The sequence below is a fragment of the Cynocephalus volans genome, chromosome X (assembly GCF_027409185.1).
Source record: "Cynocephalus volans isolate mCynVol1 chromosome X, mCynVol1.pri, whole genome shotgun sequence".
NCBI lineage: Eukaryota > Metazoa > Chordata > Mammalia > Dermoptera > Cynocephalidae > Cynocephalus > Cynocephalus volans.
The window spans coordinates 113873261-113929415 of NC_084478.1; the positions used below are offsets into that span (position 1 = coordinate 113873261).

General features: G+C 38.1%; 1 protein-coding gene across 1 annotated transcript; it reads right to left on the reverse strand.

Annotated features, from left to right (window-relative positions):
- Positions 1 to 5214: 5214 nt before the first annotated feature.
- Positions 5215 to 14846, reverse strand: RAB9B (RAB9B, member RAS oncogene family). Its single transcript, XM_063083664.1, has 3 exons — positions 14704 to 14846; positions 9761 to 9824; positions 5215 to 8596 (listed from the first exon to the last, which is right to left on the reverse strand). Exon 3 carries the CDS (start codon positions 8552 to 8554, stop codon positions 7949 to 7951), a length of 606 nt encoding a protein of 201 aa, XP_062939734.1. The 5' UTR covers positions 8555 to 8596; positions 9761 to 9824; positions 14704 to 14846; the 3' UTR covers positions 5215 to 7948.
- Between the last annotated feature and the right edge of the window lie 41309 nt (positions 14847 to 56155).

The following is a 56155-nucleotide window of genomic DNA, read 5'->3' on the forward strand; positions in this document are numbered from 1 at the left end:
TACTAAATACTGTAATCTTTTGCCACCTGTCACAGGAACCAATTTTATAAAGTTCTTTTTAATAATTCTTAACCTCTCAGCAAACTTGAAATCCAATATAAATCAATATAAATAATGTAGTAATAGTCATGAGAAGGGAAAAATTTACTCTGGCATCTATTTTTATTCTTAATGTGAAATAAATATACTAATACTAGATGAGAAGCAGCTGATTAATATCTTGAAGAGCAGAAATGATCTATTTCTCATTTACTTTTTGTCAAGCATGTTTCTAGGCTCTTGTGCGAATTATTTCTGGTAATCCTCACAACAACCCAGTAAGGAAGACATCATTTTCTCCCTACACTGGATAAAGAAATGGAGACTCAGCAAGGTTATATAACTAGCCTAAGATAACACATCCCTTTAGTGGTAGGACTGGGATTTGAATCCAGGAGATTAAAATGTAGGAGGGGTGTTCAAAAAGTTCATGGAAGGATTTTCTTATCTTTCAATTCTAGTTCTCCACAATTTTGGGGGGGAAGGGGACAGCTGGCCAGTATGGGGATCTGAACCAGCAATCTTGGTGTTATAAGGCTATGTTCTAACCAACTGAGATAACCAGCCAACCACTTCCATGGGTTTTTCGAAGTACCCTCCTATGTGTTAAAGCATTGTGAATATACCAAATGAAATTGAATTGTTCTCTTTAAAATGGTTAATGTATGCAAATCTCACCTGAATAAAAAAAGGTAAAACAATTCAAAAATCAGGAAAAAACATGTAAGTATTTTCAGTTTGTGTCACTTTAACTAAATCATGGTATGGTAAACTTGAAAGCCTAGGACACAACTCTGTGGCCTGAAACAAGTCATTTAACCTCTCCAGACTTCGGTTTTCCCGCATATAAAATAAAGGAAGGATGGACTGGATGGGTGATTTCCAAGTCTCCCTTCAGCTCTGTAGTTTAACGTGCATAGGACACAGCAGAATACTAACCGGTCTTTATTGACTCCTTGTGGATGAAAGCTGAACTGTTAGTATCACTGTAGGAGTATTTGTAAAAGACTTCAGAATAAGCTGTTCATTACAACGATAATCAACTCACTTCAAACCAGCCATTTGACATCATGCTGATAAAGCATCTGGATGGATAAATACTTTGTTTTCTATCCATTCCTTTATCATGTTGACACAAGCTTAAAATCTTTTTAAACAAAAGTAATACATATAGTCTCAAATGTGATCAGGAACAGAGGACAAATTAAATAGGCATTTCTCTCTCCTCCAACCACCATAGTTTTCTATTATATCAGAACCTAACCCTTTCAATAATTTACCAGTATATTTTTAAAATACTGTAAACAAAATTACAAGGCAAGAGACAGGGGAGGGAATTGCAGAAAACCAGTGATATGGATACCGTCACTGGTTTATACCCGTAATATAAAAGACTTCCTAGAAATCAATAAGAAACAAAAATGTCTGTTTCCCCATTCCAAATGAACTAAGAGCCAGAATGGTCCATTCATTAAAAAACTTAAGAATGGCCAATAAATATATGAACTTCTGTTATTCTCAGAGAATTAAATAAATGTTAATAAAAACATGAGATAATTTTTTATTCTTTAAATTGGGCAAATGTGTTTAGAAACAAAGATAATATTCTATATGTGAGGGTGTTTAAAAAAATAGACCCCCTCTTATTCTACTGGTGTTGATTCATTTGGGACAATTTTCTAGAGAGCAATTTGCAAATAATGTAGTAAAAACCATAAACATATTCATACTCTTTGACCCAGAAATTTCAACTATAGGAAATAATAGAGATGTAAATTAAGATTAATATTAGGGAACTTCACTGCTGCTTCATTTTATGAAAGGAGACAGCTGGAAAACAGCCTACATGTCTAGCCTAACAGCCTAAATGTTTGATTATGTATATTGTGTTAAATCCTTCAACAGAATATTATACAAGCATTAAATATAATCCCTAGAAGAATATATAATGACTTAGAGAAAAGTTGGGTATATAGTGAGTGAAAATGATTGCAATCAGTATGTGCAGTATAACATCAGTTTTCTTTATCAATATATTAAAATCCACACTAAAAATTTAAAATCTGGTTATCTCAGGGTAATAGGGTTATAGATGACTTTTTTGTTTTATCTTGCTTTTCTATTCCTTTTGTTACCTAGTATTTCTACCATGGATGCGTATAACTTTTGTAATCAGAAAGAAATACATAGACAAAGTTTTAAAGTGTTTATTGGTGACACCAAGTTTTCCAGCTGGGAACAGATGGAAACAGAAGATTCAAAGGCTTCCAACACTTGCTCATCTATCAGCAGACTCTATGTTGAGCAATATATTACAGGACACACCCTGGGATATTCTGTTTCTAAGGTAGCCAGGAACAATGTAAAGGAAAAGAGGAGATATGAGCCTGTCTCTTGCTTCTTCATGAATCCACCACAGGAAGGTATGATTTGTATTTCTACTCAAATTAATATAGCTAATGTTAAATTAAGATATATTTCTTTCATTAAGGCAGTATTTCTCAATTTTTTTTCATCAGTCATTTAACTAGAAGCAGCACAGCTTGGCAGGTCTGGTTAAAAGTGCAATGGCAAGACTCATTACACATTTACCCATGGTGCATAGAGCATGAAAGGAAAGGACAGATGACTTAAAAATATACATGCTTGCACACACAAAACCCACCATCTAAAAAAGCATTTATGTATGGCTGAATTATAATTCTCTGTGTTTCCTTGGAGAAGATATAGAGATTTATGAAGATGCACAGATCACTTCAGCAGTTCCTGTATGACTAAAGGTGACAACTCTTTCACATCTTGAGCTGTGAAGTTGTTTATTCTCACTGGGAAAACAGTAAGTAAACCCTCACGCCCTAAAAAAACCTTACACAAACATCACCACCACCATCACCAGCAAAATAAAAGGCAGATCCTTGCCCACCTCATTAAGAGGACATTTAATAATCTTTCTTTTATTCTATAAACATGCCTAATTTCTGTCACTGTCCCTTCTTTTTCTTAAAGAGAAAGGAGTAAAAGATGATGGCTCTATTGGTGATAGAAATTTGAGGAAATTAAAGAGACCAGTTTGGAAAAAGGGAACATTAGTGAATATCACAAATCACGCACATATATAAACATTTTATCAAAATGTGTGTGAATGTTGTGTTCCCCCAAAATTCATAGGTTGAAATCCCAAACCCCAAGGTGACGGTATTGGGAGGTGGGGCCTTTGGGACGTGATTATGTCATGGGGGCAGAGCCTTCATGAATAAGATTGGTGCCCTTGTAAAAGAGGCCCAAGAGAGACCCCTCAGCCCTTCCACACAGGTAGAAGGTGCCACCTATGAATCGGAAATCAGACTCTTACCAGACACCGAATCTTCTAGGGCCTTGATCTTGGACTATGCAGCCTCCAGAAACTGTGAGAAATGAATTTCTGTTGTTTATATGCTACCCAGTTTATGGTATTTTTTTAAAGCAGTCCAAACAGACTAAGACAGTGTATCACAGTTTACTTGCCCTAAAATCAAGTGTAAGAAAAGCACTCCACTGTAATGAATCCTACATCTCCACAGCAAGGAGAGGAAAAAGTGAAATAATTGTCTGGATTACTGAGGTAAAAAAAAAAAAAAAACTACTACAAGAACTACTTTGGGTGATTTAAATGAAAGTTAAGATGCCCACTCCAACTCCCATCCTGAAATTACTCAAACTGATGCCTCAATTTTCTAGTGTGTTTTAAAAATTCAGTTATAGTATCAATAAAAAAAAATGTTATTTCACACCCTCCACTTTCTGGAAGGACCATAGCCAAACCATTTCCAAAAAATGAGACTCTATGCTATTGCTTAAGGCTCCAGGAGAAGGAGATATCCCACTGGGTGATGAGTCAGGCAGAAAAACAGCAAAGACAGAAAGCTAGTTTTCTTAAAAATTTTTTTATTATTATGAATATTCATGAGATACAAATTACCAGAAATTTCTTTTATACCCCGTGCCAATTTTCCCTCCACCACCCTCCCTTCCCCTCCCCCCTCAGCTTTGCAGCTCTAGGAATGTTCCCTCCCTCTGTAAGACCGCCACAGTACTGTGGTCAGAAAGCTAGTTTTCTGCTATTAAAATATCAGTTCTATATGAACAAATTCTCTTAAGGGGGCTTGCAAATCTATGATTCCTATAGCCTAAAAGTAGCATCATTACAGCTTATTTCAAAGGATTCTGGGTGCTCTATTTGAAGCATGGTCTGATAAATTGTTAAATAATAATCCTCAGAGACAAAAAATCTGTTTTCTCCCCCTGATTTCAATTGCTCAAAGTTTCAATAGGTGAAAATAGATAGAGGGGGAACAGGGCTAAATCTATGGCAGATGGAATGGGTGTAATAAAATTAAGTGCTGTGGAGAGACGTGTGTCTACAATTTAATAGTTGCCATTACTTAAAAGTTGCCATTACAGCATATTCAAGTCATTCAATACTAATGTATCTTTAAAGTCTAACATGTGAGATGCAAGAGAACAGAATGTTTAACCAAATTATCTTTTGTTTTCTGATTTGTTTTGCCTATATTTTCTTGTTTTCCTAAGGTCTGGACAATTCACCAGTAAAAAAATAAAGGGAATATGTATATTTTGCTTGTATTTTGTGATGTTTTAGCATTTGTTTTAAATTATACTAAAGACATAAAATGGAGAGTTAAGATCCAATTTCCATTCCCAACACTATTTATTAGAAAGTGGTGTAAAATAAAATGAATCTCCTTACACCAGTCTTTTGAGTTTGCTTCCCAATCAGTACAGCAGTATCTGTCTGATCACTACGCAGTGGCTTCTCGGAGTATCACATGAATGGACCGAACCCGTGGCTCACTCGGGAGAGTGCGGCACTGGGAGCGCCGAGACCGCGGGTTCGGATCCTATATAGGGATGGTCAGTGCGCTCACTGGCTGAGCGTGGTGCGGGCGACACCAAGCCAATGGTTCCGATCCCCTTACCAGTCACAAAAACAAACAAACAAAAATGGTCCAGAGGCCACGTCTAGTGTAGCCTGAAAGAGTGACTGGATTGATAAGTATTGCCTGTCACACCCACCAATTACAAAGAGAAAGAAAGGAAAGAAACACAAACATTTTATATTGGTTATTCAAAATGCACTTTTTATTCACTTTAACACAGATTATTTTTTACGGTTGAAAGAAAATGTGATACACAATTTTAAGATTTTTAGCAGCACCTGCAACAAGAGTATTGTGGAAAACCTCAGGATAAAGTAGAGATGGCTGAGGCAGGCACAAATTAACCTAAAATTCATCAATCCACTGAAGATATATAGAATCTTAGGCCCCCTGAAAGTTAGCTGATAAATGACAATAAACTAAATAAATATTTTGTATGGTGTTTTAATGGACTATTGAAAAACAGTATAGTTCTAATTATAAATATATTATTCCAAAAATCTAGTGTTCATTAAAAAACACCTATTGAAAATATTGCACTGCACATTCGAGGGTACACAATTCCTAAACCTATGTGCACAGTCCTTGGTACTCACAGATTTCAGCCTTTAGTGTTTTTAATCTTACCCAAACTATATGTCAGCACCCCACTGGGTGTTACTCACTGAAATGCCACCATTTTGTCACTTAATGCTTTCATTAATATGTTGTGTACTAATTTGGCAGAAAAAAATAGCTAAGAGAAAAGGGGCTTCAGTTGACCTGCCAATAAAATTAACATGTGTCTTGGATGGATAGTAGGGCTATAAATTGGATATCTACGTGTTTTTTTTACTCAAATGACCACATGCCACTCTAATAGAGACAAATACTTTTGTGAGTTGATGGAGGTCTTTGTGAAGGCCTGAGATCTACAAATAGAAACTATCATAAGCAGAGTACAAGTAGAAAGAGAAGGCCCCAGGTCTCATGCACTTAGAAATAATTAACATTTAACAGTTCTGACATAGACTTTCACCCTAATATGATTGTAGCAAAATGATCATACAACTTGGAAACCAGTGTGGCTGGCTATAGGCATAGGCAGGATAGGGACCAATACTTAAGAGCTGTGGGGTCCCAGCTCTGGCTTTGACTTCTGGCATCAAAATTAATTGGACAATGGGATCATGACTATTTTAATAAGAAATATTGAGTACAACTGGGTTGAAATACTGTCTTCTTCTTGTCTATGTGGCGAAAAAGTCACAGAGCTCTTAAAGCACGTAAGGTTCCGTGTATAAGGCTGATTCCATGTGCAGCTACAATGGAGAGTTCTAGGCTGTATTCCTGTGAAAACTCCCATGCCCTCTCCAGGCTGGGTCTCCTCTTGGGGTCATTTCTAACCGTCCCTCACTACCTTAGGTCACTATTTTTATAACAGATGTTTTAAAGTACAGGTTAGAAATTATTCAGGACAGATAACCAACAAGAACCAGACTGCATATTCATAATACAGTATATGGCAGTCATGGTGATCGAAAATTGTCAAACCATTTTTGTATTTTAATATGGTATCTTTAGGATGTTTATATCAGGGCACGTAATGATTACTCAGAGCTTAAGAATTTTTCCCGCCACAGTGCAAAAGCAAAAGTAAGAGCTACGTAGTTACTGTTAAAGGCTGATCACAGACGGTTTGAGAATTTTTAAAGTCCCACTCCATAGTATTAGCTGTTATCTTCAGATAAATCTAACCATAACATGGCACTGACGTAGTTTATAGATTCATAGAACGTAGAGCAGGAGGGGACCTTAGACCAAACACGTAGCCAGTACAGAAATACTTTTTATGGTATTATAACAGACAGTCATCCAGTGAATATTTTCCCTGGAAGGGAGCTCACTATTAAGGCAGCTCATTCCACTGTTGGGCAACTCTAATTATGAGAAATTCACTCTAACACAGGGTTAAAATCTGCTCTTTCGTTACTTTTAATGTCCTCATTTAGCCGGCTGATTATACAGTGCAACGTACAAGAAATGGGTTCTTTCTTCTACAATAAATATTTGAGTTAAGGAAACTTGTGAGAAAAGCCCATTATCCCCCAGTCTTTTCTGAAGCCTTCTCCATGAGCCCAGCATGGTGGACCAAAAGACCATCCAGATTATGAGCAGAGAGCACTGCACTCAAAGCCATATACTAAGTAGCATTGTTAATTGAAAAGAGGTTGTCAGAGAAGCAACATCTCTGTGCAGCGAAAGTAGACTTATAAGTAAAAGCAGACCAACCATTTATTTTCAGGGGCAGTTGCCATATTTAAGCACATAATTCATTCATCAGTATCCTGTGACTTCAAACAGAAAGAGTATAATAAATTTCCAGTGTCATTAGAGTATCTCTTACTGAGATGGTATTTTTTTTAAAAGCTCAGATGGGAGCAAACCATACAAAAGGATTTAAACAAGTCGGTGTACATCATTATACTTTTGCATTCCTAATTATTACAATGTTTTTATAATTCAAGCTTAGGAACCCTTGTTTGCATTATTTTTATTGTAATACAGCTTAGAGTCTTATTTTTCCCCCTTTGGCAGAAATGTCAGAAACTGCTTGGCAAGTGTTGATGGTGACATTTGTTAGTTGGTTAATGGAACCCTTTAACGGATAGCTGTAGCTCTTTAACTCCTTCATGCGGCTGTGTTCTAGGTTTAAACTGTGATGTAAAAAATATTTTAATCTCTCAGGATTAAAATTTCTGAAATGTCCTGAGACACATAAGAAGGGGAAATAGCAGAAATCACGCAAAATATTCTTGGCTTGATAAAGCACTTTTTAAAAATCGCTCTATAACATCAATTTGAAAGGTTCTGTTTCACAATCAGAACCTTAACTCTTAACCTCTTGTGTGTGTGTACTCTTATAGGGGCACAGTTATTTTTACACTACTGACTAGCCAATTTGGGGCACACCTTAAAAAGGCCCCCTACTTTTAACAGCACGAAGATCCTGCTTTGGAGCCACTGTTCAAGTCAATGGTGTGACCTAACATGCAATGCTCCAGCTGTTCCTCTACAGCCAACACCTGCCTGACAGCTTCTTCAAAGGCCACGGTCACATTAGTATCATCTTTGGCACTCGTTTCTAGATAAGGGTAATCCCCATTCTCCATGCACCAGGCTTGTGCCTCCTCAGTAGTCACTTGCCTATCCTCTTTGTCTACCTTGTTACCCAGAACTACAAAGGGGAAGTGCTCAGGGTCCTTCACATCTGCATAGTAGATGAATTCTTTCTGCCAGTTACCAAGGTTCTCGAAGCTCTGCCGATCATCCACGCTGAAGGTCAAGAGGCAGCAGTCTGCTCCCCTGTAGAAGGGTGTCCTAAGGCTCTTGAAACGTTCCTGCCCTGCAGTGTCCCAGATCTGGAGGGTTACAAAGCGTCCGTCTACCTCCAGATCTCGATTTAAGAACTCTACTCCTATGGTGTGAAAAGCCTGGGAGTCAAATTTATTGGTTACATAACGGTTCATAAGCGAGCTTTTCCCAACTCCACCATCACCCAAGAGAATGACCTTTAAGAGCAGGGATTTCCCACTCATTGTTGCAGCACCAGACGGGGAGGAGTTTGTAACCAAAAGAACCTGAAAATAAAAGAAGTACGAGGGAAAACAGTTAAACCTGAAACTGAAATCAACTTCGCAGCAAATTTCTCTGAACTATGAGGCCTTCTAATTTAACTTCTTTTGATTCATGCTCATTAATTGATGTAGTACAGCAGAAGGAATACAACTCTTTTTGCATAAAGGGGAAAATAGATTTCTGAGTTCTCTTGCCTGTGCCAGGAAAATGGCTCAATGCCATGGCTAAACGGACTAGCAGACGGTCCTGTAATTTGGTTCAGTTCTGACCCTATTCTAGGGGAGAGAGCCTAGAACAGCAATGCCACTCAAACGTGTGACCATATTAGCTTCCAGTTGGGCAGTTCCAAACAAGAGGCAAACAGTATGAAATTGATTTGGGGTTTGAAGTCTGCTCCCAATGGATCCAAGAATTATTGAGGAAAGAAAGCTGCCTAAATTGGATTCTTGATCTATCAGCAGAGCTTGGGCCAGAATTAGACTGGACTCCAAAATATGGAAGAGAGAAAGGGTCAAGTTTCTTCAGGCATTTGCCCCATTATACTTGCATTCATATGGATATCATCATAAACAAAGGATCTTCCTGTAATCTTTTCTTCACGGAACAATGGCATTTACGTTGATGACAGTTGACTGATACCAATGTAACAGCTATCATAAAGGAAGAAAATCTTGAATAGCTTATTAGTTTTTGAATTTAAGTTCAGATTCCATAACAGCAACATGTGAAAACATACTGTAAAATCTAAAGTGCTGATAATTATAGTGTACCCTTCTTCTTGCCTCCACAACATGTCTACACATGGAATACCTAGAATGCATCTTAAAATAAAAAATCAAATGTTTACTGAACACTTGATCTTTTGCTATATTCTGTTACATGTTTTCAAACTAGGTCCATTGTGGGAATTCAGTAATGATGACATTAATCAGGTGATATTTATATAAGAGACCCAGAGGGATAAAAACTAATCACTAACCAAAAGTGAGCATGCAAAAGAGCTTCTGAAACACATACCTTTGAAATGTAATTTGAAAAACTCAGCAGCCCTTAAAATTATTTTTGAATGCATTTGTACAAACTATATATTTTTCTAAATATTCATTTTTAAGAGATCAAATTTTAAAATGTCTAAAATTCATAGTGTGCCCCCATGAAATACCGACCCAGTTGGGTTTTTGTCACAATTTCTTTTATCCGGTTGCTGTTTTATTCTTTCTTCTTAGGGTTCTAAAAAACAGAATGGGAAACATTATTTTTAAAAGTCTATAATAAAATGAAGTTAAGGCTATAAATAAAAATGCATTCAAGTCAGGTAAAAAAAAAAAAAAAAAACCAGAGCAACTTCAAGTAATGTACAAAAAATGCTTTCCACAAATATACTTAAGAGTTCAAAATGCTACGAATGCTTAACATGAGAAAAATAATTTTATCTCAAGAATTTAAGCTTGTCTGAATTTGGGTGCTCTTTATAAGGGTACTTTAAAAAGTTCATGGAAAGATTCATGTTATCTTTTAATTCTATTTTTCCATGAACTTTTTGAAGTACCCTTATGTGTATACACATATGCACACACACACACACACACACACACACACACACACACATACATATACATATATTAGTTGTATATTGTCTCTCCATTGAATTCTCCATTCAAAGTAAAAAATCAGAGAAAGTAGATGATATTCACAGTAGATAATATTCAGGAAAGGGAAAGCACAGAGGAATCTATGTTGAAATCCTAAGTCAGAGATGAAACTCCTTCCCTATTTATACCTACCAACATTCCCATCTCCAAGAATGTTACTAGCACACTCACTGATCTGCCTTGAGGATGTCTCTGCAATTGATTTCACATGATCAGAGAAGAAGAAACTATGTTTTGGAGCTTCCTGTTTACAATATATTCTCTTGGCTAATTATTTTATTCATTCATTTAGTTTATCTGTCTTGAACGCAGGTTTTAATATTTAGCTGGCCTTATTCAGTTCGAATGCACCTTCATTTAATAGTATAGTTAATTATGACAAGAGTCTTATTTAAGTAGCATCAAGAGCACTGGTCTAAAAAGAAAAACAGCTTCTAGATCTGTTGAGTATTCCTTTTTACTGAGGAATAAAGGAGCCTTAAAAAATCTCTGTTGCTTAATAATCCTATGTTATTTTTTGAAATACAGATAAAGCATATAATAAGGGATTCATTAGATATCTAAATCAGTAATTATGAATTTAAACAATATCTCCTAAATTGGTAGGATTTATTCTCTTTTTTGGTCTATATCTACTCTACAGAATTTTCAAGTTTCTTACAATTCCTGATTTTTGTACTTTTTTTTTTTCTGTCCTCAAATTGCTCTTTGGGACTAGCTCAAGTAACAAACATTTCTTTAAATGGAGATGAAACAAATGTCAGCACAATTCTTTATTTTTTAAATTCTCTTCTGTAGTATAATTTTACAGAGCAGAACTCTTGAACTCTCATTTTAAAAAGTAATAGAAGGAAGTACAAACTTGGGCACACTGATGGCTAGTACTAAGGGTCCATGTCAAATGAGCCTCCTTAAGTTCTGAGCAAACAGGTGTTCACATTAAATGGCTCACCCTACTTTCCTGGCTGCAGATAAACTCAATAGATGGGTCAAGGATTGAGGGAACATAGAAACCAAATACTCAGCTCCAGGAATAATGATGCAGTATTAACTATCTGAGATAACACTGCAGTTGCTTGTGCATTCCCTGTTTGGTCATGTGCACACATAACTTCTGGGTACATAGGCTCTATGTCAGGGAAAAAAGAGAAAAAGCAATGTGGTTTAGTGTTAAGAGCTGGGCTGGCTGCAATCAGAACACCAAGTCTTCCTCACTGCTATATCATTCATTTATTTTATGAACTTGAGCAGGTCACTTAATCTTTCTATGTTTCAGTATTTTCCTACATAAAAATAGAGCTGATAATATGTACCTGCCCTACTTAACTCACAGGATTTGGGAGAGAATGAATAGCTTAAAAAGTTTGCCAAGATTTGCAAGCATTTCTTGAAAAATTTGGTTTGAGATTTTTATTCTTCTTGCTCCTCTACCTCCTTTCATTCACTGGTGGGTGCCTTGTGACAGTATTAACCTTTATCAGAAAGCTCCTGTTAGTAGGAGGATAACAATTCCTTTTCTCTTTCTTCCATGTCTGAGAAAGCCTTGTTCCCCTTGTTCTCTCGTTCCATGAGCATCTGCATATGGCACAGAATCTCAACACTTGAGGGACCTTAAGAGTCTTCTGGTCCAATCCTGCCACTGATTTTTGAGAAAACTTTTGAGTGCCTATTGTGTGCTGTGTCCTTACTAAGGTGACCCTCCCCCTCCTTTGCTGTCTCCAACTCCCATTTGTTTGCTAGAAGTAGAAATGAATACAGTTTAGGCTTGTCTCCTTGCCTTCGGTCACTAAATCCTGCTGATTTTTCCTAGAAATATCTTTTTCTAGTCCTCTGTTACCATCTTCATTTTGGCCCGCATCTCCTCAACATCTAATCTATTGCAAAAGCTTCCTGGCTCTTCTCTCCCTGTGTCTGGTTTCTCCCTACCCAATCTACTTTGCAAAGCTTCATCACTTGAATACGCACTGGGTGTAGATACGGTTGGAAATGCATATATGTTCAAGGCACGGTCTTGCCCTCAAGAAGTTTACAAATTAACAATAAGCTTAAGATATCATGGTTTACAGATGAAATTGTATCATTATACTGCCTTATTTTGTTAACAAACTTTTTCTAAGAATGCCTTTCCTGCACAAAACAATTTTAAATTCTTGGATAGTAAGGCCCTTATTTGTATACATCTTTGAAACCCCTTCAGCATGCAGCAGGATCCTCCACAGAGATAATCAATAAATTGTTTATGAAATAACTGATTAGGTAGGTGCCCAGAATTAATGCCGCTAAATTGATGCCAAGGTACAATAGATCCATAGTTCTGTAAGATATCCAAAAACTATTATTTATAAGGTGACTAAAGTGCAGAAGTTATGAACTTATCTGGATCATTTTCCACATGGGACTTAACAGGAATTCCACCTGTTGAAAGTCAATGGAGATGCTCCAGTTTCCCTCCCCCTACCGTCACATTTTTAAAATAAATATATACTTTCTCCATTCTCACTAAAAACAAGAGCAGAATAATTAGCACCACTTTGTGTTTCCAGTGGGTGCTGGCATCACCACTGTTGTTTATCGTTGTTTGAAAATGAGTGTGGTGTCCTTCAGTACATACTTACATTAAAAAGAACAAGCACAGTACAAAAGCAAATGAAACAATTTTTTTCTTACCCCAGAATATGCCAAATTTAATCCAAACCTTGAAAGAACGTAGCATTAAGCAGGCAAAGGAATTCTTTGATAACCCTAAATACATTTAATAGGAAAGCCAAATTCCTTATGCATCCCTTTTGGGTCCCATGTCAGGCTAGGATTTGGACCAAAATATTTATTCTGATTTTGGTTTCTTTCAGAGAAAGATCTAGCTTTAACTGACTCAAATATCCAAGAGATACAATTCACCTTTCCTACCTGCTCCCCCAAACAGATTAACACGCACTCTCTAAGGACAGTTTATTCATTTTTTTTCCCAATTGGGGTCTCAATTTTGGACAGTAAATTGAATTAGGAATTCATGCTACCAGTACTCCCCTGTTCTTTGTTCTTCAACGCACTTGAAACCTTCCAAATCTGCTGTGTCTGCACCCACATAGGCTTATTAAAATTATTGTATTCATTTGGGGATTCTTGCGGTGGGGATAGAGGTGGGGGAGTAGGAACTACAATAAAGACAAAGAGGTTGAACCTTTGAAAGCAGTACATTTTAGTGTGCTGATGGAGATAACAGGCAGAAAAGCAAATTGGCAACGTCAGTTTGGTTGCCATGGTGTGAAATGATGCTCAAAATCAGTAGTGCAGATTGTTTGGGAGCAAGTCTTGAGAGGATGTGTATTGCTGGGCTTGAGTGGGGAAAGAGCAACCGGGAAGGGCTAGGCAATGGATAAGAGTGGCCCGGTTGGAAGTCAGCCATGGTTGGAGCGTGGGGAAAGTCCATCTTGTGGCGACACATTGGTAAGGACTACTCAACTCACTGTTGAATGTTGGCACAATATTTGGAAACACTGGAGAATTGGATGTGGCTTTCTTTAATCTATGTAAAAATCAATACATTTAAGAAATGATTGGATCTTCGAGACCCTCTAACTTAAATGGTGTACGTTGTTTTCAATACAACCTGATGCTTAGTGGTGGTGGTGTGGTGTGTGGGGGGGGGTGGGGGGGTTCTGTAGCAGGGAAGCCCTCTGACACACTGGATGCATTTTGCAGAGCTAACAAGTTATCTGCTACATCCGTGCTATGAGCCCAGATGCCACAGCTGTCATGCCGCTAAAACGCTATTCTCAGATTCATGCCCACATTTATATCCCATATGCAACTGGAAGGGTCCAATATGGAATCTCACGTCTAATCTTTCACTCGTCACAAAGACAGCTCTAGGACTATGAGTCCAAAGGCGCTGTCCCCAGGCCACTTCTTCCTAAGTAGACTGCCTGGAGACAAATAGGTAGGTAAGGTTTGGAAGACATTAAGCAAGCCGAGCACAGTGGAAAAACAACCCCCCCCCCCAACCCTTCCTTAAGGGACCAGGAATGCTGGTATCTCTATGACAAGGGCACTTTTAGCATTGGGGACCTAGAAAGTTAGATGTCACGCATAGTCCCAACTGTCTCGGACCCAGGTCCTCTCACCTCACCCCCCAGGTCCTCTCACCTCACCCCCATCTCGTAGACCGAGTCGGCTGCGGCGCATGCGCACTGAGCCACACCCGCTCCCCACGGAGCCCTGAGCCTCTCTGCCCTGCTTTGGCAGCCGCTCTAGATTACTCAGCAACGCCCCCCTCCACCGTCACCTACCCCCAATTCCGTTCCCAGCAGCGCCTAGGCCCCTTTTCCAAGGTGCCAGTGGCTCTGGTGATCACCTAGACTCCCCCTTTCTTCCTCTTCCCAAAGCCCCCCCACTTCCCGGCCTCCCGGGTCCGCCAGCCCCTAGCCCCTCTTCCTGCCCACGCACAGGAACCTCACCCGGTACAATGAGAAGGAGACACGAGAGAGCCGCGGGTGCCAGGCAGGTCTGCTCTGTGCTCCGGGAATCCGGCGCCTCAGCAACACCGTCACCGCTCCTGCTGCCGCTTCGTCCTCAATGGGGCAGCAAGTGCAGCTTGGACCTAGGTGGCCTGACAGCTGCCGCTCGCGCCCGCCGCTGCTGCCGCCGCGCAGCGTCTCGCGCCCGCGCCCGCCAGAGGAGGGGGCGGGGCCCGCGCCGCCTCCTCGTGCTCCTTTCTTGGCGTTGGGGACCCGGTGTAGCCTCCTCCCGTCGTCCTCTGTGGAGAGTGCTCCCTGGCTAGCTCACTCTTCTTTCACAATCAGTGTTCAACCCTGCTCTCTTTTGTCCTTCTTCTCCTCCCCTAGCAGATTAGTAGGCACAGCGACAATGAACTATCAAATATTGCTCTCCCACTTAGCTCCTCTGCAGCCTAGGGCCTAAGCCCTCAGGCAGGACTAGCCACAGCCCCATTTCCTGCAATTACCCTCCTATCTACCACATTTATCCTAGCTCCAGATCTTTTAATTTTGCCAGGGGGATAGCACATGCACCCTCCTGTTTCAAATAACTCAGGAAAGCACGTGATCACAACACATTACTAGGCCCTCTAGCTGGCTACTGCCCATGAAATTCTCATGGCAATCCGAAAATAAAGCTACACATCTGTAGCTCAGGCATAGAAGACACACTCTCCTTACCTTTACCAGCTACCATTCTAGAGAGCCACACAGAGAGCATTACTTGAGGTTCCCGGAATTGCTGCTGGGGTAGAATTCAATGCTCCAATTGTGCCTAGCCACTCAGCCAGTCCCTTCTTGTTGTGTCCAGTGGCCCTCTGGTACCTCCAACCAATTCGTGATTTTTTTCCCCTGGAATCACAGGAAGACAAAGCTCCTGAGGTCATTTAGCCTGCCCTTCACCGCACTGTCAGGCAGACCGATTTCTGAAACTTTCCTATTGTCTGAAAACCTGCTCCTGTGTAGCACTGCCCCTCACTCAACACAGTGCCCCCTCAAGGCCCTCACATATCCTTTCCCTCCATCTAGGCTACTCTCCCTCTACCTCTTCACAAGACAATGGCTCAATCTCCAACTTAAATGTCATTTTTCAGGATAACCTCTCTCAATAACCCCAGAATAGAGACAGTGCCTGTGAAGGTTAATTCTAGATGTCAACTTGGTTAGATGAAGGAATGCTGAGAAACTTTGGTAAAGCTATCTTTTCAGGTATGTCCATGAGGGTGTTTCCAGCAGGGATTAGTATGAGAGTCTGAGTGGCCTGGGTGTGAAAGACCCACCCTCAGTGTGGGTGGGAACCATCCAATCCGCTGGGGGTCCAGAGAGAACAAAAGACAGAGGAAAGAGGTGAAGTTCACTCTCTATCCACTGGAGCTGGGATACACTCTTCTCTCCTGTCCGTGAACATCAGAGCTTGAGACTCTTCAGCTTTTGGGTTCGGTTCCAGAACTTACACCAAGGACACCATCATCTTCCCTGGTTTCGAGGCCTTTGGACTTGGACTGAGCCACGCTACCAGCATCCAGTTTATAGACGGCCTATTGTGGGACTTTTCTTCATAGCCACGTGAGCTAATTCCCCTAATAAATCCCTCTCATATAATTATAACATATCCTACTGATTCTGTCTCTCTGGAGAAACTTGACTAATACAGTGCCCAGATTTCTTCTCTCATAGCCTTCTGTAGCTTGATGTACTTTTCCTTCATAACACTTGCCCTTTTATGATGATACATTTAAATGATTCTTTGGTTGACAACTGCCTTCCCCACTAGGCTATATTGCACTATGAGGTCAAAGACTGTGACTCTTTAGGCTCACCATCATATCCCCAAAGCCTAGGGCAATGTTTGGTACATAGAACAATGCTTAGGACATGCTCAGAAAATATTTGTTGAATATGGATGAATGTTGTATCATCATAATTATTTTTATTTTTCAGTAAAATAAGTGAATTGAACTGAATCCCTGTGCTCCTATTTAAATCAGCCCCACACTCCACACGAACCCACTACAACCCTCTTCTGATGGAGAAGAGATGCACACAAGTCTCTAAATCAATTTTTTACTTGCACACTCAAATTTATAAAAAAGGAAATGGGCCCCAATATATGTATATGTATTTATGCATTATATACAAGTACTTTATACTTTATACATACATTATAATACATATACATTAAAATTACTCCAATGTAGAAATTTATAAAGTATGAGAGAAAATAAATATATTGATATTCCTGTGTTTTTTTTTTTTTTGCAACCCAATGAATTGTTTTGTGAACTGCTCTAAATAACAGTCTTTCATATTAGAGTCTTTAGTTGTAATAATCTAGACTCCTTGTCCTTTTCTCATAGATGCTATTCTCCAACACTTTAATCATCTCTGAGAGTCCCCCAAACTTACTTGCAAGTTTTAAGGGCCTTTTAATTTCTAGGCTTGGATATCTAATTCTGTAGCCAGGCTCTCATAACTGCTGACGTCATCACATATTTGGAGTATGTTTAAATCCTTAGAGGTAAGCAAAATTTTATGTTAGCCCAAAGATTTCTACCTGTAAATCTTATATTAAAAGAGTCCCTAAAGGCCATTTGAAAAGCAACCATAGCCTGCCTAGAATAGAAGCAACATGATTATCACTAGTTGTAAGAGAACAGCACAAAGTGGACAACACAAAGATTTGAAGTACCAGCTCTGAATGGTTTTCAGACTCTCAGATGGGACTATTTCAAATAATCCATTATGGAGGTCTGTCAAACCATGCCCGCCATGCATAATGAAATTATATAATCTTACCATTGTAACACAATCACACACACACACACACACACTCATTCGCCAAAAATAGAGTCCATAGACAGGCAATAGATAGGCAATAGACAGTGTGGTCAATAGATAGTCAGCCAAAACAAGATTGCCTTTAGGTTCCAGAGATAAGGTTACCTTCAGAGAGTGACACACACAGGCAAAATTCAACATTTAATGAACGAGATTATCTCCGAAAGTCACCAGTCCTGATCAGTTTGAAAAACATTGACCTGGGATTCAAGAAAAAATTAATGAGAATGTGATTAATTTAAGTCTGGTCCAGCACTCACAAGATTCTGTGTACAAAATAAAGTTCCATGAAGGGTTCAAATAAATTCATAAGCATTGCGTACTATTTCCCTTCCTGGAGAGTCGCATTGCATATTAGAACACTAAAGTCTCTTGGAATCTTGAAGTAAAGAAAACTGCTGGTTTTTTTTCTTTTCTTTTTAATCCAACATTTCCCAAACTTTTGTGAGCACAATTTTTTTGTTGTTTGTTTGTGGAACATATATTAACAGGAGTAGTACACCTGGGGACTGAATTTGGCAACTGCTGTCCTAATCAATTGTACAAAGTAGTAATGTGGTGACAGAAGGATATTGGTTTGCCTTGAATGTGGATGGCAATAGGTGTCATATTGATTGATTTGTGGTAGCTTCCTAGAGAATTATTCTATGGAGGAGTCCAAGGTGCATCTAGCTGAGTGATTAGTTAGTGATGACTTCCATGGATGAGGTGATATGTTTGCCATTCTTGGCCTAGAGTATTTATATAGTAACTATACATTTCACATTTTTAGATAGTCCTGATTTCAAATATTTTCTTCTGTTGTTTTCATATTTACAATGATACTCATGAGACTAAGGTTTTATTCAGAAAATATGGCAGCTATAGGTATGCAAAAAAAATTAGACAATAAGAGCTTGCCAATTATTTACTTATCATTGTTAAAAGGAAGTCACTGTTTCTGGTGATAGTTATTATTATCACTTTTTAATCACCTGATATGTAGATAATATTATGGAATAGGGATACTTTGCCAATTTTTTCATAGCCTGAAGGAAATACTTAAGATTATCTAATTATTGAAAGCATCAGTATGAAATCATTTTTGTTACTTTAAAAACATATGTATTTATAAACTCTGTCCACTAAAAATACTTAGAAACAATAAAAATCTCAGTGCCAAAGAGCACTTCTAGTGCACAGATGGAGGTTCTAAATACGATTTCCCAATAAAAAGAACCAGGATTTCCTAGAGAAATGGCAGATTCCAGGGTTTTGGCAAGAAATGTCCAAGATGAACCTGGTATATCTTGTCACATCAAATAGCAAGGAAGCTAACAATACTACTAGGGTTGGTCAAAAGGACTTGGGAGCCAACTTGAAAAGTCTCTCACTAGCCAAATATGGGGTGATTTGAACATCGGTAAAGATAATAACTACAGTGGATTGGAACATATCAAATATGTTTAAATGTGAGTATACAATTTCATAAAATACTTAAAAATATAATTAGTCAACTTGAAGAAAGCTAGAAAACCAGCTCATTATTTTGATACTGGTAAATAAATGGAATGACTCAAATGTTTAACTTGCTTTTCTCATACAATCTCTTCCTTGGTGTAACCAAAGAGTTGGCAAGGAAAAGGTTTTTAGAAGATTTCCAGCTAATAAACCAAGAAAGTGCTTTGGTTTGAATGTGTTCCTCAAAAATTTATGTGTTGGAAATGGAATCCCCAATGCAACAATGTTGAGAGATGGAGCCTAAGAGGTGGTTGGGTCATGAGGGCAGAGCCATCATGAATGAATTAATGTCATTATTAGGGAAGCAAGTTAGTTACAGTGAGAGCTGGTTGTTATAAAGCCAGTCCGGCCCCACTTGCTTTTTTCTTTTGTACGTGGTCACTTGCCCTTCCACCCTTCCACCATGGGATGATGCAGCCCGTAGGCCCTCACCAAATGCCACTTCCTTGATATTGCACTTTCCAGCCTTTTAGCCTAGAACCATTGGCTAAATAAATTTCTGTTCATTATAAATTACCTAGCCTGTGTTATTCTGTTATGGCAACAGAAAACAGACTAAGACAGAAAGAATGAAAACATTTAAAATTTTACATTTCCTAATGAATTAATGGATCTAGGCAATGATTATGAATGTCTGCTAACATGGCAAAAAAAAAAAAAAAAAAGAAGAAGTAAGAACAAGATACCTTATACCTCCTGATGGAAAAACAAAGAAGCTCCTATGGAGTATTTTTGTCCAAAAATTGGAATTTGAATCTGATTAAGCCTCTAAATACAACCACAAATTTTTAGGAAAATACAAGGTCAAAGATGTTAAATAACATAACAGGTATGTGAGCAACAACATTCAGACTTGGGTTTAGGGTACACGTGTGTGTGTGTGTGTGTGTGTGTGTGTGTGTGTGTGTGTGTGTGTGTAGGAGGGAACAGTACAGAACAACAGCATTATTCCTTCAACAAATAATTGCAAGAGAGAGTCCAAAAACAAATAAATTGCTAGAGGGAATCTAAAAAGTAAGAAAAAGATTACATTTACAATAACATCAAAAAGAATAAAATACTTAGGGGTACATTTTAAAAAGAAGTGCAAAAGTAATGCTCTTAAAAACTACAAAGCATTGTTGAAAGAAATTAAAGAAGATCTAAGTAAATGGAAAGATATCCCATGTTCGTGGATTGGAAGTTTTAACATTGTTAAGATGGAAATACTCTCCAAATACATTTACGGATTCAATGCAGTCTGTATAAGAATCCCAGCTGGCTTCTTTGTAGAAATTTACAAGCTGATCCTAAAATTTATATGGAAACCGAAAGGACCCAGAATAGCCAAAATAATCTTTTTTTTTTTTTTTTTTTTTCGTGACCGGCACTCAGCCAGTGAGTGCACCGGTCAGTCCTATATAGGATCCGAACCCGCGGCGGGAGCGTCGCCGCGCTCCCAGCGCAGCACTCTACCAAGTGCGCCACGGGCTCGGCCCAGCCAAAATAATCTTGAAAAAGAACAAAGTTGTAGGACTCACACTTCTCAATTTCAAAACTTACTACAAAGCTATAGTCATCAAAGCATGGTACTGGCAAATAAATTGACATGTAGATGAGTGGACTAGAATTGAGAACCCAGAAAAAACCAATGTGCTTATGGCCAATTGATTTTCAACTAGTGGACCAAGGCCATTTAAAGGAGAAAGAATATTTTATTTCAACAAATAGTGCTGGGACAACAGGATAGCTACATGCAGAAGAATGAAGTTGGACCCCTACTTCACAGTGCATACAAAAATTAATTCTAAATGGATTACAGTATAAAACTCTTAGAAGAAAGCGTGCTAGTAAATCTTCATGGCTTTGAGTGAAGCAATGGATTCTTAGGTATGATACTAAAAGCAAGAGCAACAATAGAAAAAACAATTGGACTTTATAAAGATGAAAAAACGTTTGTGCTTCAAAGGACACTATCAAGAATGTGAAAAGACAACTTAGAATGAGAGAAAATATTTGCAGTAATATATCTGACAAGGGACTTATATCTAGAATACAAAAATTCTTACAACATCATAAAAAGACAACCCAATTAAAAAATGGGCAAAGGATTTGAATAGACTTTTCTCCAAAGAGATACAAATGACCAGTAAGTACAAGAAAAGGTGCTCAGCATCATTAATTATCATGGAAATGCAAATCAAACCCACAGTGAGATAACACTTCATACCTACTAGGGGGGCTGTAATAAAAAAGTTGTATAATGCCAACTGTTTGTGAGAATGTGGAGAAAAAGTGGAGTTGTAACCTTCATACGCTGCTGGTGGGAATGTAAAATGCTGCTGCCACCTTGGAAAACAGTTTGCAGTTCTTAAAAAGTTTAGCATAGAGTTACCATATGATCCAGAAATATCACTCTTAGATATATACCTAAGAGAAGTGAAAACATATGTTCACTCAAAAACTTCTACTTGATTGTTTATTGTAGCATTATTCAAAATAGCCAAAAGATGAAAACACCCAAATTTCCATCAACTATGAATAGCTAAACAAAACTTGATGTATCTATACAATGGAGTATTATTCAGCTATAAAAAGTACAAAGTACTGATACGTGCTACATGTATGAACCTTCGAAACATTATGCTAAGTGAAAGAAGCCAGTCAAAAAAGACTACATCTTACGTGATTCCATTTATATGAAATGTTCACAATAGGCAAATATATAGCAACAGACATAGATTAGTGATTGCTTAGGACTGGGCGTTAGATGGAGATATTGGGGGGTGACAGCCAAAGAGTATGGAGTTTCTTTCTGAGGTGATGAAAATGTTCTAAAATTGATTATCACAATGATTGCATAACTCTGTAGGCATTCTAAAACCTAATTGTACATTTAGAAGGGTCAAGGGTATGGTATGTGAATTACATCTAAATGAGTTTGCACCAAAAAATTGTGACGAGGAAAATAAAAGATCTGGAAGGTGAACCTATAGAGAAATCTATAGATTAACAAAAACCTAAATCATCTCCTAGAGTCTTCATTTAAAGCTAGACTAAACACTGCCTCTCTATTAAGCTCTGTAAGCCATTGAAATGATAACAACTGCCACCTAAGAGACACATCCACAATTGCAGTGTCATTCCGTTTCCTGAAGAGTCTTAATCCTTATTTGGATATGAATCGGACAACTATAAAAAAATTACAGTCAAGGAAATTTAAACACTGGGCTACATTGTATGATGTTAAGTAATTGCTAACTTTCTTTCAATTGTGATAAAGGTATTGTAGTTAAGGTTTGGAAAGAATCCTGATCTTTTAAAAAATTTATTTATTTAAGTTTTAATTGGAACATAATTAATTATACATATTTTTGGGTGACTATCATCAACTTGGTACGATGTGATGATCAAATTAATATTATTAGCATATTCATTATTACAAATCGTAATTATTCTTTGTGCCTCTTACCCAGTATGTTCCCAATCCCCCCTCCCTCCCCTCCTCCCACATCTAGTAAACATAGATTTGTTCTCTCCTTCTGAAAGTTCAGCATATTATTGTGGTCTTTCCTTCTTTCTTTCTTTCTTTCTTTCTTTCTTTCTTTCTTTCTTTCTTTCTTTCTTTCTTTCTTTCTTTCTTTCTCTTTCTTTCTTTCTTTCTTTCTTTCTTTCTTTCTTTCTTTCTTTTTCTTTCTTTCTTTCCTTCCTCCCTTCCTTCTTTCTTTCTTTCATTCATTCTTTCTTACCACCCATTTATGAGTGAGGACTTATGGTATTTCTCTTTCTGTGTATGGCTTATTTTACTTAACATAATTATCTCCAAGCTCATCCATGTTGCTGCAAATAGCAGAATTTCATTCCTTTTTTTGGCTGAGTAGAATTGCATTGTGTATATATACCACATTTTCCTTGTCCAGTTGTCCATCGATACACATTTAGGTTGGTTCTATATTTTGGCTATTGTAAATAGAGCTGTGATAGACATGGGAGTGCAGGTATCCCTTTGACATGATGATTTCCATTCCTTTGTGTAAATACCCAGTAGTGGGATTGCTGGATCATATGGAAGCACAGTTTGCAGTTGTTTTGGAAACTTCCATACTGTTTTCCATTATAGCTGTACTATTTTACAGTCCCACCAACAGTGTAGAAGAGTTTCCCTTCTTCCACATCCAGGTACAAGAATCCAGATCTTTTAAAGATGCATACCCAAATGTTTATGGTTTAAGTGTTACAATATCTTGGATTTGCTTAAAATAATCTGGTGGCTGGAGGTGGGTTGGTGGAGATTTAGATAAAATAAGACTGGATATGAGTCGAAGCTGTGTAAAGGCCACATACAATACTATATATACTGTACTCTCTCCTTTGATATATATTTGAAATTTCCATACTAAAGCTAAAAACAAAAAAAGAATGATTTGATTCTGTTTGCTTCATTATATGTTTGCAAGAGCTCCTCTGATTATTATTTCTTTAGTACTCTGGTCCTGGGATGGATTGTCAAGAAAGTGGACATGAGAATCCAAGTCTCTATAGAAGACAATTCCCCATTGTAAGTGGATAAATTGGGCACATGACCGTCATGAGTTTGATTAGCATTGTTTGGTCTCCTTTAACGTTTTGGGAACCTGTAAAACCAAGAACAATATCCAATACCTTATCCATTTGCCACAGTTCTCTTATCTTTTGAAGTCCCTCTTTAATAGAAAACATACTTCCTCCTGAAATCTTCAGAATTCACCATACAGACTCTTGGTTTTGGCAGGGATATTAGAGATCATCTAATTCATTCATTCCCAAACCAAGTTGCACATCAAAATCACATACAGGATTTATCAAAAGTACAGATTCCAGGTCTCTGTCCTTTAAACATCTGCAGTGGGACCCAGGAATCTATATTTTTAACAATTTCCCTAGGGAATTCTAATAAACTGACCCATGTACAAGCATTTAGGAACTATGAACTCTTTCTGGCCTCTCACTATTGCAGAAATCCCTCTACAACTCCTTGACTTGTGGTCACTCAGCTCTGTTTGAATAATGCCTTCATGGGTATCTTATTCCATTATTTGGAAATTTTATTTTGCTAGAAAGTTCTTCCCTATAGAATGATGAAATCTTCAAACTCTGACTCCCATCCATTGTGGTACTAGTTCTGGTCTCAGAGATGGCAGATAGGTTTTGTAGAAGTCTCTCTTAACTTAAGGAAAAATTAAATTAGAAATACAACTTTCTCCTTAGAGGATGGTGAATAGCTTCTAAAAAGAGGTTACTTGTCAGCAAGAAAGAGGGTTAAAAGAAAAGAATTCAAAGCAAATACAATGCTCAGCATGTCTGTGCAAGAAGTCATTGCTCACTAAGATACTAACAATTTCTCTTGTAAAAGATAAGAATTTTTCTAAGGCTAAAAGATTCAATATTTTACTTTCTTTTTCTTCTGAGACCATTACAGATGTTGTCTTATAGTTCTTCCAAATGCTGCAAAACATTGTTCAGATGAATGTATATGTCGTAATAGAATAGTTTCTATAAAAATCAATATTTTAAAAATTGTGCTGGCTAATGAAAAACCCAAAATAAACTCAAAGCATTATGTTCAAAGCCTATAAAAGGTCAGTTTATCCTGACAGTAAAATTAAAGATCTTCCTATTGCCTTAGAAATAAAAATAGTTTCTATAAATCTTATATATAGCATAAAAGTTTGTTTTTTTATTAATATCTTTGACAATTTCATCTCATTTGCCAATTTAGATCAGTTGATATATACTGCCTAGATCAAAATAGCAAAAAAATATTGTGGTGCCTGCTGTCTGGACAGGAGTGGAACAATGGCATTCTGCACACCATGTACTAGCCAATGCAATCCCTCTTCAACATAACAGACCTCCAAATATCTGGGTTGCTCTCATATACCCTTTAAGTTTTCTTTTCTCCAGATTACTCCACATGTCCTTTAACCAGTCTTCATGTGGACCTGGCGTTTAAGTGGTTCATTCTTCTCTTCCTCACCAAAACCCCACAACTTTGTCACTGTTCCTCTAGAAATATGGTGTCTAGACATGAAATCAATGTAAACATGCTTCAACCACATTTATAGTATTAACAATCATTTTTAAAAAATAGTTACCCATTTTGCCCTATCAATGCTCTTTTTTTTTTTCTGGCTATTTCTCCCATTTTTCGTGGTCATGTAAAATTCTAACTATGTATTTAAGATGCTAGCCTACTCTCCTAATTTGGTTTCATTTACAAATTTAGTAAGCATGTTCTTGATTCCATAATTCAGGTAATTAATTCACTCATCTAATCAACAAATATGAGTGCCAACTCTGTGCCAGGCTTGGCTCTAGAACCTAGGAGTATGTTGGTGAGCAAAACCAGACATGACACCTGATCTCATGAGCTTGCAATTTAGTCGATAAAAATCTAAACGCCATGATGTGTATAGGATATCAACAACATCAATGACATCAATTATTAGAGAGGGGAAGCTGGTACAGTCATTTCTTGGAAAACCACAGAAGTACTTCAGAGGAGAAGCAGCTCTGTTTAGATGGGGAGTGTTTGAAATGCCCTGTAATTCCCTGTAAAATTTAACATTTGCTGAAAGAAAACAAGGCTTATTCCCTCATCAAGAAAAATGTATTTGATCTTCTGTCAGTATAATAATCTAAGCACTCACTATGTATAGATTCTATACTGTAGATGAGCAGCAAATCTATTAAGCCAAAGACTAGAAGGGATGCTGAGGAATTCATAATTATTGTTAGTTAAATATATAGAGAGGGCTAGAGTAGTATGTATGGGTGAGATGTGTTTCTATTACTATCTGCAGGAGACAGTTGACATCCTGGGAAGTTCATGGAACCAGTTGTTAGCATGCCTGGGTCTTGGTGCTGGCTGACTCTGCCATGCCAGGATATATGAGTACTCTGCTAAGTCACTTAATCTCTTGGCCAAAATTTCTTCATCTATAAAATGAGGGTAGTATTACCTACTGTGCCATCATCATAGTGTTTCTGGGAAAAACTAAATGAGATAAAGTTTACTAAGCACTTTGAAAAATGAAAAGCAACATACAAATATATAAATTTCTTACATTAATTAGTCATTTTTCTTTAATTCTAGATAGAGTAGGAAAGATTATCCCCTCATATAGTTCTGTAATTCTTCCATAAGGGAATTACCACAATTTTCATATTGCTTTAAACATTCAAAAGCCATTTTTAACAAAAAATATGCCCCCCTAAAAAACACATGCCACTACATGACCAAATGAAGAGTCAAGTAGAAAGTTGTTTTTTTGATGAATTTTAGTCAAAGGGAAAGTAAAATAATGAAAGACCCCACCTCTTCAAATAGCTCTTACTACATAATCAGTCCAATATTTAGAGAAAGTTCATGTCATGTTTTTGCTAGTATTTCATGTTGTCTATAAACTTCCACTGCATTTTTATGAAGTTCTTCTAGGGCCTACATAAACAGAAACATCACGTGAGTATTTTTTGAAATAAAAGTAAATTTAACATTTAAGTGATTACGGGAGGACCCCTGGGTAGTACTGAAATTACTGATCATCCTTATCACTACAAGGATAATTCAGTTCATGGAAAAATTCAAAGTCTTTTAAAAAACCCAGAAAACATTCAAGGTTTAGACGGTATAACCAGTGGCCTTCAAATGCGTTCATCTTTTATGATTATCTATCTTTATCACTCTGAGTTATGGGCTCCATGTACTTCTTGTTCACTTACAAGGTATCAGGCAATCAACAGCATCAAACACCAGAAAATATCCCACACCTACTTTCAACTTGTGCATTATGTGGCATTAGTGCTAGAACAAGCAATGCAGAGTTTTTGAAATGATAACTATAACCTGAGCGAGTTGTTCTCAAAGTTTGGTCAGCATCAGCCTCACCTGGAAATTAATCAAAGACTTGCAACAATTTAGGGAGTATTTATTAAAGAAAATCAGCTTAGTCTCCGTAAGAATAAGTTTTGTGACATTTTAAATTGTCTTATTCCTATCTGCTTTAATCACTTGTGTGATAGACTTGAAAACCAATAGCCCACAATCACAGTGAAAATCAGCAGTCTTGTAGTCACTGGAGGGGACAGAATGGGTTTGGAGCTTTTTCAAAGCCTCATCCTAACTGTCATTATTTGACCTGTCTGGTAGTTTACTAAAAATTCCCACTCTGGAACTTCTCTTTAATTTATCTTATTTAGAGCGTGTTCACAGCGGAGAACTCTTTTCCTCAGGGCATTTGCCTAAAACAATCAATGACAATTGTGTAACATTGAAGCTGCCTGTGGCAATGATAATAATTAGCAAAACAAGAAATTGACCATAAAAACTTAATGGAAAAACTAAGTGAGATGTCCATAGGTGGCATCATTGATTATTTCAATACACACAGAAAAAGTAATTGGCAAAATCCAACACCATTTCATTGATTAAAAAACACTCAGTATATTAGGAGTATAAGGGAAATTCCTCAACTTGATAAAGGGCATCTACGAAAAACTAACATCTAGCATGATACTTAATGGTAAAAGACTGGAAGAAAAATCAGGAAGAAGTCAAGGATGCCCACTCTTGTCAGTTATATTTAACATTGTATTGGAGGTTCTTCCCAGGGCAATTAGGCAAGAAAATGAAATAAAAGGCATCCGGATTGGAAAGAAAGAAGTAAAACTGTCTATATTTACAGTTGACATGTTCTTGAATGTAAGAAATCCCAAAGAATTCATTAAAAAACCATTAAAGCTTGCAAAGGGCCTGAATGGACATTTCTCCAAAGAAGACATTTTAAAATGGCCAACAGGTACGTGAAAAGGCGCTCAACATTACTAATCATCAGGGAAATGCAAATCAAAACCGTTATAAGATATCACTTCATATCCATTAGGATGGCTATTACGAAAAAAACAAGAGGTAACAAATGTTGGTGAGGGTGTGGAGTAAAGGGAACCCTTGTACACAATTTGTGGGAATGTAGATTGGTGCAACCATTATGGAAATCAGTACAGAGGTTCCTAAAGAAATTAAAAGTAGAACCAGCAATCCCACCTTTGGGTATATATTCAAAGGAGATGAAATCACCACCTCATAAGATGTCTGCACTCCCATGTTCATTGCAGCATTGTTCGCAATAGCCAAGACATGAAAACAACCTCAGTTTCCATTGATGGATGAATGGATAAAGAAAAGTGTGGTGTATATATACAATGAAATATTATTCAGCCATAAAAAGGAGATCCTGCTATCTGCCACACAGCATGGATGGACCTACAGGACATTATGCTAAGTAAAATAAACCAGACACAGGAAGAAAATTGTTGCATGATTTCACTTATACGTGGAATCTAAAAAAAAGATCAAATATACAGAAACAGGAAATAAATCAGTGGTTGGCAGGGGCAGGGGGTAGGGGAAGAGGAAATGGGGAGATGTAGGTCAAAGGATACAAAGTAGCAGACATCTAGGATGAACAAGTCTAGATATCTAATGTACAACATGAAGACTATTGTTAATAAAATTGTATTGTATTAGAGATTTTTAATTAACTAGAATTTTAGCTGCTCTTGTCGTGCACACACAAAAAAGTAGCTATGTGAGGTGGCGGATATGTTAATTTGTTTCACTACAGTAATCATTTTACTATCTATATGTAGTCTACAACATCATGTTGTAAACCTCAAATATACAAAATAAAATTTAACAACTATCAAAGCTAATAAATGAGTTCATAAAGGTTTCAGGATAAAACAATCAATATACAAAATTGGTTGTATTTTTATACATTAGCAATGAACAATCCAAAAAGGAAATTAAGAAAACGATTTCATTTACAACTGCATCAGGATGAATAAAGTACTTAGAAATAAATTTAACAAAAGTTCAAGATGTGTACACAGAAAGCAACAACGCATCATTGAAAGAAATTAATGAAGACCTAAATAACTGAAAAGACATCCATGTTTATGAATTGGGAGATTTAATATTAAGATGGCAATACCCCCCAAACTTTATTTTATTTATTTATTTTTTTACAGAAATTGAAAAGGTGATGAGAAATTGAAAATCTGATGCTAAAACTTAAAAGGAAATGCAAGGGACCCAAAATAGTTAAAACACTCCTGAAAAAGTAAAACAAAGTTGGAGGACTCATGCTTCTCGATTTCAAAACCTACTACAAATCTACAGTAATCAAGACAGTGTGGTACTGACATAACAATAGACATAGAAATCAATGGAATAGAATTGAGAATTCAGAAATAAATGCTAAGACTCATGGTCAATTGAGTTTTGTCAAAGATGCCAATACAACTCAATGTAGAAGGAATAATCTTTTCAATAAACAGTGTTGGGACATCTGTATATGTACATAAAATGAATGAAGTTGGACCCCTTACGTGCACCGTACACAAAAGGTAACGCATGAGGATCAAATACCTAATTACAACAGCTAAAACTAAAAAACTCTTAGAAGAAAACATAGTGGTAAATCTTTGTGACCTCAGGTTAGACAAAGCTTTCATAGATATAGCACAAAAAGCACAAGTGACAAAAAAAAAAAAATTAGATACATTGCACTTAGTCTAAGTTTAAAACTTTTCTGCCTCAAAGGGCATAATCAAGGAAGTGAAAAGGCAACTCTCAGTGGAAAATATTTTTCAAATCATATATATATATAACAAACAGCTATTATACAGAATACATAAAGAATACTCACTCAACAATGAAATATAAATAATTCGATTAAAAATGGGCAAATGGGCAAATGATCTGAACAGACATTTTGCCAGAGATGATATATGAATGGGCAATAAGCCCATGAAAAGATATCCAAACTCATTAGCCATTAGGGAAATGCAAATAACAACCATAATGAGAGACCACTTTATACCCACTAAGATGGCTATAATCAAAACATGGACAATAACAAGTGTTAACAATGATGTGGAGAAATTGGAATGTTCACGTATTGCTAGTGGAAATGCAAAATGGTGCACTCACTTTGTTTTTTTTTATTTTTATTTTTATTTTTATTTATTTATTTATTTTTAATTTTATTTTGTCGATATACATTTTGGCTGATTATTGCTCCCCATCACCAAAACCTCCCTACCTTCTCCCTCCCCCCCTCCCCCCCGACAATGTCCTTTCTGTTTGCTTGTCGTATCAAATTCAAGTAATTGTGGTTGTTATATCTTCTCCCCCCCCCCCCCCGGTTTTGTGTGTGTGTGTGTGTGTGTGTGTGTGTGTGTGTGTGTGTGTGTGTGTGTGTGTGTGAATTTATATATTAATTTTTAGCTCCCAACAATAAGTGAGAACATGTGGTATTTCTCTTTCTGTGCCTGACTTGTTTCACTTAATATAATTCTCTCGAGGTCCATCCATGTTGTTGCAAATGGCAGTATTTCATTCGTTTTTATAGCTGAGTAGTATTCCATTGTGTAGATGTACCACATTTTCCGTATCCACTCATCTGATGATGGACATTTGGGCTGGTTCCAACTCTTGGCTATTGCAAAGAGTGCTGCGATGAACATTGGGGAACAGGTATACCTTCGACTTGATGATTTCCATTCCTCTGGGTATATTCCCAACAGTGGGATAGCTGGGTCATATGGTAGATCTATCTGCAATTGTTTGAGGAACCTCCATACCATTTTCCATAGAGGCTGCACCATTTTGCAGTCCCACCAACAATGTATGAGAGTTCCTTTTTCTCCGCCACCTCGCCAGCATTTATCGTTCAGAGTCTTTTGGATTTTAGCCATCCTAACTGGGGTTAGATGGTATCTCAGTGTGGTTTTGATTTGCATTTCCCGGATGCTGAGTGATGTTGAGCATTTTTTCATATGTCTGTTGGCCATTTGTATATCTTCCTTAGAGAAATGCCTACTTAGCTCTTTTGCCCATTTTTTAATTGAGTTGCTTGTTTTCTTCTTGTAAAGTTGTTTGAGTTCCTTATATATTCTGGATATTAATCCTTTGTCAGATGTATATTTTGCAAATATTTTCTCCCACTCTGTTGGTTGTCTTTTAACTCTGTTAATTGTTTCTTTTGCTGTGCAGAAGCTTTTTAGTTTGATATAATCCCATTTGTTTATTTTTCCTTTGGTTGCCCGTGCTTTTGGGGTCGTATTCATGAAGTCTGTGCCCAGTCCTATTTCCTGAAGTGTCTCTCCTATGTTTTCTTTAAGAAGTTTTATTGTTTCAGGGTTTATATTTAATTCTTTAATCCATTTCGAGTTGACTTTAGTGTAAGGTGAAAGGTATAGGTCTAGTTTCATTCTCCTGCATATTGATATCCAGTTCTCCCAGCACCATTTGCTAAAGAGGCAGTCTCTTCCCCAATGTATAGGCTTGGTGCCTTTGTCAAAGATCAGATAGCTGTAGGTGTGTGGGTTGATTTCTGGATTCTCTATTCTACTCCATTGATCAGTGAGTTGGCTTTTATGCCAGTACCATGCTGTTTTGGTTATTATAGCTTGGGAGTATAGTTTAAAGTCAGGTAGTGTTATGCCTCCAGCTTTATTTATTTTGCTCAGCGTTGCTTTGGCTATGCGTGGTCTTTTGCTATTCCATATAAATGTCTGGATAGTTCTTTCCATTTCTGAGAAAAATGTCTTTGGAATTTTGATGGGGATTGCATTAAATTTGTATATCACTTTGGGTAGTATGGACATTTTCACTATGTTGATTCTTCCAATCCAAAGGCATGGGATATCTTTCCATCTTCTTGTATCCTCCCTAATTTCTCTCAGCAGTGGTTTGTAGTTCTCATTATAGAGATTTTTCACCTCCTTGGTTAACTCAATTCCTAAGTATTTTATTTTTTTGGTGGCTATTGTAAATGGGCAGGCTTTCTTGATTTCTCCTTCTGCATGTTCACTATTGGAGAAAAGGAATGCTACGGATTTTTGAGTGTTGATTTTGTATCCTGCTACTGTGCTGAAGTCATTTATCACCTCCAAGAGTTTTTTTTATAGAGGCTTTAGGTTGTTCGATATATAGGATCATGTCATCTGCAAACAGGGACAGTTTGACTTCATCATTTCCAATCTGGATGCCCTTTATTTCCTTCTCTTCTCTGATTGCTCTGGCTAGTACTTCCAACACTATGTTGAATAGGAGTGGTGAGAGTGGGCATCCTTGTCTAGTTCCTGTTCTTAAAGGAAAAGCTTTCAGCTTTTCCCCATTCAGGATGGTATTGGCAGTGGGTTTGTCATATATGGCTTTAATTATGTTGAGATACTTTCCCTCTATACCTAACTTATAGAGGGTCTTTGTCATGAATGAGTGCTGAACTTTATCAAATGCTTTTTCAGCATCTATAGAGATGATCATATGGTCCTTGTGTTTGAGTTTATTAATATGGTGTATCACATTTATTGATTTGCGTATGTTGAACCAACCTTGCATCCCTGGGATGAATCCCACTTGATCGTGGTGAATAATTTTACGTATGTGTTGCTGTATTCTGTTTGCTAGTATTTTAGTGAGGATTTTTGCATCTATATTCATCAAGGATATCGGCCTGTAGTTTTCTTTTTTGGTTATATCTTTACCTGGTTTTGGTATCAGGATGATGTTTGCTTCATAGAAAGAGTTTGGAAGACTTGCGTCTGTTTCAATCTTTTGGAATAGTTTGTGAAGAATTGGTGTCAATTCCTCTTTGAATGTTTGGTAAAATTCTGCTGTGAATCCATCTGGTCCTGGGCTTTTCTTTGTTGGGAGCCTTCGGATAACAGCTTCAATCTCCTCTATTGTTATTGGTCTGTTCAGATTTTCTATATCTTCACGGCTCAGTTTTGGGAGCTTGTGTGTGTCCAGAAATTTATCCATTTCCTCCAGATTTTCAAACTTGTTGGCGTATAGTTGTTTATAGTAGTCTCGAATGATTCCTTGTATTTCAGATGAATCAGTTGTAATATCACCTTTTTCATTTCTAATTTTTGTTATTTGAATCTTCTCTCTTCTTTTTTTTGTTAGCCATGCTAATGGTTTGTCAATTTTATTTATCTTTTCAAAAAACCAACTTTTTGATTCATTGATCTTTTGTATTGGTTTTTGGGTTTCAATTTCATTCAGTTCTGCTCTGATCTTAATGATTTCTTTCCGTCTGTTAACTTTAGGTTTGGATTGTTCTTGTTTTTCTAGATCTTTAAGGTGAAGTGTTAGGTTGTTCACTTGCCATCTTTCTATTCCTCTGAGGTGAGCATTTAATGCAATAAATTTCCCCCTTAATACTGCTTTTGCAGTATCCCACAGGTTTTGGTATGATGTATCATTATTTTCATTTGTTTCAATAAATTTTTTGATTTCCTGCTTGATTTCTTCTTGGACCCATATGTCATTAAGTAGAATGCTGTTTAATTTCCATGTGTTTGTATAGTTTCCAGAACTTCGTTTGTCATTGATTTCTAGTTTTAATCCATTATGGTCTGAGAAAATACATGGGATAATTCCAATTTTTTTGAATTTGTTGAGACTTGGTTTATGACCTAATATGTGATCTATCCTGGAGAATGATCCATGTGCTGATGAGAAGAATGACTATTCTGAGGTTGTTGGGTCGAATGTTCTGTAGATATCTGCCAAGTCCAATTGGTCTAGAGTATTGTTTAGATATTGTGTTTCTCTGCTGATTCTTTGCCTAGATGATATGTCCAATATTGACAGTGGAGTGTTCAGGTCCCCTGCTATTATGGTATTAGTGTCTATTTCCTTCTTTAGGTCTAATAGAGTTTGTTTTATAAATCTGGCTGCTCCAACATTGGGTGCATTCATATTTATGATTGTTATGTCTTTTTTCTTTTTTTTTAATTTTATTTTGTCGATATACATTGTGGCTGATTATTGCTCCCCATCACCAAAACCTCCCTCCCTTCTCCCTCCCCCCCTCCCCCCCAACAATGTCCTTTCTGTTTGCTTGTTGTATCAACTTCAAATAATTGTGGTTGTTATATCTTCTTCCCCCCCCGTTTGTGTGTGTGTGTGTGTGTGTCTGTGTGTGTGTGTGTGTGAATTTATATATTAATTTTTAGCTCCCACCAATAAGTGAGAACATGTGGTATTTCTCTTTCTGTGCCTGACTTGTTTCACTTAATATAATTCTCTCAAGGTCCATCCATGTTGTTGCAAATGGCAGTATTTCATTCGTTTTTATAGCTGAGTAGTATTCCATTGTGTAGATGTACCATATTTTCCGTATCCACTCATCCGATGATGGGCATTTGGGCTGGTTCCAACTCTTGGCTATTGTAAAGAGGGCTGCGATGAACATTGGGAAACAGGTATACCTTCGACTTGATGATTTCCATTCCTCTGGGTATATTCCCAGCAGTGGGATAGCTGGGTCGTATGGTAGATCTATCTGCAATTGTTTGAGGAACCTCCATACCATTTTCCATAGAGGCTGCACCATTTTGCAGTCCCACCAACAATGTATGAGAGTTCCTTTTTCTCCGCAGCCTCGCCAGCATTTATCGTTCATAGTCTTTTGGATTTTAGCCATCCTAACTGGGGTTAGATGGTATCTCAATGTGGATTTGATTTGCATTTCCTGGATGCTGAGTGATGTTGAGCATTTTTTCATATGTCTGTTGGCCATTTGTATATCTTCCTTAGAGAAATGCCTACTTAGCTCTTTTGCCCATTTTTTAATTGGGTTGCTTGTTTTCTTCTTGTACAGTTGTTTGAGTTCCTTATATATTCTGGATATTAATCCTTTGTCAGATATATATTTTGCAAATATTTTCTCCCACTCTGTTGGTTGTCTTTTAACTCTTTTCATTGTTTCTTTTGCTGTGCAGAAGCTTTTTAGTTTGATATAATCCCATTTGTTTATTTTTCCTTTGGTTGCCCGTGCTTTTGGGGTCGTATTCATGAAGTCTGTGCCCAGTCCTATTTCCTGAAGTGTTTCTCCTATGTTTTCTTTAAGAAGTTTTATTGTTTCAGGGTGTATATTTAAATCCTTAATCCATTTTGAGTTGATTTTAGTATACGGCGAGAGGTATGGATCTAGTTTCATTCTCCTGCATATGGATATCCAGTTGTCCCAGCACCATTTGCTGAAGAGGCAGTCCCTTCGCCACTGAATAGGCTTGGTGCCTTTGTCAAAGATCAGCTGACAGTAAGTGTGTGGGTTGATTTCTGGATTCTCTATTCTATTCCATTGGTCAGTGTGTCTGTTTTTATGCCAGTACCATACTGTTTTGGTTATTATAGCTTTGTAGTATAGCTGAAAGTCAGGTAGTGTTATGCCTCCAGCTTTATTTTTTTTGCTCAGCATTGCTTTGGCTATGCGTGGTCTTTTATTATTCCATATAAATGTCTGGATAGTTTTTTCCATTTCTGAGAAAAATGTCTTTGGAATTTTGATGGGGATTGCATTGAATTTGTATATCACTTTGGGTAGTATGGACATTTTCACTATGTTGATTCTTCCAATCCAAGAGCATGGGATATCTTTCCATCTTCTTGTATCCTCTCTAATTTCTCTCAGCAGTGGTTTGTAGTTCTCATTATAGAGATTTTTCACCTCCTTGGTTAACTCAATTCCTAAGTATTTTATTTTTTTGGTGGCTATTGTAAATGGGCAGGCTTTCTTGATTTCTCTTTCTGCATGTTCACTATTGTAGAAAAGAAATGCTACTGATTTTTGTGTGTTGATTTTGTATCCTGCTACTGTGCTGAAATCATTTATCAATTCCAGCAGTTTTTTGGTAGAGGTTTTAGGCTGTTTGATATATAGGATCATGTCATCTGCAAACAGGGACAGTTTGACTTCATCTTTTCCAATATGAATGCCCTTTATTTCCTTCTCTTCTCTGATTGCTCTGGCTAGTACTTCCAACACTATGTTGAATAGGAGTGGTGAGAGTGGGCATCCTTGTCTAGTTCCTGTTCTTAAAGGAAAAGCTTTCAGCTTTTCCCCATTCAGGATGATATTGGCTGTGGGTTTGTCATATATGGCTTTAATTATGTTGAGATACTTTCCCTCTATACCTAACTTATAGAGGGTCATTGTCGTGAATGAGTGCTGAACTTTATCAAATGCTTTTTCAGCATCTATAGAGATGATCATATGGTCCTTGTGTTTGAGTTTATTAATATGGTGTATCACATTTATTGATTTGCGTATGTTGAACCAACCTTGCATCCCTGGGATGAATCCCACTTGATCGTGGTGAATAATTTTACGTATGTGTTGCTGTATTCTGTTTGCTAGTATTTTAGTGAGGATTTTTGCATCTATATTCATCAAGGATATTGGCCTGTAGTTTTCTTTTTTGGTTATATCTTTACCTGGTTTTGGTATCAGGATGATGTTTGCTTCATAGAATGAGTTTGGGAGATTTGCGTCCGTTTCAATCTTTTGGAATAGTTTGTAAAGAATCGGTGTCAATTCCTCTTTGAATGTTTGGTAAAATTCTGCTGTGAATCCATCTGGTCCTGGGCTTTTCTCTGTTGGGAGCCTTCTGATAACAGCTTCAATCTCCTTTATTGTTATTGGTCTGTTCAGATTTTCTATATCTTCACGGCTCAGTTTTGGGAGCTTGTGTGTGTCCAGAAATTTATCCATTTCCTCCAGATTTTCAAATTTGTTGGCGTATAGTTGTTTATAGTAGTCTCGAATGATTCCTTGTATTTCAGATGAATCAGTTGTAATATCGCCTTTTTCATTTCTAATTTTTGTTATTTGAGTCTTCTCTCTTCTTTTTTTTTGTTAGCCATGCTAATGGTTTGTCAATTTTATTTATCTTTTCAAAAAACCAACTTTTTGATTCATTGATCTTTTGAATTGTTTTTTGGGTTTCAATTTCATTCAGTTCTGCTCTGATCTTAATGATTTCTTTCCATCTGCTAACTTTAGGTTTGGATTGTTCTTGTTTTTCTAGTTCTTTAAGGTGAAGTGTTAGTTTGTTCACTTGCCATCTTTCTATTCTTCTGAAGTGAGCATTTAATGCAATAAATTTTCCCCTCAATACTGCTTTTGCAGTATCCCACAGGTTTTGGTATGATGTATCATTGTTTTCATTAGTTTCAATAAATTTTTTGATTTCCTGCTTGATTTCTTCTTGGACCCATATGTCATTAAGTAGAATGCTGTTTAATTTCCATGTGTTTGTATAGTTTCCAGAGGTTCGTTTGTTATTAATTTCTAGTTTTAATCCATTGTGGTCTGAGAAGATACATGGGATAATTCCAATTTTTTTGAATTTATTGAGACTTGATTTGTGACCTAATATGTGATCTGTCCTGGAGAATGATCCATGTGCTGATGAGAAAAATGAATATTTTGAGGTTGTTGGGTGGAATGTTCTGAAGATATCTGCCAATTCCAATTGGTCTAGAGTCTTGTTTAGATCTTGTGTTTCTCTACTGATTCTTTGCCTAGATGATCTGTCTAATATTGACAGTGGGGTTTTCAGGTCCCCTGCTCTTATGGTATTAGTGTCTATTTCCTTCTTTAGGTCTAATAGAGTTTGTTTTATAAATCTGGCTGCTCCAACATTGGGTGCATACATATTTATGATTGTTATGTCTTTTTGATGGATCAGTCCTTTTATCATTATGTAGTGTCCCTCGTTGTCTCTTTTTATGGTTTTTAGTTTAAAGTCTACTTTGTCAGATATAAGAATAGCTACTCCAGCTTGTTTTTCTTTTCTGTTTGCATGGTAAATCTTTTTCCATCCTTTCACTCTTAGTCTATGTGAGTCTTTATGGGTGAGGTGGGTCTCTTGAAGGCAGCATATTGTTGGGTCCTCCTTTTTAATCCAGTCAGCCAGTCTGTGTCTTTTGATTGGGGAATTTAAGCCTTTTACACTGAGTTGTTGTTGAATAGTGTTGATTTATTCCTAGCATTTTTTTGATTGTTGTTTGGTTGTCTTAGGTGTCTTTTGTTCCTTGCTTTCTGATTTACTGTTTGGTTTCTGTGTTTGTTGGTTCCTTAGGTTGTAGATAGCCTTTTTGTTTGTTTGTTTTCTCTTCATGAATGCCATTTCTATTATACTAGTGGCTTTAGATTTTTCTTGGGTTTTTATGGTAGTGGTAGTTATTTTTCAGGAACCAAACCCAGTACTCCCTTGAGAATTTCTTGTAAGGGTGGTCGTGTGGTGGTGAACTCCCACAGTTTTTATTTGTCTCAGAAATATACTATTTGCCCTTCATTTCGGAAGGATAGCCTTGCAGGGTAGAGTATTCTTGGCTGACAACCTCTGTCTTTTAGTATTTTGAATATATCATCCCATTCCTTTCTGGCTTTTAGGGTTTGTGATGAAAAGTCTGATGTTAGCCTGATTGGGGCTCCCTTGTAGGTGATTTGACGTTTCTCTCTTGCAGCTTTTAATATTCTCTCTTTGTCTCTGAGTTTTGCCAATTTGACTATAACATGTCTTGGAGAAGGCCTTTTTGGGTTGAATACATTTGGAGATCGTTGAGCTTCCTGGATCTGAAGATCTGTGATTTTTCCTATACCTGGGAAGTTTTCTGCCACTGTTTCGTTGAATATGTTTTCAACACAATCTCCGTTTTCCTCCCCTTCTGGAATGCCCTTGACTCGGATATTTGAGCGCTCAAGGTTGTCTGATATCTCTCTCAGATTTTCTTCAATTTCTTTGATTCTTTTTTCTTTTTTTTTTCTGCTTTTTTTATTTCAAACACCCCATCTTCAAGTTCAGAGGTTCTCTCTTCAACTTCGACAAGCCTGTTGGTTAAACTCTCCGTTGTGTTTTTTATTTCGCTGAATAACTTCTTCAGTTCGGCAAGTTCTGCTACATTTTTTTTCAGGACGTTGATTTCTTTGTACATTTCCTCTTTCAGGTCCTGTATACTTTTCCTCATTTCATCTTCATGTCTAGCTGAGTTTTCTTGTATCTCATTCAGTTTCCTTAGAATTATCACTCGAAATTCCGTGTCAGTCATTTCAAGGGCTTCTTGTTCTATAAGATCTAGAGTTTCAGATTTATTAACTTTTGGTGGTGTACTTTCTTGATTTTTTGTATTTCTGGTATCTTTTTTTTGATGTTTATCCATTGTGGCAGGGGGTTTCACAGTCCACCGGTTTGAGACTATTGACTGACTAAGATGTTGCTGTGGTTGCCAATTTGGTATGGCTACCTCCTTGACTGCTCAGTTGGCCTTTAGTGCCTTGTGTGTGTGGTTGCCTCGGGTCTTGGGCCTCTCCGGGGAGCCACCTCTCTGGTCAGCTTGGACTCTCCTGGGCTGCTCGATCATGGGGCAGTACCGCAGGGTGTGTGGTCTCTGCTGAGCTTTCACTTCCTGTGCAGGACTTCTCCCTGTTCCGTGTGCTCTGGCCGGGGCTGCTGGATCATGCAGTGGCGACCACACAGGGTGTGTGGTTTCTGTCGAGTCTCCGCCTCCCTAGCCAAACGTCTCTCCACTCTGTGCGCACTGGGCTGGGCTGGGACGTGTCTTCTGCAACCTTCATCTATCAGCCAGGACTTTAAGACCCTGCTCGGCACCACCTCGCCCAGGAAGTCTACCAGGTTTCTGCTAGGCGCAGACGACCAGTCGCTCTGGGTGCCTTTGTAGCACTGTGTAGATCTTTCTCGGGACTTATCACTTTCATCCTTGTATCGTGGTTATTTGTGTACTTGTCTTATTTCCCACACCAGAGCGTGAGCTCCTCAGGGGAGGAGCCCGCAGCACACGGTTCACCTTTGTATCCCCCCTGTGTGGACCAACTCAGGTGCCCGCCCACAGTCAGCTCTCTGGCAGGTTCAAGCAAACTTGGGAATGCTCCGACCACACTATTCCTAACCAGAAATCAGTTAGGTGTTTTTCCGAACTGGTGGCCGCAGAGATGGTATCTGCCTTCTGGGAGCCCAGGGTGCGGTGGAGTGACAGTTGGCCCAGCCCGTTTCTCCTTGCCCTCCTGACACTGGCCGGGGATGCCCCACGCCACCAGCCCCGCCAGAGAACCGCGGAGGGTGTGGGAGGGGAGGCCAGCCCGCAGGCCCCGGGAAGCCCCATGACGGGGCAAGCAAGTGGGAAGGCTCAGTGAGGAGCCGGGCCAGGCGAGGAGGACAGGCTTGGCCGAGCCGGGCCGCAGCCGCCACCACCTGAGAAAATGGAGGCAGCCCCGGGGCCGGTGAGTGGTCCGGTGGGGCGGGCGGAAGCTGGGCGGGCATCTGCCCCTGGAGCAGGGCCGTGCCGGGGGTCACTCACGGGGCTGGGCCTGGCCGGGCGGCTCCCTCTCTGCCTCCGCGTCATCGCCATCCTGGTCCTCAGCCACCGCTGCCTCGGGCTGCTCACTCGGTCCCGCGGTGTGGCTCGGGTGCTCCCAGGAATCTTCTTTTATGCCGGCCTGAAACCTCGAATCCTGAATAGGGCAGCTGGCCGCTGCAGCTAAGAAACAGTTCTCTTCCTGCTCCACACTTCAAAGCTGTTGCCTGTAAATGAGGCAGCCTCTCCTGCCAAGGGCAAAGTGGCGGTCACCTCCCATGACCGGCCACCAGCAACGGTCCTCCCTTAAGAGACGGCAAGAGGAAGGTCCACAAGTTTCCCGGCTGCCTAAGGCCCAGTGGCTACTTTTTCCACCTCAGCTACTCAGCGCCAACTGCCGCAGCCACCGCCCTCTTAGGATCCTCTTCTCCATCATTGACATTTTTTTTTTTTAATGTGAATGATCAATGGTCATTTTTTTAAAAAAAATTTTATTTTGTCGATATACATTGTGGCTGATTATTGTTGCCCCTCACCAAAACCTCCCTCCCTCCTCCCTCTCCCTCCCCCCCACCAATGTCCCCTCTGTTTGCTTGTCATATCAACTTCAAGTAATTGTGGTTGTTATATCTTCTCCCCCCCTCCCCCTGGTTTTTTTTTTTTTGTGTGTGTGTGTGAATGAGCTCCTGGTATATTAAAAGAAAATAATAAAGACATGCTAAAACAGGATTTAAACACTGTGAGATGTTTTACATGTTTATATTTGACATATTGACACTTTTAACACCACCCAAACTCCCACATAATATAATATATCCTCAAAATAAAAGATTTTATATGTAATCAATAATGTTCCATATGGCCTATGGTTCAGTAATAAAACACCAGCTTAAAGTTGTCTGGGCAATTTTATTCTCCTTAATCTTGTCAGTTTATGTCTGCGATTTAAACTGGATTTTCTGGATGTACAATCTTATGTGAAGAAAATATTATAAGTTTAAATGGAGCCCTCGAAGAATGTGAGAGTGGTCAAAATGGTTCTTCCTTTTTAAAGATGTGGGATTTATGAAACAGGGATAAAAGAGATGAGGGAATGAGTAGATTAGTATTTTTTCAGATACATATTTTTTTGAACATAGTATATAGATTTTTAGATCTTAAAGGAGCCTTAAAATCTGGTAACCAAACTAAATCTGGCAATTCAGCTTCTCATTTTATAGGAAAGGAAACTGAGAGAGCTTATTATTTCCCCAAATTTATGCTACTAGCAGTTGCCTAGACTCAAGATCAGACACAAAGTTCTCTTCAGAGTTTTCCAAACTTACAGATCATATGAATCCCCTGGGGGCCTTGTGAAAACTGATCAAACAAATTCTATCCACCCCAACCTACTGAATCATAATCTCAAGGGATGAGGCCCCACAGCAAGATGATTAGTTAATTTTGGGAAATGTTGCATCTGGCTTGCAACTCATTTGTTTCCATCTTGACATTTGACTCTCACAATCTCCACAATTTATGACATTTTAAAAATTGGAAATGTTTGTATTTCATAAAATTTATTAGGCAAAGGGTTTTGAATAACGAATGAAGGCAAAATTGTGAACTTAGCCTTAATCATCCAATTTGCTCTAATGTATGTTCAAGCTGAAATACTCCATCTTCTTAGTCTGTGTCAAATTGTCCTGAGGCTGATTTTCATCAGAGTTCTTCCTAGTATGGCATTAGTTACCATGAAATCTGAGGACCTCTGGGCTGTAGTTAACTCAGAGTATGCTCCGTAACCTCTTCTTCGAGAATTTAAACATTCTTTTATTTAGCTTGTCTTTCACCACAAATAAGCCACCTCTGAATAAGGATTACTTTTACAAAAATAGAGCCTCAAAACTTACATTTTATAGGTGAGGATATGGACATTCAGGGAAGCAAGTTGATTCATCAAAGATGACATAATCGTTCAATCAGCGAGGCCAAGTACAAACTTATTCATCCACCCTATGGTGACTGAGCACCTATTCCATCTGGAGAATGTACTCACCGATGGGGATACAACGATGCAGAAGAAATAGTCCCTGCCATCAAAAAAGCCCAGGTCTTCAGACCTCAAAATAAGTCAGACAGCCTGAAGATGCTAGGCTACAGCTAATGTCACTTGAACTCCATCAGAGCAAATTGCTTTGAATTTAGACTCTTGTATTTATCAAAACAGTCCTTGGGAATGTTGCAAGAGAAAGAGAGGTTGCAAACTATCATCCTAGAGACCTGTTTTGTTTGGTCTGTATGTCCCTCAGGTATCTTTAAATTGTCAGGTGAAAATTGGGAGAGTTCACATTTAAAAATCTTTGATTTCTGGATTATCTTGAAAAGAAGAAAAGCTAAAGATCTGGTCTTACTGAACCAGTGTTCCCTTATGGTGATAATTCTCTGGAAGTAAGGAGCTGCTGCCTACTTTATATGGGCTGGTGCTAGCCAGTTCAACATAGTTCCTAATCAGCATCTTTCACTCACTCCTACTGCCTACCCAATCCCTGAAATACGTGTTCAAGTTTGCTTAGCCTGGCAACTAACTTCTGAGACTACCAATTGTTGTCGGAACTGTGCCTGACAGCAGGTGGCAGCAGTAACCTATGTTATTACCACTTCTCCTCCAAGTAAGAAAGATGTACTATACCACCAATTGACTTCAGGGCTTTTTTTTCTACAGAGGAAATAAAACCCCCCAAAACAAAGTCCCTAGACTTTAGCTGAGTTATATTTGAACAAAGTAAGTATGAAAAAGAGATTTACTGCTAGTAGTGAGAAGCAGCCTACTGTGTGCAATAGGAATCTACAGATTCCTACAGGCATGAGTAGAATAGCTGACTATCAACAGAAACAAATCCTGTAGCTGAGAGATAGGGCAAGCAGGCTTATAGCCACTAGTTGAGGAACCTCCTCCTCACATATTAAAAAAGTGAACTCAAAATGGATCACAGACCTAAATGTAAGAACTAAAACTTGGAAGCTCTTAGAAGAAAGCATAGGTGAAAATCTTTGGGACTTTGAATTAGGGAATGATTTCTTACATAAGACACCAAAAGCACAAGCAACAAAAGAAAAAATAGATAAATGGGATTTCATAAGAATATAAAACTTTGATGCTTCAAAGTACACGTCAAGAAAAGTAAAAGACAACCTCCAGAAAAGGAGAATTTTTTTGCAAATTATGTATTTCATAAGGAACTTGTACACAGGATATAGAAGGAATGTTTACAACTAAACAATAAAAAGAAAAATGACCCAATTAAAAAATAGTTAAAAGATCTGAATAGACATTTTTCCAAAGAAGATATACAAAAAGTTAATAAGCATATGAAAAGATGTGCAACTTCATTAGTCATCAAGGAAATGCAAATCAAAATCATGATGAGATACCACTTCATTTCCAATAGGATGGATAAAATAGAAAAAGACAGACAATAACAAGTGTTCGCAATGATGTGGAGAAATTGTAACCTTTATTCGTTGCTGATGGAATTGTAAATGGTGCAGCTGCTCTGGAAAACAGTTTGGCAGCTCCTCAAAATGTAATCCAGAAATTCCACTCCTAGGTATATAGCCAAGAGAAATGAAAACATGTTCACACAAAAAAAATCTTGTACATGAATATTAATAGCAGAATTATTAGTAGCCAAAGATGGAAACAACCCAAATGTCTATCAGTTGGTGAATGGATAAACAAAATGTGGCATAGCTATAAAATGGAACATTATTCAGCCATGAAACATAAATGATGCCAGTCACAAAATTATTCCATTTATATGACATATCCAGGATAGGTAAATACGAGAGTACTTCAAAAAGTTTGTGGAAAATAGAATTAAAAGATAATACAAATATTTCCACTATCTTTTTGAAGTAGCCTCATATATAGAGACAGTAAGTAGGTAAGTGGTTGCCAGGGACTTCAAGGAGGAGAGATCACAGTGCCTCCTAATGGGTGCAGGGTTTTTTCCTAGAGTGATTAAAATGTTCTGAAATTACATAATGGTGGTGGTTGCACAACATTGCGAATATACTAAAAACAACTGAATTATACACTTTTAAAGGGTGAATTTTACAGTATGTGAGTAATACATCAATAAGGTTATTTTTCAAAAAGACAATTAGCCCCTTTACAGTGCATCAGAATCAACTGCAAGAAAATCAGTTTTTTAACGCTATGGGAATATGTTTTAGTGTGGGTGATCTATAGGAGATGGGATAAGTTAAAGCAACTGTGACTGTGGTCCAGACCCCTTCCTCTTGCTTCTGGAGGTCAATAAACTGGGGGAGAGGATAGCCGGCACCACAGAAAAGTGGGAAGTTTGGAGAGAAGGAGACCAAAGAGAGAGGCCTAGCCTGGGATAGAAACTACCTTACTCTCAATAGATGCAAAAGGTGAGGTCATAGAGCTTCCATATGTCTTCGCAAGAGATCAGAAATCAGCCTCATAATAATCTCCTTCTAACAGGGACAGAGCATGAAAAAAGTACAAGTTTCAGCAAGGCAAAGGATAGACGGGTCTCACTGCTAGGACTTGCCTCACCAGAATTTTCTCATTTCATGATAAAACCAATGAGTACACACACATGCACGCATGCTCACACACATGCACACACAAAGAACCTCATGTTTCATGGTGGTCAGCTTAATCATTTGCTGGAGAATATGATGGCGTGGCTCTCAGCAGGATGCAGTAAAGCTAAGCCTGAAGCATCAAGACTCTCAGTCACCCAGGCAGCAAACCCTGTTGGTGAATAGCCCTCTTTCCTCTCCTGGACTCTCATCCATATTTAGATAGTCATCATGGTTTGTTGATTTATCTTTCTCATCTATTGTACCTCACATCTGTCCCTTTATTTTCAGTCCTCTTGTGACCCCATCAGACCATGTGCTCATTAATTCATGCCTAAAAACAACATGAACCAACTAATGGGGAGAAAATAAAATTGTCAGTTAAAGAGCTAACTGACGGCAAATTTCCTTTTAGGGGAAGAATCTGTGCTTGTTTTAGCTAAACACCTTGATGGGTCATTTTGATTGCTCACAGATTACCCTTGGGGTATGGTTGGAATAAACCTGAAGCTAAACTGCTCTGCTTGAGAAATTAGCAGTAAGGGCTTGGTTTGGGGATTTGTAATCTGAGGGAAAGTAGGGAAAAGATCAAAGGAGAGAGAAGTAGAATTGAGCAAAATGGGGAAAACTCAAGCCCTAATATGATGGCTAAAGGACTGTAAAGGTGACAGATGTCTAATATTTAATTTTAAGTTGTTTGCCTTTGCTCTGTTCAGTAAAATCTGTGCACACACAGCTAATGGAAGTATATAGGGAAGAAGTGGAAACAAGGAGTGAGTAGGATGCCAACACTGCAGAAAGGGAACCACATACCCAGGAGGTATGAGAAGGGAATGAGAACATACTGGAAGCAGAAACTCATAGGTAGAGGTAACCAGAAGAAACATAAGCATCAAACCTTCCCTGGAATCTCCTAAATTCTAAAGGGCACGATGACTCCAGCAAGCCAGAGGCTTGGGGCCATGCAGGGCCTGAAACCTAAATCACACTGCCATTGGTGATTGGGCACTTACTGATCTTTCAGTTTTACTTTTCATCCTTCCCCATACTCTTCTCCTGGGAAACTGATTTGTGTTGACATCATTAATGGGCTTTCTTATATTCTGGCTTCCTGTTGGATTCCACCATTGAGAAGCCATGAGAAGATATGAGGGAGGAAGCAGAATGAGGTCCGAGTGTTTATTCACTCATCTCCCTCAGTACAGGGTCGCTGTAGGATGGCTAAGTTTACATGACTTGATAGATGACAGTATTAGTTCATTTCTGTTACTTAGAATACCTGAAAGTGGGTAATTTATAAAGAAATGAAATGTATTTCTTACAATTTGGAGGCTGGGAAGTCCATGGTCCAGGAGCGCATCTGGTGAGTGTCTTCTGGGTGGGAACTCTCTACAGAGTCCTGTGGTGACCAGGGTGTTATGTGGTGAGAAAGGGCTGAGCAAAGAGAGCTAACCACCTCACTTACTCTCTTTTTAAAACCATCAGAAACACACCCATTACTTCATGAATGGATCGATCCATTCATAAGGGCAAAGTACTCACAATCTAATCACCTCTTTTATATTTTATTTTAATTTATCAATATATAATGTAGTTGATTTTCATGTCCCTTTACCAAATCCTCCTTTTCCTCCCCCACTCCCCTCTAATCAATTCTTAAAGGCCCCATCTTTCAAATACCATAATTGGATTTCCCACCCTCTTAGCACTGTTACAATGGGTGTCAAGTTTCCAATACATTAACTTTTGGGGGACACATTTAAACCATAGTAATGACCCTCTAAACATCTCTCTCTTATCAGCTAACTTCTCTCATTTCATCTCTTCCTTCATACAGGAATAGAAGTGGTAATAACCCCACTGTTATTCACCCTGGGGTCCTATACTTGGGATTTCCTTACACCCTAACCTCATCTTTCTTAGTAGACCTTTTGTTAAATTCTCTTAAATTCTCTAATATGAATGTGTCATCTCTTTTTTTGTTAGTACCCTGACTAATAAACTCATTAGGCCTTTACATCCATTATTTCAGTTAATTCTTGTTGCAACCCTATTGTAATGAGATAGATACTACTATTGACCCTATCTTACAGATGTATAAATATGAAGCAGCAACATTAAATAACATATCCAAGGACATTGTGACCTCAGAGCTTTGGCTTCTATACACTATGTGTTTTTACCACTCTGGTGGTATCCCTGCATTTAGATTCCAAGCCATCTGATACACTATTGCCAGATTATTCTTCCTAAAACATTTATCCAAGGCCCTCTAGGATATGCCTCTTATCTAACTTTTATCTTCCCTATACTTCTCCCTTCTACAAGTCTTCCAATAAAGCTAAACTGGGTGACTCCATTTTCTCCTTAACACATCTTATTAGTCCTAGCTCATTCTTATATGATTCCACAAGCCTGGATTTACCTCCTCACTCTCATTCCATCTTCTTCTTTGCTGGTTTCAATCTCCCCTTTTCTTCAAGGTCCAGCCGAAATCCTCCCTCCTCCACAGAGTCTGGCTAATTCTAGTTCTGCAACTTTCTAGTAAGTGACCTTCAGCAAGTCATAATAACTTCTCTGAGTCTTAACTGTAAATTTTTTTTTTTGACCGGTAAGGGATTGCAACCCTTGGCTTGGTGTCGCCCGCACCATGCTCAGCCAGTGAGTGCACCGGCCATCCCTATATAGGATCCGAACCCCGTGGCCTCGGTACTACCAGTGGTGCAGTCTCCCGAGTGAGCCACGGGGCCGGCCCCTTAACTGTAAATTTTTTATCAATTGCTGGTTTACTGATCTCAAAATACTAATATTTAATGATCTCAAAATGGCTCAGCAATGAGGCCACCCAGCCGAGGGACTGTTTTTTTTCCTCACCAACATGATCAAGCTTTCACAAGTGATATCTTGTGGTAAATATTTCCCGACCGTTTTACTGCTGCATGGCATTTGAACCCCCTTCTATGTGGGGTACTTGCTGTTCATTGTGTGCATCTTGGTGGAAGAATGCACACACTCCTGAAAAGGTGATTCATCCCTTTGAATACATAGCCATGATGCTATCTTCTTGCTATATCTCATGTCTTTTTGTTATTCTTGTTGCAATCTTAGGTAAGTTAAAATATTAACTTTGCTCTCTGTTTCCTACTCTGTATAAGAAGAAGACTGAAATCAAGACTCTTTAAAGGACCTTTCAGATAGTCTATGCCTACAGAGGATTGGGTAGTTAGACATCAGCACTGGGCACTTGAAAGCAAATAAGAAAGTTTCAGTAAACCAAACACTCTTAAATGTTATAGGGCAAGATTTCTGAAACTTGCCTCATACAGAGAATATCCTTAAAAGATTGCTTTTGGTTTTTTTCTTTTTAAAAAATTATATCTGTATTTATTATTAGCATATTCATCATTACAAATTGTGGTTTTTCTTTATGTCCTTTACCTTATCTATCACTCCCCAAACGGCCTCCCTCCTTACCCCACATCTCTAGTATCCTTAGGTTTGTTCTCTCCTGATGAAAATTCAACATACTGTTGTGGTCCTTCCCTCTTTCCTTCCTTTCTTCCTTCCTTTCTTAAAATGATAATTCTAAGCACTCTCCCACCCCTAGAGATTCTGATTCAGTAGATTGGGGTCGGGACTGGAAATTTATATTTTAAACAAGGGCCACAAGCAATTTTCATGATCAGGCAAGTTTAGGAGACATTACTAAAAAAATGGAAGATGCTGCAAAGTTTTGTTTTTTGTAAGCTTTTTAAAATTGAAGTATAGCATACATACAGAAAAGCAGACAAGTTGCATTTTAACAAAGTGAACACCCCTGCGTAATCAGTACCAAACCAAGAAAAAGAACCATACCTGCACCCTAGAAGTTCCCCAGTGTGCCCATTTCAGTAACTATTTCATCTAAGGGTGACCACGATACTCATGTCTAACGGCATTGATTAGTTTTGTGTTTTTGAACTTTATATAGATGGAACAAAATACCATGTATTCTTTTGTGCCTGGCTTCTTTCACTCAATGTTATTTTTGTGAGATTCATTCATACTCCTCTCTGAAAGACAGTTGGTCATTCTTATTGCTATTCCATTGTGTACTGTGTGAATATACTACAATTTATTTATCCATTCTATTGTGGAATTGTTTCCAGTTTGAGACTATCATAAATAATGTGGCTATAAACTTTATTGTACAAGTCTTTTGGTACACATTCACAGTCATTCCTTTTAGGTATATACACAGGAGTATAATTGCTCGGTGACTGGATATGTGTAATCTTAGGTCTGGTAGACACTGTCAGATAGTTTTTAAAAGTCATTGTTCCAATTTACACTCTCATATGTAATGTATAAGAGTTTCAGTTTTAAACGACCTAACACTATGCCTCAATCAATGAGAAAAACAAGACCAATCCAATCCTAAAAGTAGTAGACAGAAATAATTAAGATCAGAGCAGAACTAAATGATATAGAGACTCAAAAAACAATACAAAATATCAATGAAACAAAAAGTTCATTTTTTGAGAAGATAAACAAAATAGACAAACCATTATCTAGTCTAACTACAAAAAAAGAAGAGACAAATAAAAAAATCACAAAATGAAAAAGAAGACATTATAACCAATACCACAGAAATACAAAGAATCATTACTGACTATTATAGACAACTATATGCCAACAAATTTAATAACCTGGAAGAAACAGAAAAATTTCTGGACACATACACACTACCAAGACTGAGCCAAAAAGACATAGAAAACCTGAACAAACCAATAACAAGCATTAAGACTGAAGCAGTAATCAGCAGTCCCCTAACAAAGAAAAACCCAGGACCAGATGGCTTTACTGCTGAGTTCTACCAAACCTTTAAAGAAGAATTAATACCAATTCTCTTCAAACTATTCCAAGAATTTGAAATAGAGGCCACTCTCCCAAACTCATTTTATGAGGCAAGCATCTCACTGATATCAAAAGCAGACAAAGATACACAAAAAAAGAAAACTACAGACCAATATCTCTGATGAACATAGATGCAAAAATCCTCAATAAAATACTGGCAGTCAGAATACAGCAACACATCAAAAAATTACACACGATTATCAAGTAGGATTCATCTCAGAGATGCAAGGATGGTTCAACATATGCAAATCAATAACTGTGATACATCACATCAACCAAATCAAGGACAAAAACCATATGATTATCTCAATAGATGCAGAAAAAGAATTTGACAAAATTCCATATCTCTTCATGATAAAGTCTTTCAGCAAATTAGGTATAGAAGGAAAGTATTGCAACAAAATAAAATCCATGTATGACGTACCCACCACCAATATCCTCCTGAATGGGAAAAGAAAGATTTTCCCTTAAGAACAGGAACAAGACAAGGATGTCAACTCTCACCACTCTTATTTAACATAGTGTTGGAAGTGCTAGCCACAACAATAAGGCAAGAGAAAGATATAAAGGACATCCAGATTGGAAAAGATGAAGTCAAACTGTTCCTGTTTGCAGACAACATGATCCTATATATAGAAAAACCTAAAGAGTTTAACAAAAAACTCTTAGAGTTGGTAAACAATTTCAGTAAAGTTGCATGATACAAAATCAACACTCAAAAATCATTAGTGTTTTCATTCTCCAGTAAAAAAAAAAACTAGCAGAAAGAAAAACTAAGAATGCAAGCCCTTTTACAATAACCACCAAAATAGTAAAATACCTAGAAATAAATTTAACCAAGAAAGTGAAAGATTTCTACAATCACTACAAATCTCTACAAATCATTGTTGAAAGAAATTAAAGAGGATGCAGAAAGGTGGAAATACATTCCATGCAATTGGATTGGAAAATAATACTGTGAAAATGTCCATACTATCCAAAGCTATCTACAGATTCAATGCAATCTCCATCAAAATGCCAATGACATTCTTCACAGAAATACAATAAAAAATTCTAACATTCATATGGAACAACAAAAGACTGTGAGTAGCCAAAACAATCTGGAGCAAAAAGAATAAAGGTGGAGGCATAACACTACCTGACTTCAAATTATACTGCAAAGCTATAATAACCAAAACAGCATGATACTGGGATAAAAACAGACACTCAGACCAATGGAACAGAAGAGAAAACCCAGAAATTAATTCACATCCTTACATCCTGACAAAGGCAACAAGAACATACATTGGGGAAAAGACTGGCTATTCAATAAATGGTTCTGGGTAAATTTGACATCCATATGCAGAAGAATGAAAGTAGATCTTTACCTCTTGACATTTACCAAAATCAACTCAAAATGGATTAAAGACTTAGGTATAAGACCTGAAGCCAAAAAACTACTCAAGGAAAACATACGGGTAAGATTTCAGGAAGTAGCACTGGGCAAAGACTTTATGAATAAGACCCCAAATGCACAGGCAACAAATGAAAAAATAAACAAATGGGATTATACCAAACCCAAAAGTTTCTGCATAGCAAAGGAAACAATCAACAGAGTGGAAAGACAACCTACTGAATGGGAGAAAATATTTGCAAAGTATACCTCCAACAAGGGATTAATACCTAGAATATACAAGAAACTCAACAACTTAACAGTAAATAAAACAAATAATCCAATTAGAAAATGGGCAAAGGAGCTGAGGAGAAATTTATCAAAGGAAGACAGGCAAATGGCCAACAGGTACATGAAAAAATGCTCAATATCACTAATCATCAGGGAAATGCAAATCAAAACCACATTGAGATATCATCTCACCCTAATTAGATTGGCCATTATTTAAAAGACAGAATAAAAAATGCTGGTGAGGATGTGGAGGAAGGGGAACTCTTCTACCCTGTTGGTGGGACTGTAAATAAGCACAGTCATTATGGAAAACAGTGTGGAGGTTTCTCAAGCAACTACAGACAGAGCTACCATACAGCAATCCCACTTCTGGATATATGCCCAAAGGAATGGAAATCATCATGACATAGGAATACCTGCACTCCCATGTTCATCACAGCTCTATTTATGATAGCCAAGAGATGAGCCAACATAAATGTCCATCGATGGATGACTGGATAAGGAAAATATGGTATATATACACAATGGAACACTACTCACCCATAAAGAAAAGAATGAAATTCTGCCATTCACAGGAAAATGGATGAACTTGGAGAAAATTATGTTAAGTGTAATAACCCAGGTACAGAAAGAGAAATGCTCCATGTCCTCACTCATAAGTGGGTGCTAAAAAGGAAGGAAGGAAGGAAGGAAGGAAGGAAGGAAGGAAGGAAGGAAGGAAGGAAGGAAGGAAGGAAGGAAGGAAGGAAGGAAGAAAGAAAGAAAGAAAGACAATAAACAACCATACAGCACAATTCACAGTAAATGAGCCCTCAGGCAAAGAATCACACCCATTCCATCAGGAGCTGCTTCCACCTCAACTCCAAGGCTGAAGAGTCCAGGAAAATTTTGATTGGCTCTCTTGGGAAACCCGGTTCCATGGTGAGCCGGTGGCTATGACTCCGTGGCTACAGGTTCCTCATTGCCTGACTGAGAACAGACTGGGGCTTGAGCTGCTCTGATTGGACCTTCCATCATCCCTATTATGCATAAATGCAAGTCATGAAGGTTTGTGCTTTCTAAACCCAAAGATTATAGACTGGAGAGGAACATAACTGGATAAAACTGAACGAGTTAAAATAGTAACTTCAGTTTCTAGAAAGCCTAGGGATAGGTATTGCTTCTTGAAATTTTCTCCTTAGTTATTTCTGTGATCGGTTGGGTCCTCCTTTGTGTTTCTGTATGTACTCCATAATACTGAGAATGCCAAAAACGTTTGATGCAGGATGTTTGTCCTGCTCCTACTATGTTCCCCATATGGATGCTTACAGTTCGTTATTTATTCTCCATGAGTTTGAGGATTCCAGCACCGGCCAGAAATTTTAAAAAAAACAAATGTATATATAAATATAAATATATATATATATATATATGTATATGTATATATTTGTATGTACACACATATATATTCATTTTTACATGTATACAGACACATATGTATATGTGTATGTGTATATGTGTGTTTGTGTGTGTGTGTATATATACTATGTGTGTGTGTGTGTGTGTGTGTGTGTGTGTGTGTGACTGTGGATATATATTTGAGGACTGAAACACAGGAGAGAAATAACTGAGTCAAAAATGTCAAGAAACAATATCTAATCCACCTTCTTTAGAAACTGAAGTTACTAGTTTAATTCATTCAGATTTTACCAATTCTGTTCATTGCCAGGCAATATAATGTGTGTGGAAATATATATACATTTTTTTTTTTAGAAAGGTAAAACATCATGTTTTGCGTCTATGTGCAATGGGGATGATGGGAGGGACCTGTGGGATGAGGTGTCCCAGGCTGAACCAATTAGAAGCCTCCTGAAATGTTTGGACTTGCAGTTGAGGGGAATTGTGTCATTAAATAGGTCTGAGTCCTTGACTGCTGTTTGTTGTTTTGTTTGAATGGTTTTATGCTTTTAATCATGTTGATTTACAGATATTATATTAGTTTCTAAAGCTGTCGTAAATAAATTCGAGAGTCTCGGTGACTTAAAAAATATATATTTATCATCTCACAGTTCTGGATGCCAAATAGCCCCTCTTCATAAGCACACCAGTCATATTGGGTTAGGACCGACCCTCACGACTTCACTTTAAACACAGTTACCTCTATAGAGACTATCTCCAAAATAGGGTCACCTCCTGAAGTACTGGGGGGTCACAAGGTCAACACAAGAATTTTGAGAGGGTACAATTCAATAAAGAATATTAAGCTTTCTGCCCCTCCAAAAAATTAATGTACTTCCATGAAAAATACATTCACACCTTCCCTACAGCCCCCAAATCTTAACCCATTGCAGTTCAACTTTAAGTCCAAAATCTCATCTACAAATCTTATATATCTGCTACGGGTGAGACTCCAGTTGTGACTGATGCTGAGGCAGAATTTATCCTTATCCCTGAACCTGTGAAAACAGACAGCAAATTACCAGTTTCCAAAAACAGTAGCGGGACAGGCATAGAATAGACATTACCATTCCAAATGTGAGAAATCAGAAGAAAACTAGAGTTTATGGGCCCTAAGCAGGTTTGCACCATAGTAGGCCTAATTCCATTAGATTTAAGGGATTGAAAACAGTCCTCTTTAATCATTGCTCTGCCCTCTGGACCCTCTGGGATAGCAGCATGAAACTCTCAGCCCTGGGCAGTGGGGACCTCTTCCCCAGCCTGGTTTGTTACAGAAGAGGTGGCACTAGCCATCTAGAATGGAGAAAGCGGCCTCCATCTATGGGATCAAGGAGATGATGGCCTCATCCCCCAGACCTGTGTCCCTGTTCTCAACAAGACTCTGTCTGGATTCTCCTCTTGCCATTGCTGTTTTCTCAGAGTCCTGCTGGAAGAGTGGAATCACCATAGCTTTACTGATGTCTTCCTTGGTTTCCCAGGGTCTGAACAGTACGTGCAAGTCTGCAGCCACAGGCCGACTGGAAAACAGCTTTACATCCACGTAAATACTGTCATCTTGCCCCATAACCACAGTTCAACAGATCACATAACTGTGGGAAAGGAGGGAACCCCAATAAATGCTTACCAAGGAAAAACTGTGTCCTTTTACATTCTTTTACAGCCCATGTGGTTTTAGGTCCCAACATGGCTTTGGTCCTGCTCACTCTAGCGATATTAATGAAATTTGAGAAAGAGAGAAGAAAAGTGGGGTTTGAGGTTCAAGATCCTAAGTGGAATCAAGTGCATCTGATTACTCACTTCAGGAGGGGCGTGAGGAAAAAGGGCACTTACTGAGTGAACATCTAGGATCCAGTGGTGTGGTTTACTACGTAGACAAGCTACGGGAAGTGCCTTTACTGCTTCAATAACACATTACGAGTACCAACGTAGCTAGAAAAAATATTAAGAAGAGAAAATAACCCACCAATTTTTTTTTTAATGGTGGAATAAGCGTTAAGTCAGGTCTTTGCTGAAGAAAGCTGTCATAGCTATATCATATTGCAAAAATAGACTTGAAGTCAACGGAGATTCCTTGAGGATAAAGATAGTCCCCCTGGGATAAAATGTTCAATTCATGTGGGAGGTATTATAAATTTAAGATGACCTATACTGGGTAGGGTAGCTTCAAACTATTTAAGTCAACACTTGACTGAATGACAATAAGGAGTAGCGAAGGTCACCACCAAATATAGACATTTGCAGCCACCTGTAAGCAAGTGGCCGAAACGTAACAAGGACTTAGAAATAAAACACCTACCAAGCTTGCTTGACGAAATGGAGTAATGCGATAATATGAACCCGGAAATTAGAGAATGTGTTTTATCCACCTGATGTATATTTATGCACATAGAACATGTACTCGGCCATCAAGCAAGATTCCAGAAGTATCAAATACATATCACATTCTCTGACTACAGTACATTTAAGAATCAATGACAAACCATGTTGTCAAAACCAAATGTTTGGGATGACACAAATCACTCTAAAGAAATAATGGGCCAAAGGACAAATCATTACAGGGACTGAAAAATATTTATTGATGCGTGAGAATAAAATTTGTGGGGCATGCGTGAGTGCTACTGAGAGAGGATTTTATGGCCCACGTGCTGATTAAAAAGACTAAAAAGAAGGAAGCCTTGATCAGGCATTTTACGGAAGACCAAGCACAAACGATCACAAAGAACAACAAGAAGCACGATTGAAGAGGTGCCACCTCGCTCAAGTCTCCTGGAAAATGCCTACTACAACCACAGTGACATACTATTTCACACCGTCGGAGCAGTGAGAATTAAAAAGGTCAGACCGCATCAAATGTTGGTGACTAGTGGGGACTCACACTCTGGTATTAGGAGGACAAATTGGTCTGACCATCTTGGAGAGCAATCTGGCAATACTAATTAATGCGCAGGATGCACACACTGCTGACAGCAGCAGTTCCATTGCTGGGTACACTACCTAGTGGCCTGAACACAAGGAGACGTGTGTGGGAACATTCTTAGCAGCCCTGTGGTCTGGGTGGGGCCTCTGGAAGATCTGCAGGGACCGAAGAGACAGCTAATGGACCCTGAAGCACTGACCTGGAAGAGGGAGGGATAGCACTAGATGTAGTCTCTCGAAAATGGAAACAGGTGTTCAAACAAAGATAACTACATGAACGTTCAGAGGTGCCCTATTCTCAATAGCCAAAAGGGGGAAACAACCCAAATGCCCATCAATGGACAAATAGATAAACTAAACGTCGTCCATCC

Coding starts and splice junctions, on each gene's coding strand:
- RAB9B (XM_063083664.1), bottom strand. CDS start 8,554: ATGAGTGGGAAATCCCTGCTCTTAAAGGTCATTCTCTTGGGTGATGGT.